The sequence below is a fragment of the Chrysemys picta genome, chromosome 1 (assembly GCF_011386835.1).
Source record: "Chrysemys picta bellii isolate R12L10 chromosome 1, ASM1138683v2, whole genome shotgun sequence".
NCBI lineage: Eukaryota > Metazoa > Chordata > Testudines > Emydidae > Chrysemys > Chrysemys picta.
The window spans coordinates 65,409,858-65,476,195 of NC_088791.1; the positions used below are offsets into that span (position 1 = coordinate 65,409,858).

The 66,338-nt window shown below is 45.8% G+C and overlaps 1 protein-coding gene, 1 long non-coding RNA gene and 1 pseudogene across 2 annotated transcripts; all 3 read right to left on the reverse strand.

The window, feature by feature from the left end:
- Positions 1-10,667: 10,667 nt before the first annotated feature.
- LOC135975897 (lysozyme C-like) lies at positions 10,668-12,090 on the reverse strand (annotated as a pseudogene).
- Positions 12,091-31,128: 19,038 nt separating this feature from the next.
- LOC101939578 (lysozyme C) lies at positions 31,129-37,214 on the reverse strand. Its single transcript, XM_005280038.4, has 4 exons — positions 37,004-37,214; positions 36,025-36,189; positions 33,374-33,452; positions 31,129-31,596 (listed from the first exon to the last, which is right to left on the reverse strand). Exons 1-4 carry the CDS (start codon positions 37,137-37,139, stop codon positions 31,530-31,532), a joined length of 447 nt encoding a protein of 148 aa, XP_005280095.2. The 5' UTR covers positions 37,140-37,214; the 3' UTR covers positions 31,129-31,529.
- Positions 37,215-41,347: 4,133 nt separating this feature from the next.
- LOC135975927 (uncharacterized) lies at positions 41,348-53,206 on the reverse strand. Its single transcript, XR_010593140.1, has 3 exons — positions 52,911-53,206; positions 48,802-52,204; positions 41,348-41,410 (listed from the first exon to the last, which is right to left on the reverse strand). It is a non-coding gene; the product is annotated as an uncharacterized LOC135975927 (long non-coding RNA).
- Between the last annotated feature and the right edge of the window lie 13,132 nt (positions 53,207-66,338).

The window sequence follows — 66,338 nt, forward strand, 5'->3', positions numbered from 1 at the left end:
GGAAGGCACACTGCAGGCAGAGGCTGTCCGGGCCTTGTGGGAAGCTGCATTCTGCGCTGAGCCCTGCACTTTGGGCAGGACGCTGGGATGGGGAGAGTTAGAGAACAGCCACCAGGATCAAACGCCTGGGCAGTAAAACCTGTCAGGAAAGGACAAGGCCGGGGGGTGGCCGGTCTGCAGCAGAGGGCCCAGGGGAATTGAAGCCATCTGCAGATCTGCAGGGAGGTCTTGTGAAAAGGACGGGGGCTGATCCTGCAGCAAGGATAATGGAGGTTAAATATCAGGAAAACCTGCAGGACTCCAGGAGCAGAGGAGGGCACTGGACAGGACAAGCACCTGGGGGAGGCTGCAGACTCTGCCCCCCGGGGCCCAATCCCCTTTGCCCTGTGCCATCACTGGCACTGAGCCGCTCGGGACAAGTGTGAAAGCCGGTGACTCACTGGGCTCAATCATTTGTTGTCAGATATCAGCTCTTGTTAAAGATTATTAATGCAGACAAGAGCGGGGAGAACTGGAAGAATAGGTGTACTGTCACTTTAAATCTATGGCAGGGAGCCAGGTCCTGGGGACTGGGAAGGGTCAAAGAAGCAGAGAGAGACAGAGCAGCCGTGGGATTAATCCTGCTCCCCTCACTCTAATAAAGTCCCTTGTTCAGCGTTGGAAGAAAGCGACACTTCTCCTTTGTCCCCTAGGGCAGCTGGAACCCGCTGTGCCGACGGGAAGGGCCTGTCGCCAAACCAAGTGAGATGTGGGACGTCTCCGATCCCGGTGCGGAGATGAGAGCGTCATGTACGTAAGTCACTCAAATCCCACGGGAAGCGCCCCCGCGGTGACCGTCAGTGCCAGAGCTCACGAGTGCTTTCCACGGCGGGGCTGGCTCTGCTCTCCCCTCTGTAGCATGGTCTGTTTGTACAATGCCTGACAGGGGCCAGGTACCTAAGCCTCAGAGAGCAAAGTGCAGACAAACCCCGCCCCAAAGATGACATCAGAGACACACAAGCACGGGTGGCATGTGAACCTCCACTTCAGGGACACGCGAGCCCCAGCCCCACCCCTTCCGCCCGAGGCCCCGCTCCACCCGGCATCTTCCACCCCGCTCACCTGCCGGAGCCCTGAGGCCTGTCAAAGTCAGACTCGGGACTCACAATTTGTCAGACCACTCTGTTTATTAGCACAGCGCTCTGCTAATACATTCAGTTAATGTGAGCCCCCATGCAAGACCCAAACAGTCTTATTTATAGAGATGCAGGAATTGGCAAGGAGCAGAACCCCCCCCCACCTGCCACACCCAACAGAAACCTTTCCACTGCTAGAAATACACCAGGCCGATGCTGCTGACGTATGTCAGCAGCAGATGCCAACACCTGAAGATATGCAATCAGTTCAGAGAGAACTAGAAGTATTATGGATCTGTCAACATTTCTTCCACGCCTCGGATATGTACGTGAGCCCGAGACGACTATGGGACAAACCTGCAGGCTGGACATGGGCGCTTTAGCATGATGTAGCCTGCAACGTATCAAGGAGCAGGTGACCAACTATCCCGCCCTGAAATACTAGGATGTGAATGGAGAGACAGCCTGGCAGTGGAATGGGGCTGAAGGCTGAGAGTTTACACAAATCCCCTTTTGACAGCAGCCGGCTCTCCTGCCAGCAGCTCCCGCTCTGCCCCAGCTCAGGGCTCCTGTCCTGCAGCTTCTATGTTTTCTTTCCAAATTTCCCAGGCTGCCCCACACCATTCGTTCAACCTCCCAGGGTCAGAGTTAATGCTGTGTGTTTGAGTGGCACTCCCCCAGCCAATCAGGTTTTTTCAGTGTAGCCTGAGGGGCGGAAGCGCTCTCCCAGCTTCACACCAGAAAGTGACTACACACCAGCTGGTGGCCCCCAAGCGCCTGCCCTACATGTGGCTGATACCGCGATGCCACAGCTCTTAGCCATCAGCTACGAGAAAGGGGCTGGGATGTGCATCACCGACTTCTTACCCAGAGCATTTATTCTGGCACTTTCCGCTCAGAACCACCTCCATTCCCTGCAGCCTGGCTGGGGGGGGGGGCGGGGGGGAGGAGAACAGCTGCACTGCACTGCACAGCTAGAAAGGCACCCCCGGTGGGTGCCCGGGGCAAGGCCCCTCCAGCTAGAAGACCTGCTCTTCACCAGAGGAACCTGGGTTGGGATCCCCCCCACAGCTCTGCCCCAGGGGCCTTGGCGGGTCTCTGACTTACAACAGGGCTAGATGGGAACTGCAAGGAGACAATCTCCCCAGAGGAAAAGATTCAGTATTAATGTCCCAGAGACTGGGGAGACCAGTTGTCTTGCATCTTCCTCTGGCACATGTGATAATGGTCACTGCTATTATATACTGCTGGGGGAATTCTGTGCCACTGTGTGCATGCATAATTAATATGCTCTGCATAATTTTAGGTATTTTTGGCAGAAAATAGCTTCTGCCAGAAAGGTGCTACAGTTCCACCTTTTACCCACCAGAGGGCACTGTGGCGCTAGAACAGAGCAGCCACTCCGGCCAACTAGGGAAGAGAAAGAGCCTGCAATGCCTTCTTCACAGCGCCTGTTGGGCCAGGTCAGGAGACTGGGGACATGGGGAGACAGACAGTGTGGGGCTGCTGGGGGGTCACAGACAGAGGCTCCTAAGGGCTAGTGGGGGGGGGGACAGACTGGGGCAGGAGCTGAATGGGAGTAGAGGCACTGAGCCACAGGGGGGAGGGAGTTGCAGGGCCATATGGAGATGGGGGAGGGGGTTTAGGGCTGCATGGGGATGAGGGGAGGTGGTTGGCTGAGGAGGTTCAGGAACAGATTGGGATGGGGGGAGGGGCCTGGCTAAGTGGGGGTGGAAGGACACATGTGAACAGGAGCAGATGTGCCTGACTGAACGGGAGAGGCTAGGGGTCATCCAGGGTCTGCATGGGGGAAGCTCCCTAACAATCCCTCCCCATGGCTCTAAAAAACCTGTTCCATACTTTTCCCACCCATACCCAACAACACCCCAACTTCACACTCAGCCTCCTTCCCAGCAATTACTTCCTGCTCCCTCAGCTCCTCCGTTACCCCTGACTCCCCCAAGTCTTTGCACTGCTTCTGAGGGGTGCGGGAAATACGGTTCTGTACTATAGTTTAAATTAATTATTATTCAGCGTCCTGTATTAATATGCCTAGAAAGGAATCTATTTGTCAAAAAACATTTCCTGGATCTTTTTTGTTGTCTGTATTGTTACAGACATCCTTGCTGACAGGTATTTCAAAATAAATTACCAAAATGATTGAAATACATCTGATTATATTGTGTTATTTTGACAAATAAAATATGCAGAATTTTGCAGAACTTTAAAATATTGTGTGCAGAATTTTTAATTTTTGGCGTAGAATTCCCCCAGGAGTAAAGAGGATATTGGAGACATTGTATTGGACTAGAAAGACCACTGGTCTGATCCAGTATGGTAATTGCTACGTTCCTCTCTTTATAGTTTCTATCTGTTTCTATTAGACTTTCTTTGCTGAATTCTATTTAATGATCTAATTTCAAAGCAAATGTCTTCTAGTACTTGTGACAATGCGGTTCTGGCGGAACCCAACTGAGAGTGCCAACTCAGGACAAATTGCTCAAATAGGGCAGTTACAGCCCAAGGCTGGGGTTTTTTCCACCTCTAAGGCAAACCAAACCAGCCAGACTAGGAGAACTTCGGTCTCATCCCCTGGCTAACCGCAAGTCTCACAAGCAATCTCCTTAGACACTCCAGTTTCCCAATATTACCACCAGTGCCACTCGTTATGGGGACAAATGGTTATGAAAACCAATACCCCAGTAAAAGAAAAAGGTTCTCCTGATCCCAAAGGACCAAGCCCCAGACCCAGGTCAATATACAAATCGGATCTTCCCCACAAATCACGCTGTTGCCAATCCTTCAGAATCTAAAATCTAAAGGTTTATTCATAAAAGGAAAAAGATAGAGATGAGAGTTAGAATTGGTTAAATGGAATCAATTACATACAGTAATGGCACAGTTCTTGGTTCAGGCTTGCAGCAGCGATGGAATAAATTGCAGGTTCAAATCAAGTCTCTGGAATACATCCCCCGCTGGGATGGGTCCTCAGTCCTTTGTTCAAAGCTTCAGCTTGTAGCAAAGTTCCTCCAGAGGTAAGAAGCAGGATTGAAGACAAGATGGAGATCAGGCATCAGCCTTATATAGTCTTTTCCAGGTGTAAGAACACCTCTTTGTTCTTAAATTACAGCAACATGGAGTCTGGAGTCACATGGGCCAGTCCCTGCATACTTTGCTGAGGTACAAGGCGTATCTGCCTTCTCTCAATGGGTCCATTGTATAGCTGATGGTCCTTAATGGGCCATCAAGCAGGCTAGGCAGAGCTAATCTCAGCTTGTCTGGGATGTCACCCAGAAGCATAGCATAAGTTTGCCATACAGACAGTATAGAGCCAATATTCATAACTTCGACTACAAAACTGATACATACATATAGACAGCATAATCATAACCAGTAAACCATAACCTTGTCCTAGACACCCCATTTGACCCCCTTTACACAAGATTTGGGTGCCACTACAGGACTTTGGTTGCAACAATGATCTATATGGTCCCAGTTTATGTCAATAACGTCACACCCCCAACACAAAATTGATGCAGGAAGGGATGACACAAACATCACTGACTGCATCCCAAGAGCTCCCCATCCTGGGTTCTGTCTTACTACAGCTAGTATTGGGTTAGAAGCCATACCAGTGTATAACAGAAATGGTTTATCAAAATCATGTTTAACCACATGATTGAACCTCTTTACAACCTCAAGGTAAAACTTAGTTAGAACAATAGTGGATTGGATCTGCTCTGGCAGCATGGTTCCTGTATGTGTTATGTGATCTTGCCAAGAGCTAAAGAAAACAGCTACTTTATCCATACCAGCTCGGGCGAATGTTTGGAACCCCATTAACATCGAATAAATGCAGATATTAATGTTCTTCATAGTACAGGAATCTTGGCATTTAGCCATGAAAGCAATATGGTAGTGTGCCTCAGTCTTCCTTTTCATACAGCACATTAGGTTTGGAATGTCTTTTCCCCTGTGAAAAGTTCCCATATTGTTTATAGGCATTACCTGTGAAACCCCAGTGTAACAAGGCCTTTTAACATAACGTGTGTTCTCATGTATTCCTTTTAACATGTTCAAGGGATTCTCCAAAAGATTAGGCACATTGTACATTTTTACAGTTTGTGGCAATAGCAACACATTCATTACAAAATTAAGCAATAACAACAAGTTCATTGCAAGTGTCCATCTACAGTCATGTTTGTCATGCCACCCCTTTGGTTCAATACCATTGGAGTTTGGGCATTTTAGGGTTAACCTGTGGCTTCCCTTTGCCAAATTCAGTTTTCTCTTTCCTCCTTGTTCTGCAGAATCAAACCCTGATTTCTCTTGCTTAACAGACTTTACTGGCTGATGGGGTGGGCCCTCTGTGCTAACAGCTATTAGCAAGTCCTCCCTTTCCCAGCCAGGCAAGTAATTTGCACTACCCCAGACCAGAGCCAGTCCACCAGTTTTCCTATCCTTAACTGCTATAATTTCCAAGGCTGGACTCTGCCTTAAAGAGATACCACACAAATCCAAAGAGTCTGCGGGTGAGAGTTTGCTTGCTCTCCCCCGCATCCTCAAGCATTCAGCCATAAAACTGCTCTGCTCTGACACATCAGTAACCAAATCTGTCCTCAAACCCTGAAGCGCAAACTGCTCGTTTAAAGAATTAGAAAGGAGACATTTCTGTTCCAACACCATTGTCTCCCCAACAAGTTGGCCCCACACAGCCACTTGGTTATAGGGCTGCCTCAATTCCTTAACAACTTTTACTTCCTCTGAGACCTTCTCAAAGCTACCCACACTGGATCTTTTAAAAGGAAAGTCAGTGGATCCATTCACAACAGACAATTTCTGGCTGCTAGGAACTGAAACTTCCTTGATTAAATCACTCTCACACCCTTCAGTTGCAGGGAACTGCTTGCACCGAGTACCATGAGGATTCCTTTCTCCAGGAGCTTTTCTAAGCAGCAAATCACCCCTCACAGAAATTCTGCCCTTACCCTCTTCACCTAGGGCCTGCTCTAAAGGAACACTTTCCTGAGCAACAACAGACTCTGTCTGGGTTTTACTTGCATTCAGGATCACCTTTGGCCCATCAGGCAGATCTCTACACAATCCCCTTTCAGGCACACCCATAGACTTTTTAGATAAAAGGTTAGAAATACTTCCCTTCTCTTTGCCACACACAAGCTTAGGAATTTTTTCCTTTTTGCTACAAGTTGTTAAACTGTCCGTAGGTACCACAACCAAATTACCTTTCTGCTCTCCTTGTGCCCTGGCTAGGGTATCACCCTGATCAGACAGAGTTGTTACACCCTTCTCCAACCACACATGAGCAACAGGCAAAATACAAGCACCAGAATTTTCTGGTCTCTGGGACTTTGCTAAGACACTAACTGGATGCAACCTAGTTATGGTGCCATTCTCCCCAGCAGATGCAAACTTAGGACCATTCCCTTCCTGGGCTTTAGTTGAATCCAGAACCAACTCTGAGACAGCTACATTACTCTCAACCATCACAGGCCGAAAGGCCCCTTCTGTCTGCTCCACAGACAAAAAAGAGTTGGAGACGCATTTTTCTTTACCAGACATACCGTTTGGGATTTCATTTCCCTTGTCCCAGCAAACCGGGCTGTTCACAGACAACTGCTTGGAGACTGGGGTAGCTTCCTCCATAGGCAAGTCAATACCCCTGACAGACACAGGCACATTTCCTTCACTGTCGCTATTCTTCGCACAGGAAACAGATAAGGTATAGGGACACTCATCTTCCACTCTCCTTGCCTTCCCAAACTGCTGACTAGATAAAGCCATCAGCTCACAAGAACGCCTAGACTCATCCAAAATCTCCTTGTTCTCCTCTCCCTTCGCTTGATCTAATTCCAGATTTACTTCTGAGACATTAGATAGACATTCAGAAACTTCATTTACAGCCAAACAGCTACTTTCCAAGGACAAACTTTTGGAGAAACCCTCCATAGGCACAACCTTAGGATCAATCCTCTCTTGTGCCTGGTTTGTATTAACTTGACTGACCATAGCTTTAATATCATTTCCAATCATAATATCCTTAGGGATTATGTCTTTTACTCCCACAACCATGGTGCCCTCCAATCCCTTCCATTTCAGGTGGACTTTAGCCAAAGGCACCCTGACAAAATACTTAGATAAGGCTACAACAGTTACATCTTCACCTGGCAAATAATCTTCCTTCCTGACAAGACTTGCTTTAACCAGAGTAATATCTGCTGCGGTGTCCCTCCATGCCATACACCTTTCTCCATTCACTTCTGCACTGCTAATAAACTCTGCGTTATTTCCCCCATATTTAGCTTTAATGTGAGTTTTAAGGTCAAATTCTTCAGAGACCACAGAAACAGCATTTGCACACAGGGCACCAATGCTGGGCTCTGTGTGGCTTGCCTGTGAGTTTACAACAACAGGGTTAGCATTTGCCGTGGCATTTGGGGTTGCTGGTTTTGGGCTGCCCTTCAGTGTCGGGCAGTCTGATCTCATGTGGCCCAGGATACCACAGTGATAGCATGTAACCTGTTCCGTCCTGGGATGTGAGTTCCTACCCTCCAGGCCCCCTTGAACTCCTTTAGAAGAGTCAGGTTTATTTTTAAATCCTTCCCTCCTCTTGAACTGGGGGGAATGGTGATTACTTTTCCCCGGGGTTTTACACCCTTCTCGAGCCCTGTTTTGGGTATGGGCATCCGCAATCTCTGCTGCCCGTAGGACTGACTCAGGGTCCCTGTCACACACAGCTGCTCTCACATTGTCAGGCACAATGTCTAAGAACTGTTCCAAAGTTATCAAATCCAGCAGTTTTTCAAAACTCCCATGCGCCTTAGCTCCCACAACCCACTTTTTAACAAAACCCATCAGCTTATGAGCACATTCTACAAAAGTACAATCCTTAGACATTTTAAACTCTCTAAACTTAACTCTGTAAGATTCAGGAGTAACCTTGAACCGCCTTAACACAGAATCCTTAAACAGCTCATAATCTAAGGCTTCTTGTTCCCCCAAGTCATTGAATACTTCCCTGGCCTTTCCAGTCAGTCTGGTCAGCAGGACAGGCATTCGCTGACCCTCGGGGATCTGGTACAGATTGCAGAGGCGTTCAAAGGTAGACAAAAACTCCTCTATATCCTCAGTATCGTTGTAAATGGGACACATCCTTTCCCAGTTTTTCTCATGGCGGGGGGGAAGTGGAGCACCAGGTGGGGATGACTTTCTCCGCTCTTCCAGTACTTGGAGCTGAAGTCTGGCCGTCTCCTGTTCCATCCTGTGAGTCTCCTGTTCCATCCTGTGAGTCTCCTGCTCAGCAGCGAGCAGCTCTAGACGTCCCTTACGAGCTCTCTCATCAGCCTCCTTCTCTAATTCTGCTATTTTTTGCTTCTCCAGCAACCGAAGATCCGCTAGCTTCTGTTCATGCTCAAATTGCAGTTTACTTGTCACCCTTTGCATCCTAATTTTTTCTGCATCTTCTGCAGCCTCAGGTAAGGGCTGTGCTCTTGCCCCCTGATCACTGGCTATTAACAGATTTCTCAGTTCTTCCTTTGTAGCTTTCTTTCTAAAGCTTATCCTCTTTTCTGAACACAAATTTTCCAGGGCTTTTTTGCCAAGTCCCTCATATGCTCTTTGCTCAGCCATTGCAGCAGCTCTTTAACCAACAAAACTCTCAATCCCAAAATTCAAATTTGGATAGCGTGGGGTTCTGACCCAAAGCTTAATTGACCTGGTTCTGTGGATCCAAGCACGACTACGCCACTGTGACAATGCGGTTCTGGCGGAACCCAACTGAGAGTGCCAACTCAGGACAAATTGCTCAAATAGGGCAGTTACAGCCCAAGGCTGGGGTTTTTTCCACCTCTAAGGCAAACCAAACCAGCCAGACTAGGAGAACTTCGGTCTCATCCCCTGGCTAACCGCAAGTCTCACAAGCAATCTCCTTAGACACTCCAGTTTCCCAATATTACCACCAGTGCCACTCGTTATGGGGACAAATGGTTATGAAAACCAATACCCCAGTAAAAGAAAAAGGTTCTCCTGATCCCAAAGGACCAAGCCCCAGACCCAGGTCAATATACAAATCGGATCTTCCCCACAAATCACGCTGTTGCCAATCCTTCAGAATCTAAAATCTAAAGGTTTATTCATAAAAGGAAAAAGATAGAGATGAGAGTTAGAATTGGTTAAATGGAATCAATTACATACAGTAATGGCACAGTTCTTGGTTCAGGCTTGCAGCAGCGATGGAATAAATTGCAGGTTCAAATCAAGTCTCTGGAATACATCCCCCGCTGGGATGGGTCCTCAGTCCTTTGTTCAAAGCTTCAGCTTGTAGCAAAGTTCCTCCAGAGGTAAGAAGCAGGATTGAAGACAAGATGGAGATCAGGCATCAGCCTTATATAGTCTTTTCCAGGTGTAAGAACACCTCTTTGTTCTTAAATTACAGCAACATGGAGTCTGGAGTCACATGGGCCAGTCCCTGCATACTTTGCTGAGGTACAAGGCGTATCTGCCTTCTCTCAATGGGTCCATTGTATAGCTGATGGTCCTTAATGGGCCATCAAGCAGGCTAGGCAGAGCTAATCTCAGCTTGTCTGGGATGTCACCCAGAAGCATAGCATAAGTTTGCCATACAGACAGTATAGAGCCAATATTCATAACTTCGACTACAAAACTGATACATACATATAGACAGCATAATCATAACCAGTAAACCATAACCTTGTCCTAGACACCCCATTTGACCCCCTTTACACAAGATTTGGGTGCCACTACAGGACTTTGGTTGCAACAATGATCTATATGGTCCCAGTTTATGTCAATAACGTCACAGTACTATAAAGGGATACCATACCATCTGCTTCAATATAACACACTTGTCTGAAAATTTTAAACCAACTATTACTACAAGTAGCACCCACGAGCCACTAGAAATTGAAAGAAATGAGAGAAAAATATTGTTTGGTATTTTTTCCATCTTCTTTCCTTGGTGCCCTTGACAGCTTTTGGGAGTAATATGTCTTAGGTGAGACCATAAATTCTGTGCTAACTCTCTCCAAAAGGGTTGGTTTTACTCTTTATGGATAGCTATTTTGCTGGTTTTATGTATAGTCAGACAGACAGTTCCCTGCATTGTTTGTGTGGGTCTCTCACACAGCAACAGAGGAGACAAGTCCAAAAAAAATAAAGAGTGATGGTAAAAATACAAAAACTGTCAGGGGGAGGAGGGGATATTATAGTCTTGAAACTATTTTTAATTCTTTCTTAAAATGGACTAGATTTCAAGTTGATTGTGTCTCTTTAAATTAGAAACTTTAAAATGTTTATTTTTATAATGAAACAAGGTCAGGAACCGGCATTTGTGCTGGCCTTCTGCCCAGCGGTGAACTTCATCCTCTAAGAACAAAGTTAAGGGTACTCAAATCAACATAACTGGTAAGTAATAAGTGCTTCTCAAAAAGGGAATTGTTTTTACTAAGGAAACATAAAACAGAAAGTCTGAAAAGAAGGAACACAATTGCTTTTTAAAAAATCCGTTGGGAACGACCCTTTAATAGCACATATGCATCCCCACACATTGCAATCCCGCCCTTTTGTAAATAAAATAAGGGGTTGTTTTTTTAATGTAAGGATACTAGAGGCAAAACATGGCCTCAGTTATAACTTTGCAATGCTATGGGCTCACACAAACAGGCAGTATTTGCCGCTCCTAGTGTTACCTGTGGGAACATTATATTGCACCTACCACCACACTGGATTCCACATGCGTTCTTGGCTCCTGGAGTCTTGCCATCATTGCACCACCAGTGGCTGTTGATTTGTAAAATTCCATAGTCAGTGCTTTGGTCACCAGGGTTGTAGTTCGTGGCACTTGTGTTAAAGGCGCTCTCGTATCTTGCTGTGCACACCCCTGTGAAGGTTCCATTTAAAAAAAATAACCACACACAGATGGATGTATTTTCTCTGGTGATAAAAACTCCTCATAGCTTGATATGTTACATAAATGCGAATCTAAATGCCCCCTGTATCACCCATTCGTAGATGATGCAAATGATTATTTAGTACAAAGTACACACAGGTAGTTTTGCTTCCTTTTAATCTGATCAGATTCACAATCCTTATTAAATATGAAGAGTAAGAAAAAAACCATTCTACATGTAAAACTTTTGATTTTCATATGAACACCACATGGGGCCAATATCTTTGAAGGAAACACCAGTAAGTGTTTTGGGGTAGGGATGCCAACTTTCTAATTGCTGAAAATCAAACTCCCGAGGCCCTGCCCCAGTCCCACCTCTTCCCCAAAGCCCAGCCCCCACTCACTCTTCTCTCGCCCTCCCCCTATCGCTCACTGCTCTTCCTCCTCCCTGTTGCTGGATTGTCTCATCCTCCCTCCCTCACCAGCTGGGCTCCCTCTGCTCCAGGGCTGGGAAAGGAGCTGCAGTTGGACTCAGAGCCTTCCTCCCGCCTGTCTGCAGATAGAAGGCGACCCTGGTTGAGCGGGGGCTGTCGAAGGTTGATGACCCAGCGCCTCCCCTCCCACTCCCACCCTCCGTGGTAAGCGGACTTTTGGTCTCCAGTCAGTACATCTGACTGGACACTGCCAGGTCCCTGTTTTGGCTGGATTTGCCAGTGGAAAACTGGCACCTGTCAACTTATCCCCTTTCCCTCCCTGCCCCCTGAATCACATGGACATCTCCTCCAAGGAAGCAGACTTACAGTGTCCCAAGCTGTAGCCCCAGTATCCATCCAGCCCAAGCCTTTTCATTGCTCTTGCCAGCTCACACCTTTCGTAGATCTTCCCATGAGCAGCCAGGGCAGGAGGAGAAACCCCAGGATTAGCAAAGCCTTCATGCTGGCAGCGTAGCAAACCCAGGCTCCTACCACTGAAACTAGAGACGACGTGTGCCTGCTAATATTGGGGAGGAACAACCGGGAACAGCTCAAGTCACACCCTTCCCGGAAAGCAGCGGCACTTCCCTTGAGTTCTCAGCTGTTCCTCCTGCCATGCTGGGCATCTAAAGCAACAGCCCCTCCCTGCAGCTCCCAGCTTTGAATGATAAACTGCAAATACTTTGGTAGGTGGGTTAAAAGGTTGTCTAGTTCACTCTGGCATCTGTAAGTTCTGCTGTCTTTGGAGATGCAGTGTGGCCTAGTGGACACAGCACTGGACTGGGATTCAGCTAGGGTTACCATATCTCATAAATAAAAAAAGAGGACCCTCCACGGGTCATGGCCCCGCCCATTTCCCCACCCCCTAGCCCCGCCCAACTCCGCCCCTTCCCCCACCCTAACTCCGCCCCCTCCTCCCTCCCACTCCCAGCCAGGGGGAAAGGGCTGCCCCAGTGCTACCAGCATCACGGTTTCCCGGGCAGCCTCCGGACCCTGTGCCCCCAGCCGGGCACTTCCCCTCCGGGGCTCCGGCGGCTCTGCGTAACTTAGACTGTATAAGTTACACAGAGCCAAAGAGGAGCAGAGCCCCCGCAGCTGGAAGCTCTGCTCCTCTTAGGCTCTAAGAGCCGGGCTGCCCCAGCGCTACCGGCTTCGGGCAGCCCCCGTGCCTCCGGACCCTGCGCCGCCGGAGCCCGGGAGGGGAAGTGCCCGGCTGGGGGCGCAGGGTCCGGAGGCAAGGGGGCTGCCCGAAGCCGGTAGCTCTCGGGCAGCCCGGTTCTTAAACAGAGCCTCCAGCGGCTGGGGCTCTGTGTAACTGACACTGGGTCACTTACACAGAGCCCCTGCAGCTGGAGGCTTTTCTCCTCTTTGGCTCTGTATAACTGACACAGTGTCAGTTACACAGAGCCCCGGCGGCTGGAGGCTCTGTTTAAGAGCCGGGCTGCCCAAGCGCTACCGGCTTCGGGCAGCCCCCGTGCCTCCGGACCCTGCGCCCCCAGCCGGGCACTTCCCCTCCCGGGCTCCGGCGGCGCAGGGTCTCCAGGCACGGGGCTGCCTGAAGCCGGTAGCTCTGGGGCAGCCCGGCTCTTAAACAGAGCCTCCAGCCTCCGGGGCTCTGTGTAACTGACACTGTGTCAGTTACACACAGCCCCGGCGGCTCCAGCCCTCGCGGCGCTATTTAAGAACCGGGCTGCCCGAGAGCTACCGGCTTCGGGCAGCCCCGTGCCTGGAGACCCTGCGCCGCCAGAGCCCGGGAGGGGAAGTGCCCGGCTGGGGGCGCAGGGTCTCCAGGCACGGGGCTGCCCGAAGCCGGTAGCTCTCGGGCAGCCCGGCTCTTAAATAGAGCCGCGAGGGCTGGAGCCGCCGGGGCTGTGTGTAACTGACCCAGTGTCAGTTACACAGAGCCGCAGCCGCTGGAGGCTCTGTTTAAGAGCCGGGCTGCCCGAGAGCTACCGGCTTCGGGCAGCCCCGTGCCTGGAGACCCTGCGCCCCCAGCCAGGCACTTCCCCTCCCGGGCTCCGGCGGCGCAGGGTCTCCAGGCACGGGGCTGCCCGAAGCCGGTAGCTCTCGGGCAGCCCGGTTCTTAAACAGAGCCTCCAGCCGCCGGGGCTGTGTAACTGACACTGGGTCAGTTACACACAGCCCCGGCGGCTCCAGCCCTCGCGGCTCTATTTAAGAGCCGGGCTGCCCGAGAGCTACCGGCTTCGGGCAGCCCCGTGCCTGGAGACCCTGCGCCCCCAGCCGGGCACTTCCCCTCCCGGGCTCCGGCGGCGCAGGGTCTCCAGGCACGGGGCTGCCCGAAGCCGGTAGTGTTCAGGCAGCCGGGCTCTTAAACAGAGCCGCCATTTTCCCGGACATGTTCGGCTTTTTGTCAATTCCCCCCGGACGGGGGTTTGACTGCCGAAAAGCCGGACATGTCCGGGAAAAAGAGGACATATGGTAACCCTAATTCAGCAGACCTACATTGTAGTGCAAGCTTTGCCTCTGGCCTGCCGGGTGACCTTGAACAAGTTACTTTACCTCTGCTTCAGTTTACCCATATGCAGAAAGGGGATAATGATGCCTCTCTTGAGGCCTATATGCTCTGTGTAGGTGTTGCTAGGTATTATTATGCTGAGCAAATGCTATTTTGAAACTTACACTAATAAATCTCAGTAATGACTGGCATTCTATACCCTAAGAGAACAGTTTATACTATATCTTTTTCTCCAATGGTGAAAGAACACCTCTATTACTGCGATGTGTGCTAAATTAGGGCCCTGGCGCTATCTACAGTTATACCAACAGGCCCTGCTCAACAGACCTAAAATCGCTATAGCACTTTGCAGACCCTGACATGTTACTTCCCCTTTGATCTGTAAATGTGGATGTGAATTTTGACTTTGTAAAAACAACAAGCTCAGACCCTGAGATTTCTGTTCCTGTAACATTGTAGAATGACAATAGCAACTCTGTAGTTAATGTTGTGACTGAGTTTCCATTACAAGCCTGATCTGGGCCACTCCAGCTAAAAGGCCCAACCACAGGAATGTCAGCTTCAAAACTGGTAGGAGAGGCCCGAGGGAGAGGGAAATCTTTACTAAAAAAACCTGAAATGAATTGGACACCTTAAGCACAGAAGTTCAAAAACAAACATTCTTCTTGGAGGTGGGGGAGGAGGGAAGGTGTATATATATATATGTGTCCCTCTGTAGTAAAATAATGTGACAAGAGATCACATTTAGATTACCGAGTACATCTGTGTGCTAGCCTACAGCCCAGAGTTGAATATAGTTTGTGCTCCTTACTGATGACTTTCCAAACTGTCCAGTGTGTGAGTTTCCCTGAATTTCCCGAGTTTATCCAGGCCCACTGACGGGGGGTGGGGTGGGGTGCAGTAAAGGGAGCAATTGCCCAGGGGCTTGGGCGATTTAAAAGGGCCCGCGTGGGCCCCAGCCACCGCAGCCAGCAGCTCAGCAGAGGTAAGGCAGGCTTCCTGCCCGCCCTCACTGCACACTGCTCCTGGAAGCGGCCGGAATGGCCCTTTAGCTCCAGGGGGACAGGGGGTCTCCGCACGCTCCCCCCCCCCCCAGCGCTGGGGTGGTGTTTGTGGGCAGTGGCACATGGAGACCCCCTGGACTTCCCGCTTAAGAACCGCTGCCAGAGAGGTGTGCTGGTCACTTTTGGGAGCCGCCAGAGGTAAGCGCCGACCCCCTACTGCAACCCAACCCCCTTCCCAGACTAGAGCCTGTACTGCGCACCCCAACTCCCTCCCAGAGCCCGACCCCACACCCCTTCCTCACCCAATCTCCCTCCCAGATCCTGCATCCCATACACCCTCCCGTACCCAAACTCCCTCCCAGAGCCTGCACCCTGTTCTTTATTATTATGAAAGCAAGGATGGCCCAATGGTTAGGGCATTGGCTTGGGGACCCAATTCCCTCTTCTGCCACAGATATCCTTTGTTGTTTGGTCTCTGTGTACCTTCACTCCCTACCTCATGGAGGTGGCAAACACTGCTCACATACTTTGATAGTGGGAGCCATGGACTCTATGCGCTATGGACCTCTGTTTTTCCATAACAAATACAGCTAAAATGCTCCAGGCCTAGATTTTTACCTTACTACACATGCAATTTATATACGTTAAGGAAAAAAAACCCACCGCAGAACACTACTGTATTGATTTTTATCTTAATCAGGAGAATTGTGCAAATACAGGCAGGGAAGAGACTATGAAGAAAGCCCTTTTGGGAAATCTGAATTAGTATTTCTAACTGCTTGTAAAGAAAGGTGTGGTTTTCTGTTACTCAAAGAAAAACATACATTGTTTCATTTCCTCATTCATCTGTCAGCTGCTAGATTTAACAAAGCACTGCAGAAGTTTACAAAATGGGAGGTGTAAATACATATCTCTAGTCCCATTTGTGCCAGTGTAATACCAGGTCCAGCACTGTCTCCATTATAAATCACAGGTTCTTCCTTGATGGGGAGAGGAGGGGATCCTTGAAGCCATTTTTGGAGCCACAAGATTTTTCCTACTTTCACATTTTCTTATCTACCTGCTATCCAAAAGACATTGGAGTCCTGGGCCCAGATGCTGAAAGGTATTTAGGCGCCTGACTCCCATTGAAATCTATGCGGGGCTGGAGGTTGCTCTCACCAGAAGCCATCAGCGCCAGTGCAGCCCGAAGCATTGCTGGTAGAAGATGCTTTCCCCTTTCCTCAAGTCTCCGTCAGCAGGGCCTCCGTGCACGTTCCGTACAGCATTGCTATGTAGTGCAATCTTTCCCAGGCTGGCCCAAAAGCAGAAGAGCAAGGGAACAAATCCATGACTTCAAGGGAGCTACACCAATTTACATCTGCTGAGGATCTGGCCCAAAGTCGGAGCGTTCTTTTCCATACACTGTATGGCCAGACGGGAGAGCCCTAAACGACGTTGTTCGGGAATTCCTAACTTCAGAAAGTATCAAAAATGTCAATCATGGCAATTTAGTGAAGATAACACCCCAAGCCTGTCATTTTGGGGGTATTTGTAGTATGATCTTTCAGTCTTCGTATGTGATAGACATTTATATAGTGTTTTTCTCCAAAAAAGCCAAAGCCAAAGCACCAGACTAGCTATAAAACTGTAAGCAGAGAACACTCCTCCCGCTGCTGAATGCAGCCACCTCTGACATTGAAAACCTTTAAACACTGCAAAGCACCAAAGCATTGCAGAATTTTGTGTCCATTGCGACTTCTAGCTGAACGTAGCTAGCCAGAATGGAATCACCCCCACTGGAATCAGACTCGAGTTTAAACTATCACTGCTAACTCTTCTTAGGTCTTCAGGAGCAGGGCTGTGCTGCCAATATTTTAACAATGGGCTCCCTCAAAAGTGTGCCATTCCCCCAACAAACAACCCTAGTTGACATAAGACCACCCTTTTCCTGGCCCAGCACATCTTGAGTCACCACGTTTTCCCCCAACCCACCATAGAAGGCTCCTTGAGGTCATTCCCCTACATGACAGCTCTTCCTCGCAGAAGTAGCCATGATGGCAGGTGGCTGCCTGTGGCTTCTACCGGCAGCAATTGTGGTAGGTAAGGGTGATGTCCCTTCTGTGTTGATGGTTGGTTGGTTGGGTATTGAGTCCCCTTTGTTTCTTAATGTTGATGACCCTTCTCTCCGTGACATGGCGGGTTAGGTGTTGGAATGGGTCTCCGGTGGCTGTATTACCCGAGAATTGAGATTATGCTAATTTGATTATGCGAATTGCAGCATAGAATTTGATTATGCTAATTGATTATACTCTAGAATTTGATTATGCTAATTGCAGCAATATTATGTTTATTCAGCCACCATGAATTAATAGAATAGAACACCACATAGTTAAGGGTTAATTTGCATAAGCAGGGCTTTTGGAGAATACTAGCTGCAAGCTTGCAGTTTCTATTTATCGTGATGGGAGGAGGGGAGAAAAGCATCAACAAATTATGAGACTGAAAGAAAATAAGTGGATGGAGACCTTGAGCTGGGCGCTTTTGATGTAGAAGCTTATGGCTAAGATTGTTAGGAATGTTTTGTTAATAAGTAGTTGATTGAAGTTAGGAGAAGTGATGACCCAGTAGGGGTCACAATGAGCTATGAGTTTTGTAAAAATTAGTTATAACAAGACTAGATAATGGAGTATACTTTGGAGCAGTTCTCTGAAGCTATCCTGAGAGACTTTTCCCCAAAACCATATTCTCCGGCAGGGAGGCACCTGGCCATTGCTGACCTGCTGCTCATTACTCAATACCATCTCAGAGTTTAGGTAATTATTTGGAATGTTCTAAACCTATTGCTTATGTCGGTGTGTACTTAAATCTAATAAATAGTCGTTTTAGATAGGAGCATGCTTACTTGTATCAATCTTTCATTAGCCAGAAGCGCTGTGTTCCCATTGATTTATTCCTGATACCACCTGGAATGAAACAGTTAAGTTAAATTAAGTTACCACTGCTTTGGGTTCTGAAAACCCTGGGTAATGGAGCTGGTGAGCCAGTTGCCAGGAATGGTGGAGAGGAGGGGACAATTGATACAAGAAGTTTGTTTGTTTGCAATAGGGGAAAGGGAAGGTGGAACAGGATCGCAATCTGTAATTTTCCATGTCGTAGCCCATGAGTTGATTTATCATTACGTTCTGCTACTGATTCAGGGCTCAGGCTGACAGCCTGATTGGGTAAGAAGCTACATTAGAAGGAAAGGGAATATCTGGAAAGAAAAAAAAGTTGGAAATGATTTTGGGAAATAGCTTGAATGATTTTGTACAGGAGCATGGTAATGGTTTCTGGGAGCTTCCTGCAGCTCTGTAAGCAAATGGTAGTGATGATAGTAGGTATGGAGATAGATCAGTTAAAGACAGAATGCCTGAAAGCGACAGTGTGATTTCTTATGTGGATGACATCCTGGTTTGCACTCAGACCCCAGGGAAGAGAATTCGGAAGTACTGGTCAGGGTGTTACAAAAGATTCAGGAAGCTGGGTTTAAAGTAAATCTAAAGAAAGGCTCAATCATGGTCCCAACACGTAAACTCGTTTGGAGTGATTTTCGGACAGAAGGGGCATTCCCGTGATCAACAGAGTGTGGAGCTGATTCTTAAACTACCAGTTCCCACAGATGTCACAGCTCTTAGATCCTTTCTGGAAATGGTTCATTTCTCCCGAGATTTTATTGAGGGAGTTTTAGAGAAGGCATCAGATGGGAGAGGGGAAGTTTTCTGGATTCCCATGCTGTGCAGCAGCAGTAGGTTTCCTCCCATCCTCATATATTGGGGAATGGCCAGCAAGAATTGGGGGATGCAAGGCTTTAGCAAAGTGCTGGAGGATGCATCGGGGAATTCCCCTGAGCAGCGCTCACAGCCGTAGCCAGGCACTTGGGGTGTAGCTAGTGCAAGGCAAATAATGGATTTTTTGGTTTGTTGCCAATTTTGAAAAGTAGAAAAAAAGCTGGGTTTGGGGCATAGAGAAAATGAAAAATTTTCAGCAAACTGGGACTGCTAGCAAGGGTTGGGCCCTGTCCCCCTCTGGAGACATATGTTGGAGGAGCAGACAGCCAGTGAGTTCCCCACCTTCCCAGGAGTGGTGGGGCTCAGGCTTAGGGCTTCAGCCCAGGGCGGGTGGGGCAGCAGGCTCTTGCCACTAGACTTCGGGCTCCAACCCTGGGCTCCAGCTGTGTGGCAGCAGACCCCAGGCTCCAGCTGCCCGGCTTCAGACTCCATCCCCAAGCCCCATCGCCCGGCCATGGGGCTTTGGGATCTGGCCACAGGGCTTCAGGCTCCAACGCCCTGCTGCCTCCCCTCAGCCACCGTCCGACCCACCCCATCGCCCCTAACCCCGCTGCCTCCCAACCCCCTCATCCAGGGCTTAATTTGTCCCCAGGCTTGCCAGGGCTGAGTAAGTCCGCTGTGAAAAGTGATATTTGTATGTTTGTTAATATCACTTTTCACAACAGACTTACTAGCTAGCAATAAATAAATTACAATGATTTGGATGTGTATATGTGCATATTTATTTGTTTTTCCTAAAGCTAATCAAGTATTTTAGGGAAAAATATGAGCGCAGCCACCTGTAAGAGTTGGTGGCCTCACTCTAAGGACACCAAAAAATTTGTCCTGAGAACCCTGGTAGCCCTGGGATGGGACTGGAGGTGATTTGGGGAGCTCCTGGGGAGCAGCAAACACCCTGTGGCGACCAACCCACGCCCAAAAGTGAGGAGGCTCATGGATCAAGAGGAGACAGAGGAAGCAGAAAGAGGGCCTCTCAAACCCGGCAGAGGTGCCAGTGATCCAACCTGCGACTACGGGGGCTTTAAACGAGACAGACAATGACTGATTGATGGAAGACGGGGACTTTGTGTGGGAGCAACGGGAAGACCAGACCCTGAGCTATGCTTGGGAACAAATAGTCACACCTGAAGGAGAAGGGAAAGGAGGCCCATGGACACCAGAGGGGCCTCACTTTGAAGTTCAGAACAAGCCTCTGTACTGGATAGTGAGAGACCCCAAAATCCAAGAAACATGGCATCAGCTACTTGTGCCTAAGAGATTTCTACGGGAGCTACTTTGCTGGCCCACACAGTGCTGCACTGGACACCTGGGGCAAGAGAACACTCTACAATGGATAGTCCTTTTTTTGGTCATGCATCCACCAAGAAATGTGTGAGTTTTGTGCCTCATCCCATGAGTGTCAACTCACAGGACTCAAAGTGGTGCCAAAGGCCCACATCCTGATCCCTGCAGTGGGAGTACTGTTTGAGCAGATAGGGACAGATCTGGTGGAACCCCTGCAGAAAAGCGCATCCAGGTTCCAGTACATACTGGTGATTGTAGACTACGTCACCTGGTATCCTGAGGCCATTCCACTGGGTGTGATGAAAGCGTCCACCATAGCAGGCGAGCTCATGAAGGTCTTTGCCAGGGTTGGGATCCCAAAAGAAATTCTGTTGGACGGGGGGGTCCAATTTCTCATCAAAGCTTCAAAGCTGATATAAGAGCTGTGTGAATTACTTAGGATCCTGGCCCTCAAGATGTCGGTATAGCATCCACAAACCAATGGGCTGGTGGAGCATTTCAACAGCACCCTGAAATCCATGTTAAAAATATTTGTTGGCAATGACCCGCGACACTGGGACAGGCTGCTACCAGCCTTGTTATTTGCCATACAGGAAGTTCTTCCAGCCTCTATGGGATTTTACCCCTTCGAGCTTCTGTATGGGGAGCAGGCCAGGGGAATTTTGGACCTTTTCTGGGAGACATGGGAGAGCAGGAGTCCTGAGCCATGGACTCGGTACCATATGTGCTGCAGTTGTGGGAATGATTTAAGATGATGCAGGGGGGAGTGTGGGAGAGGAGTGTTCACCTGCTGAGAGCCCAACAAACCCAGGAGCCTGTACAGGGACGGCCTGTCCATATAGGCAAATTAGGTGGTCACCTAGGGTGCCAAGTTAAATGGGGCGCCAAATTCGAGGGGAAAAAATCAAATAAAAAAGAAATAAAAAAAATGAAAAAGAGGGGAAAAAATACAAATAAAATAATGAAGATGTCATTATTTCAATTCCTGTGCGCGTATGGAGGGAATATGAATTATAATTAATTTCTCTACATTTCTGAGCATTTATTCATATGTAAAATGTTTTATTTACTGCAAAAATTAATATTTTAGCGATTTTTTTTTTCAATTTGTGACGTAGGGTCAAGATGACCCACTCTGCAATTTTGATAAGCAATAACTCAGCCACAATGAAACACATCCGCCAGCGGCAAGTGCTGCAATGCTAGTGACACCTAACCCGAATATACATCAAGGTCGCATAGCCGGAAATTCATGGAGAGCGGAGATATCGTGAGTTGATACATGTGAAATGGTCATTTTAACACACGTCGCAGGTAGATGGTTAAGAATCGAGCGAATACTCTGGAAAATTGTGTTTTTGATGCCAAAGAATAAAGAATAACGTCTTTCAGCATTATAAATCCAAAATGTGAGTATCTTTAAGCGTTATTAAACCTTAGGCCTTGTCTACACTACGAGAGTAGTTCGATTTTACTTGCATCGAATTTTTGTAATCGATATTGCAAAGTCGAACGTGTGTGTCCACACTAAGGACAGTAATTCGACTTTGTGCGTCCACACTAACGGTGAAAGCGTCGACATTCGAAGCGGTGCACTGTGGTCAGCTATCCCACAGTTCCTGCAGTCCCCTCTGCCCATTGGAATTCTGGGTGTAGCCGGCAATGCCTTCTGGGTAACAAAATGTGTCGAGGGTGCTTTTGGGTAACTGTCGTCATCCGTCCATCACTCCCGCCCTCCCTCCCTGAAAGCGCCGGCGGGAAATCATTTCGCGCACTTTTCCAGTCATTGACAGCGCGGACGCCACAGAACTGCGAGCATGGAGCACGCTGCGACCATCGCTGCAGTTGTGGCCGCTCTCAACGCCTCGCAGCTTATCATACAGGTTTCCCTGAGGCAGATGCAGAAAAGTCAGGCGAGGAGGCTACGGCACCGCGGTGATGTCCTGAAGTCTGAGAGTAGCACGGACCTGTCAGAAAGCAGGGGACCCAGCGCCGAGGACATCGCGGTGGCAATGGGTCATGTTGATGCCGTGGAACGGCGATTCTGGGCACGGGAAACAAGCACTGAGTGGTGGGACCGCATAGTGCTGCAGGTCTGGGATGAATCCCAGTGGCTGCGAAACTTTCGCATGCGGAAGGGAACTTTCCTTGAACTTTGTGAGTTGCTGTCCCCTGCCCTGAAGCGCAGTGACACCCGGTTGCGAGCTGCACTGAGTGTACAGAAGCGAGTGGCCATAGCCCTCTGGAAGCTTGCAACGCCAGACAGCTACCGGTCAGTCGCAAACCAGTTTGGGGTGGGCAAATCTACCGTGGGGGTTGTTGTGATGCAAGTAGCCAAGGCAATCGTTGATGTACTACTGCCAAAGGTAGTGACCCTGGGAAACGTGGAGGCGATCATAGATGGCTTCGCAGCGATGGGATTCCCAAACTGCGGTGGGGCCATAGATGGAACTCACATCCCTATCCTGGCACCGGACCACCAGGCCACCCAGTACATTAACCGAAAGGGCTACTTTTCCATGGTGCTGCAAGCACTGGTGGACCATAGGGGACGTTTTACCAACATCTACGTGGGATGGCCGGGCAAGGTTCATGACGCTCGTGTTTTCAGGAACTCTGGTCTGTTTAGACGGCTGCAACAAGGTATTTACTTCCCGGACCACAAAATAACTGTTGGGGATGTGGAGATGCCTATAGTCATCCTCGGGGACCCAGCCTACCCGCTAATGCCCTGGCTCATGAAGCCCTATACTGGCGCCCTGGACACTGAAAAAGAACTCTTCAACTACCGGCTGAGCAAGTGCAGAATGGTGGTGGAGTGTGCTTTTGGCCGTCTCAAGGGGAGATGGAGAAGCTTACTGACTCGCTGTGATCTCAGCGAAACCAATATCCCCATTGTTATAGCAGCTTGCTGTGTGCTCCACAATCTCTGTGAGAGCAAGGGGGAGACCTTTATGGCGGGGTGGGAGGTTGAGGAAAATAGCCTGGCTGCTGATTACTCACAGCCAGACAGCCGGGCGATTAGAAGAGACCAGCGGGAAGCGCTGTGCATCCGGGAGGCTTTGAAAGAAAAGGTCCTGAGTGAGCAGGGTAACCTGTGACTTTAAAGTTTGTGTACTGAGAAGCTAAACCTGCCCCCGTTTCTTTACCCAGGTAATGCTGACTATCCTATCCAGTTACATACCCCCTTCACCCCCCTTCCAACACACGTTTCGAAATAAAAATAGTTCTACTTTGTTAAAGCACACCGTTTTCTTTAATACTGTTTTCGCGGGAATTTTTTAAAACTGGGACGCAGACTATGGTGCGGAGCGGGTGTAGTGTAGTGACGCGAATGCAGCTTCTAAACTCAAGGATTGACAGGCTCCGCTGCGGTGGGATGGTTGTTTCAACGGAGCCTGTCACCCCTCCTGATCGGGACTGTGTGTATGGGGGGGTCTATGTGACTTTGTGGCAGGGGGAGGACGGTTACAGATCCCCTGCTTGTGGCTCTGTGATCCTGCCTAAGGACCGCCGCTTAAGATCTGTAACTGCCCTCCCCTGCCACAAAGTCACAGAGCAACCCACCCCCCACCACATAACATGAAAACAACCTCCCAGACTAACCAGGGTAACTAGTCACTGCATCACTGCACTGTGTATGTGCCCTGCTGCTGTGCCTGCCCCCGACTATGTACCCTGCCAAAGGTGACTATCCTGTCCAATTACCAACTCCCTTTCCCATCCTCCTCCAAAAGAACATGATTGAAACAGTAGTTTACAGAAACGTATTTTTTATTATCAACTACACATGGCATTGGGAGTGTGATTCCAGGCTAGGTTGTGAGACAGTCGCAGATGGGGCTGTGGAAATGGGAAAAAGGGAGTGAATTCCTCAGAAAGAAAAATGTAGTTGTGAACAAAGAACATAGTCTTTCTCTGTGAACAAGACCATGCACAGCACCTATCACATGCGCACTCAGCACAAGGTCGAATTTTCGGCCTTCGCATTCAGTGCCTGGGGTCTTGCACAGCACATTTGAGAAGCGGGGCAGCACAACGGAATTTCTGTTGCAGGCAGACATGGTAAGCCGTACACTTGTGGCAGTTTAAAACTTTTATATTACCACTGGCCTCATTTCACATTTAAAGCTATGTCAGTTCCTGCAGCCAGCAATCCGGCAAGCGGGAACTCTGCCCCTGTCCCACCCCCTCGCAGCTGTCCCCGGGAACGATCCCTTTCGGCTGCCCCTCTCCCGCCTCCACCGCGTGGCTACAAACCAGCGGTTACAGTTCTGTCAAGGAACGGGAAAGCAGTCCCAACACTAACATTCCCCTACCTAATTAAAAGCAGGTCACCATGGGCGACATCACCCTGATGAGGATCTCTGAGAGCGACAGACAGAGAATGCTCCGGGAAAGCCTCCAAAGACCAGGGCCGTATGCCGCCCTGCTATGCAGAGCAATGATTCCCGAGTACGTGATAGTCTCGTGGCGCGGCAACGTGTCGTACTTCGGAGGACCCAATAAGGCCGCTCTCCCCAGGAACCTCATGCAACGGCTTTCAAATTACCTCCAGGAGAGCTTCATCGAGATATCCCAGGAGGATTACTGCTCTATCCCCGGACATATAGACCGCATTTTACTGTAGCTGCAGTAGCAGGGAATAAACAGTAGAGCGGCTTGTGCAGGACAATCACTGAAAACCGGACATTGCTAGATTTTTTTTCAAAACTTGCACTGCCCATGACTAAACCGTTAAGCGCATAGGGCACACTAATCATGAACAACCCATTCTTTTAATTGTTAATATTCCTGTTTTGTTAAAAATAAATGTTTAGATGTTTACAACACTTACTGGCTGATCCTTCACCAGATTCTGTGTCCGGGGTAACGGCTGGGGACGCTTCGTAGGGGATCTCTGTAAGGGTGATGAAGAGATCCTGGCTGTCGGGGAAATCAGCGTTGTGAGCGCTGCCGACTGCCTCGCCCTCCTCATCTCCTTCCTCATCTTCCCCGTCCCCTAACATGTCGGAGGAACCGGCCGTGGACACTATCCCATCCTCAGAGTCCACGGTCACTGGTGGGGTAGTGGTGGCGGCCGCACCGAGGATGGAATGCAGTGCCTCGTAGAAACGGGATGTCTGGGGATGGGATCCGGAGCGTCCGTTTGCCTCTTTGGTCTTCTGGTAGCCTTGTCTCAGCTCCTTGATTTTCACGCGGCACTGCGTTGCATCCCGGCTGTATCCTCTCTCTGCCATGTCTTTAGAGATCTTCTCGTAGATCTTTGCATTCCGTCTTTTGGATCGCAGCTCGGAAAGCACGGACTCATCGCCCCACACAGCGATGAGATCCAAGACTTCCCGATCAGTCCATGATGGGGCCCTCTTTCTATTCACAGACTGCACGGCCATCACTGCTGGAGAGCTCTGCATCGTTGCCAGTGCTGCTGTGCTCGCCACGATGTCCAGACAGGAAATGAGATTCAAACTGGCCAGACAGGAAAAGGAATTCCAATTCAAATTTTCCCGGGGCTTTTCCTGTGTGGCTGGTCAGAGCATCCGAGCTCGCACTGCTGTCCAGAGCGTCAACAGAGTGGTGCACTGTGGGATAGCTCCCGGAGCTATTAGCGTTGATTTCCATCCACACCTAGCCTAATTCGACATGGCCATGTCGAATTTGGCGCTACTCCCCTCGTCGGGGAGGAGTACAGAAGTCGAATTAAAGAGCCCTCTATGTCGAACTAAATAGCATCGCAGTGTGGACGGGTGCAGGGTTAATTCGATGTAACGGCGCTAACTTCGACATAAACGCCTAGTGTAGACCAGGCCTTAGTGTTATTATCGGGCTGTATAATTATGAATTTTTTTTGTTATAACTGATTCACATGTAATAAATAAGGTCCATAAAAGAAAAGTAACAGCGTTAACGCTTAATAGACTACGAAAGTGATGACGTCACACTCCAAGCGGGTAACTGTGTTTACTTTCTAAACAACCAGTGTCGGGTTATAACAGCGAAAAAGGTCATTTTGTTTCCGTGTAAACGCTGTAACTTACTGTTTTAATAGGTAAGTGAGTGTATATCACTAATCATTGAACCTTTAAGCAGTGAAAAGATGTGCTGGGATGGCTGCAATGTGGTTTAAATCACCAACGATGTGGTGTGTCAGCCATCCTTAACGCTATAATGCTTGCAGTCGGAAGCACAGTACATAACAATATTCAAGTGCCCCATGGCAGAAAGAGGAAAAAGAAAACCCTCAGGAGCTGTGTATCGTAAACGAAAGGCTGAGAAGGAAAAGGATCAAGCAAAACAGCAGGGATCCTTCCTGAAATATCTTCTCTTTAATCCAAATAAAGATGGAAGCAGTTCACAGCATCCAGATGAAGGAATTTTACTTGGAGAGGAGGTTAGCTCACATCTGCATGGATGCAGTTTGTAACATCATCATGAAGATATATTACTTTGAGATGAAGGTAGCTCACATCCACATAAAAGCAGTTTGGAAACTCAAGATGATGGAAACTTACTTCCAGATGAAGGCAGCTCACAGCATCAGACTGATATGGAAGTGGAGAAAATGTATTCGCCTTCAGAGATACATTCAGAAATTGAAGTAAATGAAGTTGAAGAAAGAAAGGATGAGGAAGTTACAAACAAGTTACAGTATGGGGACCCAGCTTCATGGCCCAGATATGATGACAGTGTGCAGCAAATTCTCGTGGAACATGGACCCAAACAAGTTCATGAATGTCCCTTCCCTAAGAATGGAAATAAAAGAAAATTCTCTGCTCAGCATTACAAGAGGAAACTCATTAATGGGAAAGAAATTCATCAAAACTGGTTACAATATTCAGTGTTGAAGGACTCTGCATTTTGCTTTTACTGCAAGTTGTTTAGAAATCAAGCAATTGGTACATCACATTGAAAATGGTTCCAAGGACTGGAAAAACGTATCTTCAATTCTCTCTTCACATGAAAGAGGTACAGAACATTTGGAATGTTTTCAAAATTGGAAAGAACTTGAATTACGATTGAAAAAAGGAAAAACTATCTATGAAGAAAATGTACGTGTGATCAAGGAAAAAGAAGAATATTGGCAACAAATATTAGAGCATCTGATTGCTTTAGTGAGAGCAATTTAGCATTCCGCGGCAGCGGTAGAAATGAAAAATTATACACTCCAGGTAATGGAAACTTTTTAAAATTTCTTGAATACCTAGCTTTGTTTGATCCAGTCATGAAGGCGCATCTATGTAAAATAACTGATCATGAAAGACAGGTTCATTACTTAGGAAAATATATACAAAATGAACTGATTCAAATCCTAGAAAATGCCATTAAAAAGAAAATTGTAGAAGCTGCCCATTCTGCAAAATACTTTTCATTAATACTGGACTGTACACCAGACGTGAGTCATGTTGAACAAATTATGATGATCATTCATTTTGTGGATATGGAAAAGTCTGCAGATGAAGATAATGTTGAAGTGCTCATAAAGGAACATTTTTGGGGTTTCGTACCACTGAAGGAGACGACTGGAGCATTTATGACTGAAACTATTCTACAAGAGCTTGAAACAATGTCATTATCTGTTGAAAACTTATGTGGCCAAGGCTATGATAATGGGAGTAATATGAACGGTAAAGACACTGGTGTTCAAAGGAGAATGATGGAAATCAATCCCAGGGCCTTTTTCGTTCCTTGCAGTGCGCATTCTCTGAATTTGGTTGTCAATGATGCCGCTAGATGATGTTTGGAGGCAAGCAGTTTCTTTGACCTGGTGCAACATGTTTATATGTTTTTCTCAGGCTCAACACGCCGTTGGGAGATTCTGACTTGCCATGTGAATTCTCTAACTGTGAAACCACTTAGTCAGACAAGATGGGAGGGTCGCATTGATGCTTTGAAGCCTCTTCGCTATGAACTTGGAAACATTTATGATGCCCTAATTGAAATTTCTGATGATACTACCTTTACTGGATCATCTGGCAATACGGCACATTCAGATGCAGAAGCTCTTGCAAATGACCTTTCCAAGTTCAAATTTGTGACTTCACTCATTTTGTGGTATAATATCCTTTTTGAGATTAACCTCACTAGTAAGCAGCTTCAGGAAAAGAACTTGAACATACATTCTGCTATTCAAAAACTGCAGCAAACTAAAAATATTCTGGATCAATTCAGAAGTGATGAAGGGTTCGAAAGAACACTGGTAGATTCTCTCGAGCTTGCTGAAGAAATAGACTTTCCGACAGAATTTGAACCAGAGCCAGTTTGCATTCGGCAAAAGAAACAGCAGTTTTCGTTGAACGACAAGACACACCTATTCAGAACCGAAAACTTTATTATTCTTATTCTTTATTCTTTATTATTATGAAAGTAAGGCTGGACCAGTGGCTAGGGCATTGTCTTGGGGACACAATACCCCCGTCTGCCACAGATTTCCTCTGTCATTTAGTCGCTGTGTGCCTTCATTCCCTGCCTCATGGGGGTGGCATGCAGTGCCACACACTTCGATGGTAGGAGCCATATAAATGCCATAGATGGATTGAATGTGGTGTGGGCTTGTTTCACCATAACAAACACAGCTAAAATGCTCCATTCTTGGCCTCCAGGGCTAGATTTGTACCTTACTACAAATGCAAGTTATAGATGTTAAAAACAAACCCCCACCCCAGAACAGTACTGTATTGATTTTCATCTTAATCAGGAGAATTGTGCAAATACAGGCAGGAAAGAGAACAGAACTATGAAGAAAGCCCTGTTGGGAAATCCAAAATTAGTATTTCTAACTCCTTGTAAAGAAAGAAAGAAAAACATACATTGTTTCATTTCCTCATTCATCTGTCAACAGTTTGATTTTACCAGAGCACTGCAGAAGTTTGCCAAGCTTGTGTGTATTAATGTATGTGACTAGTGCCATTTGGGCCAGTGTAATACCAGGTCCTGCACTATTTCCATTGTAAATCACAGGTTTTTCCTTGATGGGGAGAGGAGGGAAGGGGAGCCTTCAAGCCATTTTTGGAGCCACAAAGATCTTTCCTACTTTCCCATTTTCTTCTCTACCTACTATTCTAAAGACTTGGGAGTCATAAGCCAAGATGCTGTGAGGTATTTAGGCATCTAACTCCCACTGAAATCTATGGGGCTGGAGGTTGCTCTCACCAGAGGTGCAGGAGATTGCGGCTGTCCAGGGCCGGTGTAACCACCTAGGGCGCCAAGATTTGGGGGCGCCAAAAAGCGGTGTCCAGAGTCACAGGAGTCAGCTGAGCGGGGCAGGACGGGGAGCAAGGCCATAACAAACCCGCCCCCGCAGCGTGGGGTACTGCGCAGGATGGTCAGTGGGAGCCTGTGATGGAGCAAGGAGGAGACAGCCTGCTGGGCGTGGCGACCAGCGCGGCCGAGGGACGGAGCCGTTGGGGGAGGCAGGACGCCCTCCAACGTGCCATGCCTGGGGCCAGGCGCAGCTGCCTGCTGGGGCAAGGGAAAGTGAAACAAAACCCCGCAGTGCGACGGACGGGAAAGGGCTGGTGCAGGTGCTGCTTCCAAACACTGACCCCCCCTGCCCCCCCGGTGGCACTGTGCCAATGCAGGGAGCCAGCCCTGATCCCCAGGGAGATCCTCACCTGCCCTCCTTGCCCTTGGGTCCCCCCCGGAGGGCGAAGTACTCAGAGCCTGGAAATGTTTAGAGCAGGGGGCAGGGGGCATTCTCACCCTCCTCATTGCTCATAGGTTCCCCCAGACCAGAAGGGACCATTGTGATCATCTCCTCTGACCCCCTTGTATTAATTCTAATGAACAATGCCACATTATGCAGTATTCATTTTTGAAAGTTTATAATAAGTGATGCTCCGGGTGGAGGGGAGGAGAAGGGGGGGCGCAATGGAAGTTTCACCTAGGGAGCAAAATATCCTTGCACTGGTCCTGCGGCTGTCCCTCCCCATCAGGCTCAGAGGGAGGGCAGGCCCCCTCGCTCTGTGTTTCTGGAAAGACTGGCTCAAAGGGGGATTAGCAGTCTCCATGGTCCTGGTCACCTAGGCAGGGGCCAGGCAGCAAGAAGTCCAGGGCTCAGGCCCTGAGGCAGGGCACAGCAGCAAGCAGGTTAATGCCTGACATCCTGTATCTGGGAGATGGCAGACAAACACAGGCCTCTTGGCCTAAGGTGGGAAGGTTGCCCCCCAGAGATGGGTTTGGCAGCAGAGGATAGGGGGACCTTGGCTCACCCTACTTCACCTGGTCCCAGCCCAGGGCCCTAACACTGGCAGAGGGTTCCACCACGTGGTCAGTGGGGATCCCAACATGCTGACCAGAATTAGGGCAACACAATTGGACAATCGTCTGGTATCCTTGGGCTCCTTCCTATGATCACCTTGCTGTGAACCTGCACCTCTGTCTCCCTGGGGCACACCACTAGCTGCAGTCCCAACAGTTCCTCGGTGTCCTTGTTGGCTCCCTGATTTCTCTTGCCTGCTATGCTCCAGTGGAGAGCTAACTCTGCCAGATGGTAACAGTCTCCAAAGGAGCATCTACTAGCTGGGGTGTGCAGGAGTGCTGAGAGTCCCTCTCCTCTCCCACTGACCTTGTGGATGACTCGTGTGCTTCAATACCTGGTTAAACTGGGACCAGCATGTGTGTTTATCATGCAACCAGTGTAAGAGGGCCAGTGTTCTTAACTATTCATTTCTTTGCTTTTAAATGTTTGGGTTGTGTGAATGATATGATGAGTGACATTAGTGTAGTTGCTACAACCTTAACAGATTTTTTAAACCCAAATTTGTGGGTTTGGAACATAATTATATTTAACAGATTACCATTCTGCACCATGTGTTTACAAACTATGATAGTCAAAATAAAACATGTAGGTGTTCATGATTATGTGCTTCTGCCACAATCTTTATCTCATAGTGCCAGGCCGTTCTCCAAAGGTATTTAGGCTCTTAGCTTCCATTAAATGAACATCAATGGAAGTTAGGAGCCTAAATACCTTTGAGGACCTGGGTCCAAGTTCATAATCTCATATTCACTTTCTCTTGTATATTAACCAATAATCACAAAAATTATGTGCAAAGTACGTCATTTTATTGAGTGTAATGAATGTGAGCTCACAAGCAAGATTACACAATGCTACTAATTAGCAGAACAAAGTAGTTGCAGGATCTCACAGGAAAAACAGATCTGGCTTATTCTGACGTGTATATATAATAAAGAGGTAATACAAGATCTTTAAAACTGTGTAGAACACAAAATAAGTTACTGCAGCTGGTCACATGGAACGATCCACGGCAAGGAGTAAAATATTTGCATTTTACCAGTCAGTTGCCCTGCAAACCTTTTTCCTGAATTTGTTTTATTTTGAACATGATTAATTGTAAAAGGGAAGCAAGAAGAGGGAATATTTTGCTGCATGTGAAAAGCTCCTTAATTATAAGGGAACCAAGATGCAGTAAACCCCATAACTTTATAGCCCGCAGCCACGGATCCACGGGGAGACATCTCGCCCTTTGCAGTTCTTTGTCCATGCCACCCTGTTTGAGTTAAAAATCACGTTAGTTGATTATGGCAAGCTTATCAATTAGTGCAAAGCCCCCCAAGAAAAAGCCAACCAATTACATTTATGTACGATTAACTTTTTTGCAGAGATCCAAGCTTATATAACAAATAATTTGCTACTGGTCCAATCCCGACAGAGCACCTGGCTAGTCTGAGTGGCCTAAAAGGTTCCTAAAAGGTTGTCAAAAGGCCCACTTTCCAGCTGTTATTCCTGCCACATATATTTGGAGTGTTTGTGACACTGCTCATAGGCAGCAACTACGTGGGTGCTCCAGGGCTGGAGCACCCTCAGAAAAAAATTAGCGGGAGCTTAGCACCCACCGACAGCCAAGCTCCCCCACTCCTCCCAGTGCCTCCCTTTCGCCAGCGGCCCTGCTGATCAACTCCTCCCCCTCTCTCCCAGTGCCTCCTGACAGCTATGGATCAGCTGTTCTGTGGCATGCAGGAGATGCTGGGAGGGAGCGGGAGGAATGGGGACAGGGCATGCTCAGGGAGGAGGGCAGAATGAGGCAGGGAGGGGGTGGAGCAAGGGCAGGAAGAGATGGGTGGGATGGTACCTTGGGGAATGGGGTGGTATGGGGGTGGGGCCCGGGTGGGATAGGAGCAGGAAGAGGTGAGGTAGGGGCTAGGAGGAAGGGATGGAGTGGGGGAGGGGCTTGGGGATGAGCAGGGTTTGAGCACCCCCAGGGAAAATTAGAAGCTGCTCCCTACTGGATAGAATCAAATTTGTTCAGTTTTGTGCCATAAGCGCTATCCTGCTAAATAGAACTAATGCACATTCCCATTTATTTCCAGCTGGAGGGCAGTAAACTTCCAGAGAAAGGTGATTTAAGTTCCATCCCCACTGCCATGTGAAGGATCAAGTGGCCCTGTTGTGTAGCATAGATATAATCTTGAAGTCCTTGCTGGATCTAGATTTGTTACATTGGTGTTTGAATTCCTGGGAACCACAGATGCTCACCAAATACATTTCTCTAATTAGAAGAGTGGGTGTGCTTGTGATGGACAAGCGGGGCGAACCTGGGCAGGAAGGGGTTGATTGTCTGTCCTGTAGACAACAGCTGAATCCGGTCCCATTTCACCTGCCAGAAGTAACAAGTCTAGAGGGAATTAAAAGGGAGGAAGAAGGCCAAGAAGTCCTAAGGGGTGGGCTGAGCAATCCTGAACTAGGAACTGTCAGGTCACCCAAGTCTGTGGAGAAGGTTTAGACCGGACTTTGTGCTCTTTTATTGGTCATTAGAAAAGTCAAACCCCAGAAGTAGGTGAGTTGTGAACCTAGAGAGGGCACCTGGCCTGTTGTTTAGAGCAGATGGAAAAGACTCCCATTCACAGTGCCAGTGCTCTATATTGGATGGAATCAAAACTGGTCAACTGTATGTCATAGACCCTACACCTTTAATAACGAATAGAGAGTCGTTTTCAGTCCAAGTGTAGGAGTTTTTGGAGGAGGGAGATCTGAGTGTTATCTCCACTGCTGCTGTAAAGGTCCAAGTGGCCTTGATGTATATCAGAGCTACAACTGAGAAGCCTCAATGTCCATAAATGTATTGTGCTGTGAACCCTTAGTATACAAGTTCTGAGTTCAAATATGTTAATAAATAAGCATGCAAATATTAGCAACCTGCTTGTTGCTTCTATACAAGCTTGTTTATCCAAAAGAAGATTGTAGTCTCTCTCTTTTAACTGGACTCCCCCCAACTATACACACAAATATGTCATTGTTATTAGTTCTTGTAACAGTTTTAAACGTACCATGCACCCATGCCATTAGGATCGCGAACAACTCTCTTTGCACAATTTACACTCGCTGTAATATCTGCTGTCAGTAACTCTAAAAAAGAAATACAGTGGAAAGAGGGGGGAGAAAAAAACATTTTCCTCTTCATTTTTTTTGAATCTGTCATCTTAAAATTGATGCTGAAATAATATTGTATTATTATTATTTATTAATCAAGTAGATTACAGTAGCATCTAAGGACCAACCAAGAACAGGACCCTCTGATGATAGGCAAACATAGAATATAATGTATTCTGTACAAACATAGACTAGCAGATGGTCCGTGTTCTGAAGATCTTAGAATCTAAATAGAAAGACAGACCCAGAGTGGGGGAAAGGGATATAACACACAGAGTAAGCAATGTTCTGGTGTCAAGCATTATGTTAGTTCCACAATTTGGTCTTAGCTTTAGAATGCTGTCAATCTGTGGGCTAGTTATAGCATAACCAACTACTGTAAGTTGTCTTGCATCTTCCTCTGGCACATGTGATAATGGTCACTGCTATTATATACTGCTGGGGGAATTCTGTGCCACTGTGTGCATGCATAATTAATATGCTCTGCATATTTTTAGGTATTTTTGGCAGAAAATAGCTTCTGCCAGAAAGGTGCTACAGTTCCACCTTTTACCCACCAGAGGGCGCTGTGGCGCTAGAACAGAGCAGCCACTCTGGGCCAACTAGGGAAGAGAAAGAGCCTGCAATGCCTTCTTCACAGCGCCTGTTGGGCCAGGTCAGGAGACTGGGGACATGGGGAGACAGACAGTGTGGGGCTGCTGGGGGGGGTCACAGACAGAGGCTCATAAGGGCTAGTGGGGGAGGACAGACTGGGGCATGAGCTGAATGGCAGTGGAGGCACTGGGCCACAGGGGGGAGGGAGTTGCAGGGCCACATGGAGATGGGGGAGGGGGTTTAGAGCTGCATGGGGATGAGGGGAGGTGGTTGGCTGAGGAGGTTCAGGGACAGATTGGGATGGGGGGAGGGGCCTGGCTAAGTGGGGGTGGAAGGACACATGTGGACAGGAGCAGATGTGCCTGACTGAACGGGAGAGGCTAGGGGTCATCCAGGGTCTGCATGGGGGAAGCTCCCTAACAATCCCTCCCCATGGCTCTAAAAAACCTGTTCCATACTTTTCCCACCCATACCCAACAACCCCCGCAACTTCACACTCAGCCTCCTTCCCAGCAATTACTTCCTGCTCCCTCAGCTCCTCCGTTACCCCTGACTCCCCCAAGTCTTTGCACTGCTTCTGAGGGGTGCGGGAAATACAGTTCTGTACTATAGTTTAAATTAATTATTATTCAGAGTCCTGTATTAATATGCCTAGTAAGGAATCTATTTGTCAAAAAACATTTCCTGGATCTTTTTTGTTGTCTGTATTGTTACAGACATCCTTGCTGACAGGTATTTCAAAATAAATTACCAAAATGATTGAAATACATGTGATTATATTGTGTTATTTTGACAAATAAAATATGCAGAATTTTGCAGAACTTTAAAATATTGTGTGCGGAATTTTTAATTTTTGGCGTAGAATTCCCCCAGGAGTAAAGAGGATATTGGAGACATTGTATTGGACTAGAAAGACCACTGGTCTGATCCAGTAGTCTGGTAAATTGCTATGTTCCTCTCTTTATAGTTTCTATCTGTTTCTATTAGACTTTCTTTGCTGAATTCTATTTAATGATCTAATTTCAAAGCAAATGTCTTCTAGTACTATAAAGGGATACCATACCATCTGCTTCAATATAACACACTTGTCTGAAAATTTTAAACCAACTATTACCACAAGTAGCACCCACGAGCCACTAGAAATTGAAAGAAATGAGAGAAAAATATTGTTTGGTATTTTTTCCATCTTCTTTCCTTGGTGCCCTTGACAGCTTTTGGGAGTAATATGTCTTAGGTGAGACCATAAATTCTGTGCTAACTCTCTCCAAAAGGGTTGGTTTTACTCTTTATGGATAGCTATTTTGCTGGTTTTATGTATAGTCAGACAGACAGTTCCCTGCATTGTTTGTGTGGGTCTCTCACACAGCAACAGAGGAGACAAGTCCAAAAAAAAATAAAGAGTGATGGTAAAAATACAAAAACTGTCAGGAGGAGGAGGGGATATTATAGTCTTGAAACTATTTTTAATTCTTTCTTAAAATGGACTAGATTTCAAGTTGATTGTGTCTCTTTAAATTAGAAACTTTAAAATGTTTATTTTTATAATGAAGCAAGGTCAGGAACCGGCATTTGTGCTGGCCATCTGCCCAGCGGTGAAGTTCATCCTCTAAGAACAAAGTTAAGGGTACTCAAATCAACATAACTGGTAAGTAATAAGTGCTTCTCGAAAAGGGAATTGTTTTTACTAAGAAAACATAAAACAGAAAGTCTGAAAAGAAGGAACACAATTGCTTTTTAAAAATCCGTTGGGAACGCCCCTTTAATAGCACATATGCATCCCCACACATTGCAATCCCACCCATGTGTAAATAGAATAAGGGGTTGGTTTTTTAATGTAAGGATACTAGAGGCAAAACATGGCCTCAGTTATAACTTTGCAATGCTATGGGCTCACACAAACAGGCAGTATTTGCCGCTCCTAGTGTTACCTGTGGGAACATTACATTGCACCTACCACCACACTGGATTCCACATGCGTTCTTGGCTCCTGGAGTCTTGCCATCATTGCACCACCAGTGGCTGTTGATTTGTAAAATTCCATAGTCAGTGCTTTGGTCACCAGGGTTGTAGTTCGTGGCACTTGTATTAAAGGCGCTCTCGTATCTTGCTGTGCACACCCCTGTGAAGGTTCCGTTTAAAAAAAAAATAACCACACACAGATGGATGTATTTTCTCTGGTGATAAAAACTCCTCATAGCTTGATATGTTACATAAATGTGAATCTAAATGCCCCTGTATCACCCATTCGTAGATGATGCAAATGATTATTTAGTACAAAGTACACACAGGTAGTTTTGCTTCCTTTTAATCTGATCAGATTCACAATCCTTATTAAATATGAAGAGTAAGAAAAAAACCATTCTACATGTAAAACTTTTGATTTTCATATTTCATATTCACCACATGGGGCCAATATCTTTGAAGGAAACACCAGTAAGTGTTTTGGGGTAGGGATGCCAACTTTCTAATTGCTGAAAATCAAACTCCCGAGGCCCTGCCCCAGTCCCACCTCTTCCCCAAAGCCCAGCCCCACTCACTCTTCTCTCGCCCTCCCCCTATCGCTCACTGCTCTCCCCCCTCCCTGTTGCTGGATTGTCTCATCCTCCCTCCCTCACCAGCTGGGCTCCCTCTGCTCCAGGGCTGGGAAAGGAGCTGCAGTTGGACTCAGAGCCTACCTCCCGCCTGTCTGCAGATAGAAGGCGACCCTGGTTGAGCGGGGGCTGTCGAAGGTTGATGACCCAGCGCCTCCCCTCCCACTCCCACCCTCCGTGGTAAGCGGACTTTTGGTCTCCAGTCAGTACATCTGACTGGACACTGCCAGGTCCCTGTTTTGGCTGGATTTGCCAGTGGAAAACTGGCACCTGTCAACTTATCCCCTTTCCCTCCCTGCCCCCTGAATCACATGGACATCTCCTCCAAGGAAGCAGACTTACAGTGTCCCAAGCTGTAGCCCCGGTATCCATCCAGCCCAAGCCTTTTCATTGCTCTTGCCAGCTCACACCTTTCGTAGATCTTCCCATGAGCAGCCAGGGGCAGGAGGAGAAACCCCAGGATTAGCAAAACCTTCATGCTGGCAGCGTAGCAAACCCAGGCTCCTACCACTGAAACTAGAGACGACGTGTGCCTGCTAATATTGGGGAGGAACAACCAGGAACAGCTCAAGTCACACCCTTCCCGGAAAGCAGCGGCACTTCCCTTGAGTTCTCAGCTGTTCCTCCTGCCATGCTGGGCATCTAAAGCAACAGCCCCTCCCTGCAGCTCCCAGCTTTGAATGATAAACTGCAAATACTTTGGTAGGTGGGTTAAAAGGTTGTCTAGTTCACTCTGGCATCTGTAAGTTCTGCTGTCTTTGGAGATGCAGTGTGGCCTAGTGGACACAGCACTGGACTGGGATTCAGCAGCCCTACATTGTAGTGCAAGCTTTGCCTCTGGCCTGCCGGGTGACCTTGAACAAGTTACTTTACCTCTGCCTCAGTTTACCCATATGCAGAAAGGGGATAATGATGCCTCTCTTGTGGCCTATATGCTCTGTGTAGGTGTTGCTAGGTATTATTATGCTGAGCAAATGCTATTTTGAAACTTACACTAATAAATCTCAGTAATGACTGGCATTCTACACCCTAAGAGAACAGTTTATACTATATCTTTTTCTCCAATGGTGAAAGAACACCTCTATTACTGCGATGTGTGCTAAATTAGGGCCCTGGCACTAGCTACACTTCTACCAACAGGCCCTGCTCAGCAGACCTAAAATCGCTATAGCACTTTGCAGACCCTGACATGTTACTTTCCCTTTGATCTGTAAATGTGGATGTGAATTTTGACTTTGTAAAAACAACAAGCTCAGACCCTGAGATTTCTGTTCCTGTAACATTGTAGAATGACAATAGCAACTCTGTAGTTAATGTTGTGACTGAGTTTCCATTACAAGCCTGATTTGGGCCACTCCAGCTAAAAGGCCCAACCACATGAATGTCAGCTTCAAAACTGGTAGGAGAGGCCTGAGGGAGAGGGAAATCTTTACTAAAAAAACCTGAAATGAATTGGACACCTTAAGCACAGAAGTTCAAAAACAAACATTCTTCTTGGAGGTGGGGGAGGAGGGAAGGTGTATATATATATATGTGTCCCTCTGTAGTAAAATAATGTGACAAGAGATCACATTTAGATTACCGAGTACATCTGTGTGCTAGCCTACAGCCCAGAGTTGAATATAGTTTGTGCTCCTTACTGATGACTTTCCAAACTGTCCAGTGTGTGAGTTTCCCTGAATTTCCCGAGTTTATCCAGGCCCACTGACGGGGGGTGGGGTGGGGTGCAGTAAAGGGGGCAATTGCCCAGGGGCTCGGGCGATTTAAAAGGGCCCGCGTGGGCCCCAGCCACCGCAGCCAGCAGCTCAGCAGAGGTAAGGCAGGCTTCCTGCCCGCCCTCACTGCACACTGCTCCTGGAAGCGGCCGGAATGGCCCTTTAGCTCCGGGGGGGATAGGGGGTCTCCACATGCTGCCCCCGCCCCCAGCGCTGGGGTGGTGTTTGTGGGCAGTGGCACATGGAAACCCCCTGGACTCCCCGCTTAAGAGCCGCTGCCAGAGAGGAGTGCTGGTCACTGTTGGGAGCCGCCAGAGGTAAGCGCCGACCCCCTACTGCAACCCAACCCCCTTCCCAGACTAGAGCCTGTACCGCGCACCCCAACTCCCTCCCAGAGCCCGACCCCACACCCCTTCCTCACCCAATCTCCCTCCCAGATCCTGCATCCCATACACCCTCCCGCACCCAAACTCCCTCCCAGAGCCCGCACCCTGTTCTTTATTATTATGACAGCAAGGATGGCCCAATGGTTAGGGCATTGGCTTGGGGACCCAATTCCCTCTTCTGCCACAGATTTCCTTTGTTGTTTGGTCTCTGTGTACCTTCGCTCCCTACCTCATGGAGGTGGCAAGCACTGCTCACATACTTTGATAGTGGGAGCCATGGACTCTATGCGCTATGGACCTCTGTTTTTCCATAACAAATACAGCTAAAATGCTCCAGGTCTAAATTTTTACCTTACTACACTTGCAATTCATATAAGTTAAGGAAAAAAAACCCACCCCAGAACACTACTGTATTGATTTTTATCTTAATCAGGAGAATTTTGCAAATACAGGCAGGGAAGAGATCAGCACCATGAAGAAAGCCCTTTTGGGAAATCCCGAATTAGTATTTCTAACTGCTTGTAAAGAAAGGAGTAGTTTTCTGTTACGCAAAGAAAAACATATATTGTTTCATTTCCTCATTCATCTGTCAGCTGCTAGATTTTAACAAAGCACTGCAGAAGTTTACAAAATGGGAGCTGTAAATACGTATCTCTAGTCCCATTTGTGCCAGTGTAATACCAGGTCCAGCACTGTCTCCATTATAAATCACAGGTTCTTCCTTGATGGGGAGAGGAGGGGATCCTTGAAGCCATTTTTGGAGCCACAAGATTTTTCCGACTTTCACATTTTCTTATCTACCTGCTATCCAAAAGACATTGGAGTCCTGGGCCCAGATGCTCAAAGGTATTTAGGCGCCTGACTCCCATTGAAATCTATGCTGGGCTGGAGTTTGCTCTCACCAGAAGCCATCAGCGCCAGTGCAGCCAGAAGCATTGCTGGTAGAAGATGCTTTCCCCTTTCCTCAAGTCTCCGTCAGCAGGGCCTCAGTGCACGTTCCGTACAGCATTGCTATGTAGTGCAATCTTTCCCAGGCTGGCCCAAAAGCAGAAGAGCAAGGGCCAGATCCTCAGCTGGAACAAATCCATGACTTCAAGGGAGCTACACCAATTTACATCTGCTGAGGATCTGGCCCAAAGTTGGAGCGTTCTTTTCCATACACTGTATGGCCAGACGGGAGAGCCCTAAACGACGTTGTTCGGGAATTCCTAACTTCAGAAAGTATCAAAAATGTCAATCATGGCAATTTAGTGAAGATAACACCCCAAGCCTGTCATTTGGGGGGTATTTGTAGTATGATTTTTCAGTCTTCGTATGTGATAGACATTTATATAGTGTTTTTCTCCAAAAAAGCCAAAGCCAAAGCACCAGACTAGCTATAAAACTGTAAGCAGAGAACACTCCTCCCGCTGCTGAATGCAGCCACCTCTGACATTGAAAACCTCTAAACACTGCAAAGCACCACAGCACTGCAGAATTTTGTGTCCATTGCGACTTCTAGCTGAACGTAGCTAGCCAGAATGGAATCACCCCTACTGGAATCTGACTCGAGTTTAAACTATCACTGCTAACTCTTCTTAGGTCTTCAGGAGCAGGGCTGTGCTGCCAATATTTTAACAATGGGCTCCCTCAAAAGTGTGCCATTTCCCCAACAAACAACCCTAGTTGACATAAGACCACCCTTTTCCTGGCCCAGCACATCTTGAGTCACCACGTTTTCCCCCAACCCACCATAGAAGGCTCCTTGAGGTGGTTCCCCTACATGACAGCTCTTCCTCGCAGAAGTAGCAATGATGGCAGGTGGCTGCCTGTGGCTTCTACCGGCAGCAATTGTGGTAGGTAGGGGTGATGTCCCTTCTGTGTTGATGGTTGGTTGGGTATTGAGTCCCCTTTGTTTCTTAACGTTGATGGCCCTTTTCTACGTGACATGGCGGGTTAGGTGTTGGAATGGGTCTCTGGTGGCTGTATTACCCGAGAATTGAGAGGTGTGTTACTCCAGAATTTGATTATGCCAATTGCAGCAATATTATGTTTATTCAGCCACCATGAATTAATAAAATAGAACACCACATAGTTAAGGGTTAATTTGCATAAGCAGGGCTTTTGGAGAATACTAGCTGCAAGCTTGTAGTTTCTATTTATCGTGATGGGAGGAGGGGAGAAAAGCATCAACAAATTATGAGACTGAAAGAAAATAAGTGGATGGAGACCTTGAGCTGGGCGCTTTTGATGTAGAAGCTTATGGCTAAGATTGTTAGGAATGTTTTGTTAACCAGTAGTTGATTGAAGTTAGGAGAAGTGATGACCCAGTAGGGGTCACAATGAGCTATGAGTTTTGTAAAAATTAGTTATAAAAAGACTAGATAATGGAGTATACTTTGGAGCAGTTCTCTGAAGCTATCCTGAGAGACTTTTCCCCAAAACCATATTCTCCGGCAGGGAGGCACCTGGCCATTGCTGACCTGCTGCTCATTACTCAATACCATCTCAGAGTTTAGATAATTATTTGGAATGTTCTAAACCTATTGCTTATGTCGGTGTGTACTTAAATCTAATAAATAGTCATTTTAGATAGGAGCATGCTTACTTGTATCAATCTTTCATTAGCTGGAAGCGCTGTGTTCCCATTGATTTATTCCTGATACCACCTGGAATGAAACAGTTAAGTTAAATTAAGTTACCACTGCTTGGGTTCTGAAAACCCTGGGTAATGGAGCTGGTGAGCCAGTTGCCAGGAGTGGTGGAGAGGAGGGGACAATTGATACAAGAAGTTTGTTTGTTTGCAATAGGGGAAAGGGAAGTGGAACAGGATCGCAATCTGTAATTTTCCATGTCATAGACCATGAGTTGATTTATCATTACATTCTGCTACTGATTCAGGGCTCAGACTGACAGCCTGATTGGGTAAGAAGCTACGTTAGAAGGAAAGGGAATATCTGGAAAGAAAAAAAAGTTGGAAATGATTTTGGGAAATAGCTTGAATGATTTTGTACAGGAGCATGGTAATGGTTTCTGGGAGCTTCCTGCAGCTCTGTAAGCAAATGGTAGTGATGATAGTAGGTATGGAGATAGATCAGTTAAAGACAGAATGCCTGAAAGCGACTGTGTGATTTCTTATGTGGATGACATCCTGGTTTGCACTCAGACCCCAGGGAAGAGAATTCGGAAGTACTGGACAGGGTGTTACAAAAGATTCAGGAAGCTGGGTTTAAAGTAAATCTAAAGAAAGGCTCAATCATGGTCCCAACACGTAAACTCGTTTGGAGTGATTTTGGGACAGAAGGGGCATTCCCCTGATCAACAGAGTGTGGAGCTGATTCTTAAACTACCAGTTCCCACAGATGTCACAGCTCTTAGATCCTTTCTGGAAATGGTTCATTTCTCCCGAGATTTTATTGAGGGAGTTTTAGAGAAGGCATCAGATGGGAGAGGGGAAGTTTTCTGGATTCCCATGCTGTGCAGCAGCAGTAGGTTTCCTCCCATCCTCATATATTGGGGAATGGCCAGCAAGGATTGGGGGATGCAAGGCTTTAGCAAAGTGCTGGAGGATGCATCGGGGAATTCCCCTGAGCAGCGCTCACAGCCGTAGCCAGGCACTTGGGGTGTAGCTAGTGCAAGGCAAATAATGGATTTTTTGGTTTGTTGCCAATTTTGAAAAGTAGAAAAAAAGCTGGGTTTGGGGCATAGAGAAAATGAAAAATTTTCAGCAAACTGAAAAGTAAAACAAAATTCATTTTGGATTGAACAAAATGTTTTGTTTTGATTTCAACCATTTTTAAATGTTCTTGAATTTTTAAAATAAGAATAAAGGAAATTTTGAAACAAAAAGTGATTGCAAACCAAAAAATCAAAAAGTTGCCTTTTGAAAATGTCAAAATGAAACATTTAGAGGTTTTTGGATGTTTTGGGGGTTTTATTCCAAATGAACAATTTGGCAAAATTAACATAAATTCACAAAACACTTTGGGGTCACGGAATCCGCATCTTTCCCCGAAAAAAGTTTTGGCTGAAAAATTTCACCCGACATTAGGTGTAAGAGCTTCCTGAGTGAGCATCATCAATCTGCTGGTTTGTTCCTAACTTCAAAGGGGCGCAACACTTTAACAAGCAGCTGTATCATTCTGGAGGGGGACAATGAAATAAATGCCTTTCTGGGTTACTGAGTTATCTTTATTATGAGCACACCAGCAGGGCTGGTGTAAGGATTTTGGGAAGAAATAGCAAGATGATTGTGACAGAGTATATCAATCTCTCCCTGGCAAAGCAGAGTTTAATGAGCAGTTCTGGGTACAAGAGGCCACACCCCTTTCACCTCTGCTGGGCATGTTCCCGGTGGAGGGAGCATTCAAAGAGGAGCAGCTCAGCTCAGTCTAAGCTGACTGAGGAGAGCGGTTGTGTGCAGCAGCCTCCTGCCAGGAAGCCTCTGGGACACCAAGTCACCAGGTCAAGCCTCCTAGTTGCACTGTGGGAAGCCAGACGACCGTGGGAACTGAAAAGAATAACTTGCTGTTGCCATCAGAGGAGTGGCTGGAGACAGAGCAGAAGGGACACAAAAAGAACCCCACTTGCAACCCCAGGGATGATGCCAGAGTGACTGGGACAAGAGTAGGAAGTGACCCAGGAAATGTGTTTGGTTGATATTAGGAACTGAACCCTGTGACAGGATACCTTGTTTTGAAGGCCCTGGGTCAAAGTAGGTAGGGCCCTGGTTCCCCTCCCCATGCTCTTCGCTAGGTGACTCTACCCCTGATAGTGCTGCTGGAGCATTTATGACTGAAACTATTCTACAAGAGCTTGAAACAATGTCATTATCTGTTGAAAACTTATGTGGCCAAGGCTATGATAATGGGAGTAATATGAACGGTAAAGACACTGGTGTGCAAAGGAGAATGATGGAAATCAATCCTAGGGCCTTTTTCGTTCCTTGCAGTGCGCATTCTCTGAATTTGGTTGTCAATGATGCCACTAGATGCTGTTTGGAGGCAAGCAGTTTCTTTGACTTGGTGCAACGTGTTTATATGTTTTTTTCAGGCTCAACACACCGTTGGGAAAGTCTGACTTGCCATGTGAATTCTCTAACTGTGAAACCACGTAGTCAGACAAGATGGGAGGGTCGCATTGATGCTTTGAAGCCTCTTCGCTATGAACTTGGAAACATTTATGATGCCCTAATTGAAATTTCTGATGATACTAACTTTACTGGATTATCTGGCAATACGGCACATTCAGATGCAGAAGCTCTTGCAAATGGCCTTTCCAAGTTCAAATTTGTGACTTCACTCATTTTGTGGTATAATATCCTTTTTGAGATTAACCTCACTAGTAAGCAGCTTCAGGAAAAGAACTTGAACATACATTCTGCCATTCAAAAACTACAGCAAACTAAAAATATTCTGGATCAATTCAGAAGTGATGAAGGGTTCGAAAGAACACTGGTAGATTCTCTCGAGCTTGCTGAAGAAATAGACTTTCCAACAGAATTTGAACCAGAACCAGTTTGCATTCGGCAAAAGAAACAGCAGTTTTCGTTGAACAACGAGACACACCCATTCAGAACCCAAAACAAAGGTTCAAAGTAAATTTCTACTTCGCAGTCCTTGATACTGCTGTTCACTCGGTTGACAAAAGATTTCAACAGATGCAGCAGCTAGAGTCAGTATTTGGCTTTCTATATGATATCCACAGCTTGCAAAAGAAAACAGATAAGAGAATTTTATATAAAACTGGAGTCGGCATTGACTCATGAAAATTCAGACGACATTGAGGCTATGGATTTGTGTAGTGAGCTTCAGGCTTTTTCAAGATGACTTAAGAAACATTCCACTCCTGAAGAAGTACTGAAGTTTATTTGTGAAAATAAACTCAAAGACAGTTTTCTAAACATTTTTATAGCTCTACGCATTCTTTTAACTTTGCCAGTTTCCATAGCTAGCAGGGAATGTAGCGTCTCAAAGTTAAGATTGATAAAAACATATCTGCGTTCAACAATGGTGCAAGAGAGACTTGTTGGACTTGCCACAATGTCAATAGAGCAGGGGTTGGCAACCTTTCAGAAGTGCTGTGCCGAGTCTTCATTTATTCACTCTAATTTAAGGTTTCGCGTGCCAGTAATACATTTTTACGTTTTTAGAGGGTCTCTCTCTGTAAGTCTATATTATATAACTAAACTATTGTTGTATGTAACGTAAACAAGGTTTTTAAAATGTTTAAGAATCTTCATTTAAAATTAAATTAAAATGCAGATCTTATCAGTTTAGTGCAGTGGTTCTTACTCTGGGGTGCATGCTGTGACGTGCAGTCTATATGGTTTTATAAAAATATGATAATAAGTGAATATAATGTAACTGGGATATGCTTCATGCAAAAGGTCTCTTGTAATGTATCATTACAAAGCTTATAATCTACTGAGTGTGATCATCCTATTTGTATAAATGTACCACTCTTGTATCTAAAACTAGAAATATAAAATATAACTCTAAGGGCCTATTGTAATTATGCAAAGTGTGGGCCATTAATGGTGGTTTGGAATCTTGATGGCTCCCATTAACCAGGACCATTGTCTGTAGATGGCTATGTTTTACCTGTGAGTCTTCCTGTATACGTGTGTGCTGGCAAGTGGGTAATGAAGTCTTGCAGTGACATGTGATCATGTCACCTGAACTGGAATCCATCTTTAACCTGGTGTAACTGAGTGACCAGAGAGGTTGAAGTGTTCTCCTACTGGTTTTTGGATGTTATGATTCCTGATGTCAGATTTGTGTCCTAACTCCACATTCTACAAGCCATTATCCTCTGATCCCACTGAGGATTACCAAAAGACACTACACCATTTGCTCAAGAAACTCCCTAAAAAGCACAGGAACAGATCTGTACAGACACATTCCTAGAACCCTGACCAGGGGTATTCTGTTTGCTACCCAAGATCCATAAACCTGGAAATCCTGGATGCCCCATCATCTCAGGCATTGGCACCCTAACAGCAGGATTGTCTGGCTATGTGGACTCCCACCACGGCCCTATGCTACCAGCACTCCCAGCTATCTTCGAGACACCACTGACTTCCTGAGGAAACTACAATCCATGGGTGATCTTCCAGAAAACACCATCCTGGCCACTATGGATGTAGAAGCCCTTTACACTAACATTCCACACAAAGATGGACTACAAGCTATCAGGAACAGTATCCCTGATAATGTCATGGCAAACCTGATGGCTGAACTTTGTGACTTTGTCCGCACCCACAACTATTTCACATTTGGGGATAATATATACCTTCAAGTCAGCGGCACTGCTATTGGTACCTGCATGGCCCCACAGTATGCTAACATTTTTATGGCTGACTTAGAACAATGCTTCCTTAGCTCTCATCCCCTAAAATCCCATAGAGGCTTGAGGAACTTCCTGTATGGCAAATAACAAGGCTGGTAGCAGCCTGTCCCAGTGTCGCGGGTCATTGCCGACAAATTTTTTTAACATGGATTTCAGGGTGCTGTTGAAATGCTCCACCAGCCCATTGGTTTGTGGATGCTATACCGACATCTTGAGGGCCAGGATCCTAAGTAATTCACACAGCTCTTATTATCAGCTCATCTTAATTAATTAGCCTCTTACAGTTGGTATGGCTACCTCCACTTTTTCATGTTCTCTGTATGTATATATATCTTCTTATTATATGTTCCAGTCTATGCATCTGATGAAGTGGGCTGTAGCCCACGAAAGCTTATGCTCAAATAAATTTGTTAGTCTCTAAGGTGCCACAAGTACTCCTGTTCCTTTTGCGGATACAGACTAACACTGCTACTACTCTGAAACTCACAGACAGTTTTCCAAACATTTTTATAGCTCTACACATTCTTTTAACTTTGCCAGTTTCCGTAGCTAGTGGGGAACATAGCTTCTCAAAGTTAAAATTGATAAAAACATATCTGCGTTCAACAATGGTGCAAGAGAGACTTGTTGGACTTGCCACAATGTCAATAGAGTATGAACTAGCTGGAAAACTGGATCTAAAAGAACTAGTGACTGAATTTTCAAAACTTAAAGCAAGAAAAGTCATGTTTTAAGAGCACAGAGTGTTTTTTATTCGGAGTGTTTTGTAAATACAGGTTAAAGTTCATTGAAAAGTTTTCTTATTTCTTTCTATATAGGATGTGGTAGTAATGACAGTTAAAGCAGGATAGCGTAATGGATGATTTTGGATTTGTAATAATAAAAATTATAATTAACATGTTTAATGCATTTTTATTTGAAATCGGACTGAAATATCATCTAGCTGTTGTGTACAAATCTATTCTGAAAATTTCGTGTCTCTATTTTATCTGATCTCAGAAACATTGGTTGGATAGACGGACGGATGAACCAACCGAATATTTAAGCCTCTGTTTAAAAAAAAAATGCTTAAAAACATTCAAAGGAAAAAAGGGGCAAAATGTTTTCCAGTTTACGAAAAACCTCAACCTAGATCTGCCTTTGGGGTTTGGAGGTGGGGCATCGATTGCATGGTTCGCCTAGGGTGGCAGCTAGGCTGGGGCCGCCCCTGAGCCTATACAATCAGAGGGCCCAACTGTCGACATTCAAACCAGGAATCCGAGTGTTGTTCTTGCTCCTGTCTTCGGAATCAAAGTTCTTGGCCCAGTGGCAAGGACCCTTTGAGAAAATCTGGAGTGGGAGAGGGGCAGTAGACTACAAAAACCATCAGCCTGGATGGCAAAAGAATTTAGTCCAGAACAACAACTGTCCCAGGCCTTCCCCACAGTATTCTCAGCACACCAGGGAAGATGAACTTGACCTACCACCACATTGTCACTGTGACACTCTGCACCCCATAGTGATATGATTATGACGTGGTTATAATTATGATGCATCTTGTACAAAATATGTCATGTGAGGTGCCAATGAAAAAGTTATGGTTTGCTGAATATGGTTATCCTATTTGTATCCATGTCTCATTTTTGTATCTGGAGTTGTGCATATTGACTCCGCATCTATATTTCAAATGTGTTTGCTCCTGGGTAACACCCACAAAGTAGTTTTCATCCAGTCTAGTGAGCACATTGTGAAGGGGCTACCCAAGGTAATGGCCCATCAGCGAAAACAATGAGCCATGGGAAAAGCTCATCCTCACCAGCTAAGCTTTCTTGTGGATGCTTCAGTCAAAATATGGGTAACAGCTGCCATGACTCACCGAAGCATGCAAGTACATGTGACTAAATCATGTGATATTGGATCCATTTTGCTGCCTGTGCTTTTCCACAAACTGCTGGAGGCTTTGTTTGGGTCAGTGAAGTTCCCTCCACATGGAAGAAGCTATACAAGGGGGAAGTGACATCATCACTGGGCCTCCCCCTCTTCCCCCTATAACACAACAACTGGAAACACCTTAGGAACAAAGACTGAACTGGGAAAGGGGGTCCCAGGTGGGACAGAAGAATTTCTGTCTGTGTATGCAAAAGCTGTAACCTGCTTGTACTAGATCGCAGGGTGAGACACTGCTTGATTCAAATCCTATCTAGTTTCTAAAGCTTAGTTTGCAGTTTTGTTTTATTTCTTAGGTAATCACTACTTATAATTACTTAAAATCTTTCTGTAGTTATGTCAAGGCTGCTTCCCCACTCTGAACTTTAGGGTACAAATGTGGGGGCCTGCATGAAACTTCTAAGCTTAATTACCAGCTTAGATCTGGTCTGCTGCCACCATTCCCAAAGTGCTAATTCCCTTCCCTGGGTAGCCTTGAGAGACTCTTCACCAATTCCCTGGTGAATACAGATCCAAACCCCTTGGATCTTAAAACAAGGAGAAATCAATCAGGTTCTTAAAAAGAAGGCTTTTAATTAAAGAAAAAGGTAAAAATCATCTCTGTAAAATCAGGATGGAAAATAACTTTACAGGGTAATCAAACTTAAAGAGCCCAGAGGAATCCCCTCTAGCCTTAGGTTCAAAGTTACAGCAAACAGAGATAAACACTCTAGTAAAAAGGTACATTTACAAGTTGAGAAAATAAAGATAAAAACTAACATGCCTTGCCTGGCTGTTTACTTACAAGTTTGAAATATGAGAGACTTGTTCAGAAAGATTTGGAGAGCCTGGATTGATGTCTGGTCCCTCTCAGTCCCAAGAACGAACTCCCGAACAAAGAGCACAAACAAAAGCCTTTCCCCCCACCAAGATTTGAAAGTATCTTGTCCCCTTATTGGTCCTTTGGGTCAGGTGTCAGCCAGGTTACCTGAGCTTCTTAACCCTTTACAGGGAAAAGGATTTTGGAGTCTCTGGCCAGGAGGGATTTTATAGTACTGTACACAGGAGGGCTGTTACCCTTCCCTTTATAGTTATGACATAGAGGTTAAAGAGCAGTTCTTGGCCCAAGAGGCAATGCCCCCTCACCCCAGCTGGGCATGCTCCCAGTGGAGGGAGCATTCAAAGAGGAGCAGCAGCTTGGCTTAGTGTCAGCTGACTTAGGAGAGTGGTTGTGTGCAGCAGTCTCTTGCTGGGGAGCCGCCGTGACTGCAAGCCACTAGGGTCAAGCCTCCTAGTTGTACCACAGGAAGCCAGCTGACCACTGGAACCGAAAGGGACAACTTGCTGTTGCCAGCGGAGGAGCTGCTGGAGATGGAGCAGAAGAGACACAAAAGAAACTACACATGTCCAACCCTGGGGATGATGCTGGAGTGACCCAGGGAATGCGCTTAGGGGTATTGGGACCTGAACCCTGTGTCAACATTCCTTCTTTTGAAGGGCCCTGAGTTGGAAACCAGTGGAGTAGGGCAGGCCTGGGATCCCCTAACCTCCCCATGCTTGCCATGAGGCAACTCTATCCTGATAGTGCTGCTAGGCAAAGCGGCTCCTTGGACTCTCGCCAGCAGGCATTATGCCCCAGAATATCACCATTAGGCGGTACTGCTGGCTCAGGGCTCCCAACCAACCCCAACAAGATTATTCAGCCACTTATACTTACCTCTTTCATTTTATGTCAGTGAAAAGGGGGAGGGGAGGAAGAGAGGAGAGGATCTTCAGAGATGAAACAAGCTGTTCATTCCTTTCTACCCTAGAAATTACTGTACATTAATTTATATTCTCTGTGCAATTAGAAGGCCTAAAGACTCACTTTTTATTTTAAATGAAAGCCAAAATTCTCCTTCCTGGATCTGAAAAACCACCTGCTTTTAATGAAGGGCTCCCACAACCCCCTGCAGACCCCCTCCTGCTCATCACAACTGCATTGTATAAGTTGTCAAGAGGGAAACAGGAGGTTTGGGCAGGAGAAAACTGGAGGGATGGGCAGCTGGGTGCTTTTTGCAGCTCGGGCAGTAGCAGGTTGGAAACGTGGGGTAAGGAAATAGGCTGGAGGTTTCTACTAAAATGATCCTCATTAAAATAATTTACAATGTTAACACTTTAAATATCATCTTAAGGCTTTATCATTAACATCCCATTGAGAACAATGGAGACATTCACACCTCTCAGAGCTATGGTTTCTGGTTGTGTGCAGATTCCGGAAGACCCCACTGAACTGATTCCCACTGAGCATACTTTTAAGGTATTTTTACTCCCATGAAACCTAGAAAGGGGGTTGTTGTTAGTTTTTTGGTTTGTTTTTCTTGGGCATTTCTCTAATTATGGAGCAAGATCAGGATCTAGTATTTTCAACACATCCTTCCCTGTGATTTATTATGATCTGTGGTTGCCCTTTCATTTTAAAGCAGAACAAAATGAAATATATGAAATAATTTACCAGTTCAGAAAACCAGAAATGTTTTAGTTTATCAGCACAGGATATTCTTGGAGCAGAAAGTGCACTTTACCAACAGATATTAACACAAAATTATATCTTGTCATCAAACCAAGTTTTAAAAAGTGTATTAGTGACACCTACTGGCATGAAAATTTTGTCTTTGCATATTCGCATGTACCAGCTAGAGATATTGATACATTAATGTCTGATTGTTCTAATGATAATCCTTGTTGTGGTAAAATTTGAACAAAAATTATCAATACTGCAAGCAAATGTTACGGGGAAAATCTGTACACATTAGCATGGGGCTGACAGCAATAATATGGCATTTTGGCATCAGCAGCAGCACAGGAAGTTTTGAAGGGATATTTTAAGTTCTCCTAAGTAGTAAAGCTTGTAGGATACAGGCCCGGATATACCACATCATGCTGAAATATCCTTTTCAAACTGAAAGGTCTTGTAGTAACAGAATATTCAGGTTTACACAATTTCAGAACTACTTCAAAAGTGTGTGGAATAGAACTAAAGAATTCAGAGAGATGTTGATGAATTTGACTGTCATTTAAGAACAATTTTTTTTTAAAAAGGAGAGAAGGCAGGGAAGATATTCTGGGCCAGATTTTCTGGTGCATCAGAACTGCACTTGTCACAGCAGAGAAGAGGAGGGAGCCATCAGACAGTGATTACAGCTCCCTGATTTCTCTTGCCTGTTATGCCCCAGCTCAAGTGGAAAGCTAAATGTCAGATGGTAACAGTCTCCGAGGGAACATCTGCTAGCTGGGGTTTGCAGGAGTGCTGGGTGTCCCTCTCCTCTCCCACTGACCTCAGTGGATGACTCGTGCTTCAATACCTGGTTAAACTGGGACCAGCGGGTGTGTTTGTCATGTGGCCAGTGTAAGAGGTACAGTGTTGTTAACTATTCATTTCTTTGCTTTTAAGTGCTTGGGTTGTGTGAATCATATGATGAGTGACATGAGTGTATTTGCTTAACAACCTTAACAGATTTTTTTAAACCCATGTGTGTGTTTTTGGAATATAATTATATATAAAACACATTACAATTCCCCACCATATTTTTACAAACTATGATACTCAAGAGAGAAAACATGTAGGTCTCCCAATGACATGATTCTCTCACATTCTTTATTTCATAGTGCCAGGGCCAGTTCTTCAAAGGGCCCAAGTTCATAATCTCAGATTCAGTTTCTCTTGTATATTAACCAATAATCACAAAAATTATGTGCAAAGTAAGTAATTTTATTGATTGTAATGAATGTGAGCTCTCAAGCAAGATGACATACTACTACTAATTAGCACAACAAAATAGTAGCAGGATCTCATAAAGGAAAAACAGATCTGACTTATCTGGATGTGTATATATAATATAGAGGTAATCATATATCTTTTGAACTTTGTATAACACAAAATAAGTTACTTTAGCTCGTTACATGGAAAGATCCACAGTCTTACCAGCAAGGAGTAAAATATTTGCATTTCACTAGTCAGTTGCCCTGCAAACCTTTCTCCTGAGTTTGTTTTATTTTGAACATGATTAATTGTAAAAGGGAAGAGGCAGAGGGAACATTTTGCTCTATGTGAAAAGCTGCTTATTTGCAAGAGGACCAAGCTGGTATAAATCCCAACATTTTACAGCTTGCAGCCCTTGATCCACCGGGAGACATCTCATCCTCCGCAGTACTTTTTCCACGCCACCCTGTGTGAGTTAAAATCATGTTAATTGATTGTGGCAAGTTCATCAATCAGTGCAGAGCCGCCCCCCCCCCCCCCCCGAAAAAAACAAACACCTCAAATTTATGTACTTTTAACTCTTCTGCAGAGAGACAAGCTAATATAACAAGTAATTTGCTACTGGCCCAATCCTGGCACAGCGCCTGCCTACTCTGCATGGCTCAACTGGATCCTGGAGCTATGCATGCCTGAATAAATCCCAAGTCTGCCAACACTTCCTAAAAGGTTGCCAGATGGTTGCCAAAGGCCCACTTACGAGCTGCTACTCCTGCCACAGAGGATTGGTGTACCAATTGGTGTATCTTCTGTACCATTTGTACCACTGCTCTCTACTGGATGGAATCAAATTTACTCAGTTTTGTGCCAGAAGCTCTATCTTGCTAAATAGAACTCATGCACATTCCCTTTTAGCTCCAGCTGGAGGGGGCTAAGGTGATGCAAGTTCTATCCCCACTGCCACAATGAAATATCAAGTGGCCCTGCTGTGTTGCACAGACATAATCTTGAAGCTCTTGGTAGTTATGGATTTGTTACATTGGTGTTTGATCTGGGATTTGAACTCCTGGGAACCTCAGATGATCAAGAAATACATTTCTCTAAGTAGTCTCCCCCTAAGTTTACACATACAAGTATGTCACTGTTACTAGTTCTTGTAATAGTTTTAAACATACCATGCACTCATGCCATTGGAAATGCGAACAATTCTCTTTGCACAGTTTACACCCGCTGTAATGTCTGCTGTCAGTAAGGAAAAAAAAGAAATACAGTAGTAAATATAGTGGGAGGGGAAAAAAAATCAACATTTTCCTCTTCATTTTTTTGAATCAGTCATCTTAAAACTGATTAATAATAATAAAAACTAATTTCTGTATTAATCAATCACATTTATTACTGTGGTATCTAAGGACCCACCAAGAATGGGGCCTGTGGTGCAAGCACAGAGTAGCAGATAGTCCTTGTTTTGAAGAGCTTACAATATAATAGAGAGACAGATGCACCGTGGGAGAAAGGGATGTAACACACAGAGTGAACAATGTGATGGTGTCAAGCAGATTACTTTGCCCCTACCACGACACTGGATTCCACATGCGTTCTTGGCTCTTGGAGTCTTGCCATCATTACACCAACAGCGGCTGTTGATTTGAAAAATCCCATAGTCAGTGCTTCTGGAAGGTTAGCTATAATGCGTGGCACCTGTGTTAAAGTCGCTCTCGTATCTTGCTGTGCACACCCTTGTGAAGGTTCCGTTTTAAAAAAATAACCACACACAGATTGATGTATTTTCTCTGCTGATAAAAACTCCTCATAGCTTGATATTTTACAGAAATATGGATCTAAACACCCCTTATCACCTGTTTGTAGATTATGCAAATGATTTAATACAAAGTACACACAGCCAGCTTTTCTTCCTTTTATTCTTATGAGAGTCACAATCCTTATTAAATATGAAGTGTAAGAAAAATCATTCTATATATAAAACTTTTGATTGTCATCTGAACACTGCATGGGGCCTACATCTTTGAAGGAAACACCAGTGTTTTGGGGTAAAATGCTACAGAGACAGAAACACCTTTCTAAAGAAAATATTAACAACATGCAAATCAAAACCAATAAATATTACTAAGGAAAGACATGGGGAAACATCATCATTTCTCTGGCAGGGAATGACTCTGCGTGTAATGAACTCATAAAATGCAGTTAAGTGAGATGGAACATTTCTTTCCTGCTGTTTCCAACAGGGGGAGGATCAATGGTGAAAGACCTACTGTAAAGAGGGCTCCAGGTAGCCATTGGCATTTTAATACTGCCTTGTCCATTCCTGTTGAAAATAGGTCTAAACCACGGCACCTGCTGAAGTTTTATCTACGCTAGTGCCGTCACCTTTGTTTCCATAGATGGTGCTGCATAAGTATTAGCAATGATGGTAAACTTAACCAGAGCACCCTTATTCTTTCCTCATTTACAGAAAGTGGATCTGAATTAGTCAGGTTAGAAGGAAGGAGTCTTTGATTTGAGATATTCAGGGCTGCATAAACATCATGTGTGTTTAACTCTCTGGATTGTGGCTCAGAACACAGGTAAACAAACCTTAAAAACAAACTAGTTGAATAATAATTTCCTATCACTGCTAACAAATGAAGAAAGGCCCTCACCCTTCTCTCGCCCGTGGGGCCCACTCGTCTTATGTGCTCTTCTATGAGTCCTGATTCCCCCTCTCTTCCTCACTTCTAAACTGCCCCACCCCTTATTCTCCATCCAGGCTCTCCAAGGATCCCTCTCCCTCAGCCCATCGTCTCGAATTTAATCACATAAGTTTGAATTGGGGGGTTTGAGATGCTGCTGGTGATCCTCCCACCCAGGCCTTGTGCTGTGCTCTGCATCCCAAGTCCAGCACTGTCTCCCTGCTCAGCTACAGTGAGGCTCAAAGAGCAGAGCGTGAGGGGTGCAGACATCAAACATGGAATTGTACAAAGGCTATAACTAGGAATAATGCGATGGAATTGGGGGAAGGTCTCTCAGACTGGTGTCAGGAAAAGGTTCCTGACAGTGCAAGCTGTTTAACTGTGGGAGGGTTTCAGGGAAGAAGTGATATTCCCATTGCTTGGGACATTTTAAACAAGACTGAGCACAGCTGTAGGCAATACACTGCAGGGAACCAGCCTGTGCCAAGGACAGACTAGATAACCTAGGAGGTTTTTCCATCTCTAATGTCTAGGATTAATTCAATGGGTAAATCACCTGCCTACCCTCTGAATCACATGGACATCTCCTCCAAGGCAGCAGACTTACAGTGTCCCAGGCTGTAGCCCCAGTATCCATCCAGCCCAAGCCTTTTCATTGCTCTTGCCAGCTCACACCTTCCGTAGATCTTCCCATGAGCAGCCACGGGCAGGAGGAAAAGCCCCAGGATTAGCAAAACCTTCATGTTGGCAGTGTAGTAAACCCAGGCTGCTACCACTGATACTAAAAGGAAAGAGAGACATTGGTGAGACTGTAATCTCCTCTCCTCCACTTGAAGTCTCCACTTCCTGAGCGAAGTGGAAACAGGCCATGAGCAGCCTGGACATTTCTCAGTACTCTTGGGGTCACTGCCCGGAGGTTAAAATCGCTTAGCCATGGGGAACTGGCTAGCTCACTCACCTGGTGTTTTATTGCTAGATCCCTGCTACAATTCTGACGCAGGACATACAGGCCAAATGTGGTTACCATCTGATGGCTGCTACAGTGGCTTATAAAGAGCTAATGATCTGAGACCAGTACCCGTTGCACATTCATCCATATCCCGCGCACAAATCCCACCATCATGACTGACCCACTCTTTGCAGTCTTGACAGAGGTAAAGGTTTTAATTAGCATGAGAATTAAACCATGCTCTCACCCTGGAAAGGTGGTTTTTCTACTCCAGGGGCGAAGCTCCTTGTAGCAGTGAGAGCAAGCTTGCAATGCCACAATCTACCTATTTCGTTCTTATATGATGTCTGTCATCATGTGGTGTCTAAGGTCTCTCCAAATTATGAAGGGTGCAAAATTCTCTCTCGCTGCTCCATTGTATTTGTTTTGGTGCTGGGACTGTCGGAAGGCTAGTTTGAAGAAGTGAGTTTTGTAGTTAGCCCTGAAGCTTAGCCAGCATCTGTCCTGCGGGACTTACCCACATTGTTGGAGTCACTCTAAGGCAGCGGTCCCCAACGTGGTGCCCGCGGGTGCATCTATGTGCGCCCGCCTACTGACAAGGGAGCGCCCTGGACAAGCAGCCGCCGAGAAGTGGCAACATCAAGAAGCGCTGCTGACGCTGCTTTTCGGTGGCATTTCGGCGGCTGCTTGTCCAGCGGCCGCGCTCATCCGTGGCATTTCGGCGGCTAGTCGTCAGGCGCCCGCCACTCTGAAAGGTTGGGGACCACTGCTCTAAGGCATTTTATAAAGGAAATGCACAGCTGCTTAACTCTGACTGCCTTTTATAATTCAGGGTTAGTGTATGGAATTCATGGCAAAACCAATAGGCAAGAGCCAACATAATCTGCATGTTTCTAAAGATCCTGTTACCTTCAAAATGTTTTGTTTCATTGGCTTTGCATGACAAACTACAAATACTTTGATAGCTGGGTTAAAAGGTTCTCTCATAGTTCACTGTGGCATTTGTAAATTCTGCTATGTATTTGGAGCCGCAGTGTGGTCTAGTGGACAGAGGACTGGATTGAGATCCAGGAGATCTACATTCTAGTTCAAACTCCTCCACTGGGCTACAGGGTGACTTTGGGCAAGTTACTTCACCCCGCCTCAGTTTCCCCATACACAGAAAGGGCATATTTATACTTACCTCTTTTGTGAACTACAGATGACATGCTCTGTATAATTGCAAGGTATTATTATTCTGATCAAGTGCTATTTTGTGACTTACAGTAATACGTCTCACTAATGACTGGCTTTCTACACCCTAAGGGAATAGTTTATAATATATCATTTTCTCCAGTGGTGGGAGAATACCTTTATTACATGGATGTGTGCTAAATTAGGGCACTAACACCCTTTACACTGATACCAACAGGGCCTGCACATCACATCTAAAATCCCTATAGTACTTTGGAGACTCTGATTAAATTAAAAAAAAAATGTGAGTGGGAATTTTGTCTGTATAAATACTACAGGCTCAGCCCCTCAGATTTCTGTTTCTGTAACACTGTAGAATGACAATAGCCACTCTGCAGTTAATGTTGTCACTCTATTTCTATTACACACCTGATTTAGGCCACTCCAGCCTGAATACTCAACCACAGGAATATCAGCTTCAAAACTGATAAAATAGGTCTGAGGGAAGATTTTATTTAAAAACCTGAAATGAATTGGACACCATAAAAGCAGAAGTTCAGAAAAAAACATTATTCGGGGGAGGGTGTATATATATTTGTCACTCTGTAGTAAAAAAATTTGGAGATCACATTTAGGTTACTGAGTACATCATGTACTAGCCTAAAGTCCAGAGCTGAATCTAGTTTGGGCACCTTAACTTTGATTTTCTACCCTTTCCAGTGTATGAGTTTCCCTGAATTTCCTGAGTTTATCTATTTCTTTTGGCTAGTGACAAGGTGCTTGTAGGGATTTATTGCACTGGAGTTGCTGATATGTACAGTCACCATTAACTTCACCTTAACAACATTTTTCCCCCTGGAATAATCCTTCCAAATGAGGGGATTATGGACTGTGACGAGATGTAAAATCCCAACACCTAAAACTAAAACTAAATTCAAATGGACTAGAGCTTCCTTCACTTAGGGTTTGTTCTTTATTATTATGAAAGCAAGGATGGACCAGTGGTTAGGGCTTCCCCATTCTGCCACAGATTTCCTCTGTCATTTAGTCTCTGTGTGCTTTCGTTCCGTACCTCACGGAGGTGACATGCAGTGTTCACACATTTCGATGATGGGAGCCATTTAATGCCATAGATAGATTGTATGTGGTGTGGGCCTCAGTTTCCACATAACAAATACAGCTAAGATGCTCCAGTCTTAGCCTCCAGGCCTAGATTTGTACCTTACTATGCATGCAATTTATAGATGATAGGAAAACAAAACCCACCCCAGAACAGTACTGTATTGTTTTTCATCTTAAATCAGGAGAATTGTGAAAATACAGGCGGGGAAGTGAACAGCGCTATGAAGAAATCCCTATTGGGAAATCCAAAATTAGTATTTCTGACTCCCTGTAAAAATGTGTGGTTTTCTGTTACTGAAAGAAACACATACATTATTTTGTTTCCTCATTCATCTATCAACAGTTTGATTTTAACAGAGCACTGCAGAAGTTTGCCAAGCTGGGTGTAAAAATATATGTCTCTAGTCCTATTTGTGCCAATGTAATATCAGGTCCAATACTGTCTCCAGTACAGCTTATTCCTGGGTGGGGAGAGGACAGGATCCTTCAAGCCATTTTTGGACCCACAAGATCTTTCCTTTCACATTTTCCCCTCTACCTACTATTCTAAAGACTTGGGAGTCCTAGGCCCAGATCCTTTAAGGTACTTAGGTGCTTAACTCCTATTGATATCTATGGGGCCTCTCCCCAGAGGCCATCAGCACCAGTGGAGCCAAAGGGATTACTGGTACAAGATGCTTCCCCGTTCCTCAAGTCTCTGTCAGTGGGGCTAAGTGCATGTTCTGCACAGCATTGCTATCCAGTGCTATTCCTTTCCCAAGCTGGCTGAAACGCTGAAGACCAAGGGCTAGATCCTCAGCTGGAACATATCAGTGACTTCAATGGAGCTACACCAATTTACATTTGCTGATGATCTGGCCCAAAGTTGAAGAGTTCTTTTCCATACACTATATGGCCAGACAGGAGAGCCCTAAACAATGTCATTCAGGAATTCCTAACTTCATGAAGTATGAAAAATGTCAACCATGGCAATTTAGTGAAGATAATACCCCAAATCTGTTGTTTTAAATGTTGATTTGGGGGGTATTTATAATATGATCTTTGAGTCTTTGTATGTGATAGACATGTATATAGTGTTTGTCTCCAAAAAGCCAAAGCAGCAGACTAGCTATAAAACTGTGTAATCAGAGAATGCTGCATCCATCGCTGAATGCAGCTAACGCTGGCACTGAAAACCTTTAAACACTGTACAGCAGCACAACGGTGAAGAATTCTGTGTCCATTGCGAGTTCAAGCTGAACGTAGATGGCCAGAATGGAATCACCCCCACTGAGATCTGTCTGGAGTATAAACCATTACCGCTAACTCTGCCTAGGTCTTCAGAAGTAGGGCCATGCTTCCAATATTTTAACAATGGGCTCCCTCAAAAGTGTGCCATTCCCTGGGTAAACACCCTCCCCATGCCCCCAAACATAAAAGTTCAATTCTACACCCTTTCCCCCAACAAACAATCCTCATGGACACAAAACTCCACCCCCCCCCTTTTCCTGGCAAACCACCTCTTGACTCACTAGGTTTTCCCCACCCGCCATTTCACAGAAGGCTCCTTGAGGTGGTTCCCCTACCTGGCAGCTCTTCCTGACAGAAGTAGCAATGATGCAGGTGGCTGTCCTGTGGCCTCTGATGGCAGCAATTCTGGTAGGTAGGGGTGATGTCCTGCAGCCTGTCCCTTCTGTGTTGATGGCTGGTTGAGAATTGAGTCCCCTTTGTTTCTTAAAGTAGATGGCTCTTCTCTGACATGGGGTGGGTAGGTGTGGGAGTGGGTCTCCAGTGGCTGTGATGGGAGTCAGATTAGAGAGTGGATGTTCTTTGTGTGGTGATGGAAGCTCCAGGCCCTTCCCATACCAGCTCTTCCTATTCTGAGCTGGGGCTGGGAAGGCAGGCATCAGGGGAGAGGAGAGGGTTTCTAGATTCCCATGCTGTACAGCTGCACTAGTTTATCTCCCACCCTGGTGTACCAGAGAGTGGCCAGCAAGGATTGGGGGATGTGAGGATTTAGCAAAATGCTGGAGGATGTAGGAGGGGGAATTCCCCTGAGCAGCGTTCACACCAGGCATTTGGGTGTGGCTAGCGCAGGGTAAATAAAGGATTTATTTGTTTTGTTGCTAATTTTGAAAAGTGGAAAAAAGTTGGTTTGGGGTCAGACAGAAAATGAAAATTTCCAGCAAACTGAAAAGTAAAGCAGAATTCATTTTTGATCAAACAAAATGTTTTGTTTGACTTCAACCCTTTTAAAATGTTCTTGATGTTTTTAGATAAAATTAAAAGAATTTTTGAAACAAAAAGTCATTGCAAGAAGAAAAATCAAAGTTGCCTTTTGAAAATGAGACATTTGGAGTCTTTGAGATTTTGTTTGTTTGTATTTATTCAAAATGAACAATCTGAAGCTTCCTGAGTGAGTATCAATCAGCTGGCTTGCTCCTAGTTTTAAAGGCAGCTAAACATTTTAACAAGCAGCTGTATCATTCTGGAAGAGGACCAGAGAAATAAATGCCCTCCCGGGTCACTGAGTTAGCTTCATTATGAGAACACCAGCCGGGATGATGTAAATATTTGGGGAAGAATTAATAAGATGACTATTCAGGTACACCCCATCCATCCACCCACTTATACTTTATTTATTCCTTTACGTCAGTAAAATGTGTGTATGGGGGGCAGGAAAGGATCTTCAGAGATGAACCAAGCTGTTTATTCCTTTCTACCCCAGCAGTTACTGTACATCAATTTATAGTGTCCAGGTTATCTGTGCAATAAGAAGGCCTAAAGACTCACTTTTTATTTTAAACAAAAGCCAAAATTCTCCTTTCTGGACCTGAAAAGCCACCTGCTTTTAACAAAGGGCTCCCACAAGCCCCTGCAGAACCCCTCCTGCTCATCACAACTGCATTGTAGAAATTGTCAAGAGGGAAACAGGAGGCTCGGGCAGGAAAGAACTGGAGGGATGGGCAGCTGGGTGCTTTTTGCAACTCGGGCAGTAGCAGGTTGGAAACGTGGAGTAAGGAAATAGGCTGGATGTTTCTATTAAAATGATCCTCATTAAAATAATTTACAATGTTAACACTTTAAATGTCATCTTCAGAATTAACATCCTATTGAGTACAATGGAGATGTTCACACCCCTCTGAGCTATGGTTTCTGGTTCTGTGCAGATTCCAGAAGGCACCACTGACCTGATTCCCACTGAGCATACTTTTAAGGTATTTTTACTGCCATGAAAGCTAGAAAGGGGGTTATTAGTTTTTTTGGTTGTTTTTCTTGGTTGTTTTCTGAAAGATCAGGATTTTGACGCATGGTTCTGCAGCAAGGTGTGGATTAGAAATAATAAGTATGGCTATAGCCAAGCAGACAAAAAAGCATAAATGACCCCTGAAGAAACAGGCTAATCTCCTCTGTCACCTTGAGTTTTCTGTAGAGTTGTACCAAATATCGAACTCAAAAATTAATAATACCTGAAATATCTTTTTTCAAGCTAAACTGCAGCTTCTGTATACATGAAACGTGTTAATGTTGTGAAAGTTACTAGTGACCCCCCCCTTAACAGAGCAGCCTTTATGTCAACCGGTGGCCATTAGGGGGAAGCAGACACTTCAAGTACACAGTAGCCTGAACTTTTCAACTGTCTTCCCTTCAAGGCCTTAAGGTAGTTGGAGCTGGTCCCAAGCCAGTTTTCACTGACCAGATAACAAAAGCACGGGTCTGACAACCACCAATCAAGAGTTAACGCTGCAAGGACCTTTGTCTGAATGTGTATAAAGGATCTGTAAAATGTGTGTAAGACAGAGTTTTTGTACTAAGGTGCAAAGCTCTCCTTTCTTCTGCAGAATAAAGCAACTCTTCCTTATCCCTGTCTGGCTGCTATTGGCTCTCAGCTAGGTGGACCCGATATTTCGGTAACAATGTCAAAGTTAAGAATGTGAATTTCTCCAAGTGTTTGCTAGGCACTTTTTTTTCCCCTTAAGTGGATTGGTTGGCAATAGTCAGATGGTATTTCTTCAGCTACCCCTTGTATGGATCAGAGCCATTTCAATTCACATTTCTCTGGAAGGAGACTGCATTTCATTTCTCTCTCTGAAATAGTCAGAGAATAATTAGTGCCTATTAGTCTCCCATGTTTTGAGACTCTAGATTGTAATTTCATGGCCTGGGAGCGGCTTTTTCCTCCTCAGCAGTTGAGATTCTAAAGAAGCCTCATATTATAGGCACAGACGCTCTCTGTATGGCCCTGGGGCTACTGCCCTGTAGAATTTTCACACTTCTTTTTCTACTATTGGTGACTCACATTCATTATGATGTCCAACTGGGGAGAGGGGGGAGAGATGACCTCCTGAAAAGGTCTCTCTTGATCTGATGTGGCATGAAAAACATTCCTCATAACAGGAAGAAAGTGAAGAGCAGCAAGGACAATTCTACATTCCCAAAAGAAGAATGTGCCTCTGTCTGAGCACTATCACCAAAGGACCATAGCTAGAAGGCTTGGCCTAGGGGGCTATAGGATTAATTCCTCAGCATTGGCTCCCTTCCAGTGTGGCCATTCCACATCCAGACCTCAGAGTGTGGCTGCCCACAGATATAGGTGTAATTCACCAAATTTAATAGGAAGACCAAGCATCTGGGCAGCTCTCCGAACCAGAAAGTGGGGCTGGTGGTGCACATAAAAGATGATGCTTTCTTTCAAATTGGGAAAGAAGGATTCTTGTGACATGTTAATTCATCTGAACATAAATAAGCTCACCCCCCTAGGGCGATCATGATAGACCGGTGCACACCAATAAGGAGTAGCAACCAAACATTGGTCCCCATGAAAAGACTACAGGTGGACACTACACCATACTCCAGGGCAAAAGCTGCATTAGTGCAAGTATGGCTACTGCTCTGATGGCCCAACTGAAGGAGCAGCAGCATCACACCAAACTGCTGCTGCAGCTGTGGTTCCATTCTCCCCTACAATTTTCACTGATATCTGCCACGGATAGCATTTGCTGGGAAAGTGCTGCTCTTTGCTCTGGCTTGCCTAATCTAAATAACATCATGCTCACCCCACACCTCCCTGTTGCTTAGTGCCAAAAATGTTGCCACTCAGCTACCGGGTGATCTCATTTATTAACTGAAAGGATGTAAGAAAGAACAATTCATCTCACAATGGTCACAAGAACCTACTGACACACCATTAAGAATCTATATGGGAGCAAACCCACTTTGGTCAGCTTTGTGGAGGATGGTCAGCCCCAGGGGGAACTGCGGCAGCATTCAGTAGAATGTCTTAATGGGAACATGCCATTTCAGAATAACCACAGTAACCGATTAAATCTGTTGCGTGAACTGAGTGGCAGGTAAATTCCTCAGCCACCCCGGATCCATAGGCTATTCTTGAACCACAGGGTCAATGTGGTGTATTACAGCAGGTTTGTCCATAGACCCTGTTTTGCAGACACCAGGACAATCCTAGCTTCTCTGGCAACGGAGGGATCCTCTGGCAGCAGAACTGATGCAGTTCAACTGCATGGGAAGAAAGGGGATTTGAGGGATGCACTTCATGCACAGTGCAAAGCCCTGCTCTGCAGGGATAGGACCCCAGAATCCACTGTCATGTGGATCATACGATCCTCCCCACAACAGGGACAAGGAGAATATAAAGGCAGGGAAGGCTCCTGCAGCCATTGAGCAGCAGAGAGGGGAGAATTTCTCCCCACAATTGCCTGTGCATATTGCATGGCCTGGCTACTCCAGGTAGGCACAGGAATGTAAGACTTCCGTTAAAAAGTGCACCACTTCTCCTTGCAGTTCCTCATGCACAGCTGTGAGTGAAGGGGGCTTCACGCATGCTTCAGTGCATGGATCAGTCATTTCCCCAAACTTTTGCAAAATAAGTATTAAATTCGAGACAGCTCAGCTTCTCCTTTGGCCCCACAGTAAAGTGATCACGTCCATCCCCTTCTACCATCAGCACGCTACCTTAGAGAGAAAGGCCATGTCACAGCCACATTATCACGTTGCTGCGGGGTGAGGGTGTGGGGAGAAGATTGGTGAGAGAGACTCAATTTTTTTTTTTTGGAACTACTCACAAATCTTTGATAATTAGGAGATACCATGCACGAAATGGATGTATTGGTAGGTTTGAAGGCTACCTCCAGTGTGAAAACTCCTGGTAAAAGCTGTTGAAATGTGGTATTTGAACCACGCATGTTCAGTGCGGGCTGGGATTAAAAATGACAAGATCACAAGAAAAGCGACAGACCACTCAGCAATAAGTGTCAGGGACTGATGGAGATACTAGCATTGGGCTGATGAAAAGAGAGAGAGAAAAAAGGACTCTATAGAGAAACAAGGCCGTAATTAAATGGAACTTCTGCATAATGAGACTGAAAAGTGCTGCTGGCACGTTGCAGCAGGATGTGATTCTGTAACCACTACGGACCAGATTGTGTCTCATATGCACAGCTCCATGATGGGCGGTGGGACAGAGCAGCACTGCACCAGGGAGAATGACAAGGGGCGCGTGGCCTCAAGGGTTGCCAACCCTCCAGGATTGTCCTGGAATCGCCAGGAATTAAAGATTAATCTTTAATTAAAGATAATGTCATGTGATGAAACCTCCAGGAATTCATCCAACCAAAGTTGGCAATCCTATTGGCCTCCCTGGCATGCGGGGGAATATGCGCCCCACTCCACAGGCAGGATTAGCTCTTTCTGCAGCTGGGCAAATTAGTTTATCAGCAGGCAGGGGGGAAGGGCAGGAGAAAACAGGCCAATGGACTTGTTTCCTCTGAGCCTCTTCTGGGCTGCTGCACATGATCTCCCACCCTTGTACAGCAGTTAGGCACAGTCCAGCCCCTAGCAGCTGATTTATTAGAAACACTAAGATCTGCAAATAGTCTGAGTGAATTCATCCATCTACATTTACTTGTAAAATGCCAAAACCAAGGCCCTCAGCCTTGATTTGAATGATCAAATAGGCCTTTCTGTGTATAAAGCAAGTATGAGGTACAAACAGGCAAGTGGCTTGGTATTATGTGTTTGATTTAATGGCATAGTGTAAATAACATGCCCAATGACTCCCAGGGGAGAGCAGTAGATATATATGGAACAGGAAGCACACAGGTCTCTGTTAAGCAGTTCAGCTGTTCAGTTACTAATACCTGTCATCACAAAGGGCAATTCTCCTGGACAAGGCTACTCTGCTCAGTGTACAAGTAGGAACATGTGGGTGGCTCTGTTTGTTTGTTCTCCAATACACTCTTTGTTTGCTGTTACCCAAGGTAATCACAAAACAGGCAAATCCTACCCTGAGACAGGGACTGCAGTGGGGAAAGAGGGTTATTTTTAAAGCTCTGTACTCTTAAAGGGAATTTTGAATATGAAAGGCTTATTTCTAGGGAAAAGTAAATATTAAGAGGTCAATTATGCACTATCCAGCGAGGGGTGGTGAACTACAGATTGATTATTAAAAGCTACTGTATCGTGTTGTTGCTACACAGTGACTGAATGTTTGTTTGCGTCATAGCATGGCCCTTGAGAGCTAGAATAATTGTTTCTTGCTCTGGCAGTCCTCCTTGTGGTTAGGAGCTCCCTGTAACAGAGACAGACAGAGGCTGAAATGTTCTACACCTAAGGAGGCAATATCCACCCCAACCCTACACTGGGGTTCAGTTGGGTTCTGATGGTCAGGAGTTGGCCTATCATTCTGTTGCCTCTTTGCTTACAAATAGGAAAACTGAAGACTGTGGGTTTCAGAATTATTTTTACATTAACTCAAGCATACTTGTTTAATGGGAGGTAATTGGACTTTTTTTAAATAAAGGAGGAAGATTTTAATTCGTTTGTGTGGGGGGATTATGACTAATTTCCCACATGTTGGTCTTGCATGATGAGCTCCATGTGGGCAGACCCCTGCATAGCTCACTGCAGGATCAGGGCCACAGAAAGAGAACCAATCGGAACAGGCCCAGAGGCCTCTCAAAGCAAGGCTTAGACACAGCTAGAGATATCACAAGTATGGCTCCAGACAGTACTGAACTTCAGGCTGCCAGCTTTCCTGATAGGCTGTGATACATTTTAGCAGATTATTACTTTAATTAGGGATGGGGGGACTGTTTGTTTTGGTGCCATGCCACTTGTCTCTCTTTAAATAAAGCAATTTTACCTAAGCCTTGCCTGGCTCTTCAATGAGGTATCGGAGCCGCTCACAAATACTAAGCCAAACTGGTTAATAGTATTAGGACCATAAATGCTGAATTAAATCAACCTGGAAGTAACTCTGTTTTATTTTCAGATTCATTTAGAATAAAAAGCATAATTAGTGTTCCAAGTAACTTCATTAAATGGGGCCAGTTGTTAAAAGTAGGGGCTCATACTGGGGATCAGTCATACACAATCTGATTTTCTCTGGTCTCCAAAATACAGTACAATTATTGCCAATCCCTGGAAGGAATGCTTCCAGCTCCAGAAGGAGAAGATAGAACTTTGTTCATAGAGAAAATTGGTGTTGATGGGAGATTCCATTTATTTTTATGCCAATAATATGACATTTGCCTTCTTATCCTTTCATGCAAGGATAAGCATTTCAAAGCACTTTTAAAAACATTAGTTCACACGTTATTTCCAAAAGTTTATTCTAAGACACTAAGTTGGCTGTTTTGACTTGAGCACCCTTTTTCTTACCTCTACAGTACATG

Excerpts from the sequence above, each read along its gene's own strand:
- LOC101939578 (XM_005280038.4), bottom strand. The coding sequence starts at position 37,139 with ATGAAGGTTTTGCTAATCCTGGGGTTTCTCCTCCTGCCCCTGGCTGCT. Across the intron at positions 36,190-37,003 it reads GGGCTACAGCTTGGGACACT|GGGTGTGCACAGCAAGATAC; the intron begins GTAAGTCTGCTT and ends GAACCTTCACAG. Across the intron at positions 31,597-33,373 it reads CCTAATGGCATGGGTGCATG|GGTGGCATGGACAAAGAACT; the intron begins GTACGTTTAAAA and ends TAACTCAAACAG.